Source organism: Athene cunicularia (assembly GCF_003259725.1).
Source record: "Athene cunicularia isolate RWA chromosome 18 unlocalized genomic scaffold, athCun1 chr18_part1, whole genome shotgun sequence".
NCBI lineage: Eukaryota > Metazoa > Chordata > Aves > Strigiformes > Strigidae > Athene > Athene cunicularia.
In genome coordinates this window covers 3,407,459-3,479,296 of record NW_020799123.1, presented here as the reverse complement: position 1 = coordinate 3,479,296, position 71,838 = coordinate 3,407,459, and the positions used below count along the sequence as shown (strand labels likewise).

The 71,838-nt window shown below is 44.1% G+C and overlaps 1 long non-coding RNA gene across 1 annotated transcript; it reads left to right on the top strand.

The window, feature by feature from the left end:
• The first annotated feature begins 30,492 nt into the window (after positions 1–30,492).
• On the top strand, positions 30,493–70,738 carry LOC113486819. The gene is made up of 7 exons (XR_003399659.1): positions 30,493–30,578; positions 50,736–50,915; positions 61,110–61,208; positions 61,735–61,838; positions 62,189–62,273; positions 68,349–68,771; positions 70,578–70,738. It is a non-coding gene; the product is annotated as an uncharacterized LOC113486819 (long non-coding RNA).
• The last annotated feature ends 1,100 nt before the right edge of the window (positions 70,739–71,838 follow it).

The window sequence follows — 71,838 nt, the reverse complement described above, 5'->3', positions numbered from 1 at the left end:
AGGAAAGGTCAGGGTAAACTGTCTCCTTATTTAAAAAATAGAGGAAAAAGAAGGAACAAACTGGTTTGGTTTCAGTTGAAAAAAATATTAACATCTGCTCAATTCAGCTGATGTTGGTTTGTGCAACCTTGTAGAGATTTTGGTTTTTTGTGTCTTCTCCAGGTTTAAGATGGAAGGGAGAAAACTTTTTGTATTGGAGTGTCAGAAGCTGGGAAATACCCTGCCTGGCTGTCATCTTTCTTTTCTCTTTGATTCCCCTACCCTGTTACTTTGCAAGAGAAGAGATGCTTCTCTCTGAGCTGTGCTAATTGTGGTAAGAAGAGTAGAGGTAAACTGGGATAAAGAACGACTGTAGCGCAAGAAGAGAAAGGAGAGAACTGGTTTGTTTTGAGATTTGCACTGGTTCTTTCAAATTAATTACAGATATTGATCCATAAAATCTTCAAAAATATTAATTTCCCTGAAGTTGACTCACCACTTTCCTTCTATTCCTAGTGAATGGTGACAAAGGAGTTGTTTTTTTCCACGGGGGCAGGTTGTGAGTGCAACATGATCACAGGAGCTCGGCTCTCTGCAATCCAGCCTGTGCTCTGCATGCAGCAGCATGAGAATGATATGTTTCAGTAATGCCAGCAAGTGTTTAATGGCATTAAATGTGTTTGTTTAGGGATTAGAGCAAAAATCCCCTCATCTTTCAACAGGGGGGGAAAAGCTTGTGCTGCCTTTTTTTTTTTTTTTGAGGCTGCTTTGTGCCTTCTAGGCTGGAGTGGAGTGAATAAGCTGGTTACCAGCAGCTGAACTCCAACCTCTCCAGGAAGAACCACCCTGCTGTGTTATCCTTGTTCGAAATCAGTGGTCACTGACAGTCACCTCTTCTTCTCCACTGCTCTGATGTCATTTTTTCTTGGCCTCTGGCTACTTGTTTTCTTTGCTGATAAACAAATTCCTACCGTTGCTTTTCTTTTGGCTTTTCACATTGCTTAGTTGGGCTGGGGATGATGTGGAAACTCCCTTGTGGACCATTCCTTCCAGGAGTGGGCCTGTTCGGAGGGCTGCTTCCCATATGGGCATTAGCTGGAGGGGAATTATGTTCACCACAAGTAACTCGGAGGGAGAAACTTTGTTGAAAATCCCAGCTTGGACTAAGGATCAAAGGAAATCTTTGCTCCCTAAAGTAGCTGAAAAATACCTGTCTGAAATGCAGTGCTCTGCTCTTCACCTCCATTAAAGCAGGAGGCAAATATGGGAAGTCTTTCCTTACTTTGGCAGCAACAGAGAGAGATCAACTTATCGGATGGAGCCCATGAGTTTCCCAGGAAAATCAGACTTTTCTTTTTCTCTGCCTCAAGAATTCAGTGTTGTCCAGAGAAGAGAGGATTCTTGAGTGGGAGATGTGACATGAAATCCTCCCCTCTGGGTCCTCTGTGTCTTTGCTGTGGGGGTGATGGAGCATGCAGGTTTTAGCCGGTACTTCCAGGTGGAAGACATGTGGCACTGGTCCCTGCCTGGTCTGCGTCACTGCAGTGGCACCGAGACAGCCCTGGGAGTGATGGGCTGCCCAAGAAATGTGTTTCCATAGGAAAAATATGAGCAGAACTTAAAGCTTATCCGTTTTGTCAACAGAGCTGACACTCCCTTTCCAATATGGGAGATCCGTAGAGCCCACTGAGGTTGTTTTGATTGAGCTGGAAGTGTTTAGATTATTCTTCTTTAAAAGAAAAAATAAAAATAGCTTCCAGATTTTTGGTGTTCTGTCAAGAAAGGGCTTTCCCACCAAAATTACTCTTGACAAAAATAACTGTTTCCATTTTTTTAATAACAAACTGCTCGTGCTCCATCCATCACCTATGTGCACTTCTGTGATCGCACAGCCCTGGGTCCTCCCTGCAATGCCTGTGCTTCCATCAGTTTCTCTGCAGTTTTTGCCTGTTGTATTTCTTGTCAGGTCTAGATTGTGCCTTAGGAGGTTTAACTGAGGATTGAGTACGTTTTGGGACATGCTTGTGTCGTTGTGTGGTAGAGACTGGGATCAGCACTTTGTAGTAATAATCCTGATAGTGATTTGCCCTTAAAACTACGGAGCTGGGAGCTGCTTTGATATATCTGACTGGAGACACCAGCAACCTTCCCCTTCTGTCCCAATACGAGCACCTGACACATGAACAGGGAAATCTGATCCCATTTACACTGAAGCTCCTGGTTTGGTGGCTTGGGTTACAGCTGTTTGTTTGACTGGAGTTGACCCTAAGTCCTAGCTGTCTACCCGTCAGCACTGGGGAGAAGTTAGATGTGCTCCTTTTCTGCATTATTGTGGTATAAGTTTCCGTCTGGGAGGAGAGGAAGAGCAAGGCTGGAAATGCAGCCTCCTGGCTCCAGGGGATGCTCCAGCCCACCCTGTGGCAAGCACCATGGCTCTGCTTGCCCCAGTGGAGAGCTTGGGGCTGTCCAAGTCTTGCACCCTTGTGTTGGGCCAGATGTACCCTCTGAACCCAGGTCCCAGTCCTTCCAGCTCCCTGGAAGTACTAATCCAGTTGTGATGTCAAGCATCCAGAACCATTCTACTACCAACCAAAGGATAAAACTGCCAGCAAGGATAAAACTCATTTGTGACTTGGTAGTGGTGGTAGACAAACCCTGGCAAAGGTTCCAACCAGGAACTAATTGCCTGGAGTTTCTAAATACAGTGCCTAATTCCATAGTTACGATTCAACCTCTGCAATAATTGTTGCGTGCAGAAAAAAGAGACCTCTCATTTTATTTTGAGCATAATATTAATAGGAAGGGGCTTTTCTGTTGTGTTTTGTTTCGCCAATGCCACTAATGAATGTGTAAACACCTCCTGGAATAGATTTCCCAGTTTACTGAGGTTGGAGTTCACACTACTAACATGCCTCCCTGTATGAAGTGCTCCGTTCGTTAACCTTGTGCATCCACTAATTAGTGGGTCACTTGCAGGTCAGAGGTGTGCTTATGCTATGCTTCTTGGCTGTCTGTTGTATTATTACAGCAACTGTAAATGCCACATGCGGCAGACTTGAAGAGTGTGTTTGGAAGGCTAGCTATATAATTAGGATATATTATCCCAAGGCAGAGTATGCCAGCTGACATTCAAGAGGCAATAAAAACAATGTGGTTTGTTTTTTTTTTTTCTCCTTCGTTTGCAACACATTGGCTGTCAATGAAAAAATGTTGAAGTGTTGCTGATTTTAGCAAGTTTGGAGTGTTTGCTCCAGGACCAGCAGCTCAGCAGCCCCACCATCAATCCGTCAGTCAATGCATCAGCCCATCCTGACCGCAAGTTGACTACGACTGTGTGGTGTATGGGGCTGAGCTGTCACTTCCACCATTGTTCATGCACAAGCTGGGCCCTCCTTCATGAAAACATAATAATGAATTTAGTTAAATAATGATGAGTTCTTAAAAACATAATTTAGCTTCCTTTCATTGGCCCTCAGTTTTCTGGTCATTTGTCTCTGTTTTCAAGCTTTTTACCCATCTACCCCTTTGCAGAAAGCTCTTTGGAGGTATTTTCTGCTTGGTTGAAATTTTAGAGAGCAGCGTTATTTCTCACGCCATTGCGTGACTCCTTATACTGGGGCTTTAAGTTGGTTATTAAACATGTTGAGTGCTCTGCCTTTGCTCTTGACACAACATTAAAAACATGAAACTGCTTGGAAACAATTAGATGGTAAATAAACTAGTTCGGTAAATACGCACAAACTGCTCTGGCTACATCCAGATGTTCCTTCTTTGTCAGACTTCCCTTCTGCAGTGCAGGACTGGGAGGTGATAGTTATCAAAGCTGTTTGAACATGTATTGCCCGCTGCTTTGCCACCTTCGAGATGTACAATCAAATCAGAACTAGTCAGAATATGCAGCAGAGTAGCATTTTTTTAGTTTCCTTTAGTTAGCAGAAAGTTGAATGTATATCAGAAATGTTCTTGGTGACATTTTATTTTGCTTTTCAGTAGTGGAAGTGACTGCAAAACCTGTGTAGCAAAGGAGAATTGGGCTCTTTGTGTTTTATCTGGAGCCTCTCAATGCCTGTAAAAATCTCTCTAAAAGCAGGGAAGAGAGGGGAGAAGGAGTTCAAAATTTTTGGAGGAAGAAAGCATAAAATGCAGACAGAAAAGAGGTTGAAATATGAACATATGAAACACTGCTGAGGGTCCCTGAGGTAGCCCAGGAAAGCTGTGGATCTGGTTTAATTTGTGAAATTAATTATAAAAAGAAAGAAGTTTATATTCTGTACTATTCCCGCATTGTTCTGTGCTTAGCAAAACATGTTTAAAAGAAAAAAAGGCCCAACAAACCAGTGACGAAAAGATCTGAAAAACCCAAACTCCCTATTCCAGTTGGTTCCAGGCCCTGGCCAAGAGTTTTGCTAACTGCCCTGATTGCAGAGAGCTGTGCATGCTAGGGAGTGGAGCACCGCTCTGCGCCAGCAGGAGGGATGGCCCTTGCAAAATGCCAATGGGGAGCATTGCTGTACTGGAAACTGGGGATGAAGGAGTGATTTAAAAGGGCAGGAAGAAAAGAGGCAGCTCACAGCATGGAGGCACTTGCTCTGTCTCTCCTGTCTATAGTTGATATGTCGAGGAACAGAAGCAGCTGAACAATGAGGAACAGGCTGTTCCCATGTCGGGTGGGAAGTACATGAAATCCCATGAGCAAGTCTGTGCTTTATAATGATTTCCAGATGGCATCCTAGCCCAAAAGTGTTGTGGTTGTCTGGATACGCATTCACACATTGCGAAGCTTCTACAGAAAATCAGAGGATCTCCTTTAAAGTCATACCTTGGCCTGAACTGTGAGCCTTGGATGTAAAGATCCATGTGGTAGGTTTGGCTTCCCCTCTACCAAGGGACGTTCATGCTTAACCTGTGGAAAATGTACTTTAGATGATTGCATAGAATTTGCATTTTTGGCCATTTTCCACCACAAGCTCAATCCAGACTGCAGAGTGTACTTGGATTTCCAAAAAAGCTTTTGTCGAGTTTTCTCATCAAAGGCTCTTACGCTGAATTATGGTAGGAGATGAAGGCGTGTCCTTCTGTGAGCTTGTATCTGGCTAAAGGTACAAATAATCAGTTGGTTTTCCTGGTAGAGAAAGGTCACTAATGGATTCCCCTATGGCCAAAGTGTATGGTGAAGTGACAGATTTTGCAGGTGATAAAAGTACTTAGGATTGTCCAAACTTAAGTTGCAGGTGTAAATGATAAAGGGAGGGTCTGCCTCCACCCAACTTCATCAGTGTTAAAATTTGAGGTCCAACTTGGCTGTTTACCCAAGACTAACCAAACAGCAGGCAGGGCAGGCTACATTCAGTGATGACATGAACAGTTGAGTTTGTGTCAGTCTGCCTGTCCGTCCTCACTTCAGTTTGATTAATCTCCATGTAATAGTAGTAGTACAGTGCGTTGGTAGTGTGCTCCTTGCAAGCATTTTCCTAGTGGAAATGTTCCAGAAAGGAAGACAAAAAGCAACAGTGTAGTATCATTAAGGGAGCAGAGATGAGTGGCCTCCTCTGTGCCACATCAAATCAGCCTTTTAGGCAGGTAGAACTTTTCATCTGGGGAGAAAAGATGACACACATACAGCACTGTTAAATGCTACCTGTTTGCCATCCCTGCAGCTGCCGTGCCATGAGACATAAACTGCAAAGGCCAGATGCAAATCTCTGAGTCCTAATGTGTCAATTATCTTTCTGACAATTACATATGGATTTCATTAGCTTGCTAAATAGTACCTATTACAGCATCTCACCAGCTGGAGGGATTTCCAGTAGGAAATGTGAGATGGGAAATGCCGACAAATCTCAAATTCCCAGAGGCTCTCTGGAACTCATGCAGATGAAGTGTGATAAGGGCAGCCTTGAGCACCCCTTCTTGGCTCGTGCAATCACATCTCCTGGGAGCGAGGAGGGGCACCTGGGTGGATCCATGGTGGGATGTGCCTGTGGATGAATGTTTGGTACCTTGCAGTTACTGCAGAGATGGGAGGAAAAAAGCAGAGCGGGAGATTATCCTAGGGCAGCCCAGTGATGCTTATCTTCTGTGAAGATCTTTGGCACTATATTTTCCTGTAGTTTCAGCATTATAAATTGTAATTTGAGTTTGAAGGTGGTGGGGTATTCCCTGCAAGGAGTGTATTTGAGTGAATGCTGCTCCAGATAGTGAAAACACACCCAGGATGGAATTGGTCTTAGTGGTCTTTCTGCTCTGTGGTCTGTCTCTCTGCAGATTGGTCTTAGTGGTCTGTCTCTCTGCAGTGTCTCCCTGGAAGTATTTGCTACTTTTTTTCATCTTTGACCTTGTTCTTTCCAGGGACTTGTCAAACTGGAGTGGTGAAAGAAAGGAAGGGGGGAGGCTAATGAGTTGGAAAGGGTTTTTGTGATGATTCCTGTGGTGCATCTTTGCCATCTAACCTCATCCTGCTGAGCTTACTGGCTTCCAGGAGTGACCCCACAACCTCAAGAGATTGAATCCATAGTTCATGTGCCCTTGTGTCAGGATGCACCCTGTCTCCTCCGGTACAGCCCTATACAGCTAGCAGTTTAGGGGCTGAACAGCAAGGTGTAGCCAGCTGCCAGCATGGTTGGATCTTGTAGAAATACACTGAGCACTCCTTCCAGACATAAGGTCCAGTCACCACATACCTCTCCTGGTGCTCCACGCTGCTGGATTTCCAGTCACCTCTTGGAAACAAGGCTCTCCCAGATGGCTGCTTAGCTCAAGAAGCCGTATGTTTCTGCCAGTGTGTTCTGGATACCAGCCCCACTAGCAGGAGATAAACTAAGCTTGGAGTGTGAATTTGCAGATGATAAGGGGCAGAGAGGATTTCTGCAGGAGTGGCTGGTGAGCTGAGTGCCTGGGGGCACACGGCTTTCCTCAGCCCACCACGTTGCCTCCCAGCTCTCAAACCGCAGTGCTGAGGGAGCAGGGTGTGTGCAGGTGTGTTTTCAAGATGATCAGCATGACTCAAGGGCAAAGACTTGCCCCCACGCAGTGTGCTTTAGGTGAAAAGTGTGGAGATTAATGATGCACTTCTGGTTGACACATGTCTCGAGAATGTCATGGGTCTTGTTATCTGGTCTTGTAAGGCTTGGAGGAGAAGGAATTGCTGTCGTTGGGATGCAACCACAGGAGAGCCCAAGCCCTCTTTTTCATTGCCCTTGCCCATGTTCCCCTTCCCTCTTGAATGTTCTGCGTCCGTCTCCATGCTCGCACAATTATGTCACTCACTAAATTATGCCTGTAAGCCTGGCTTTCCTCTGGCCAGTTAGCATAGTAACAAGTTAAAAACATATTTAAAGAGAAAGACTAGGAAGATACATGTTTCTTTACCTGTGGCACTTCCTACACACTGGGAGAAGTGTAAGCTATAGGGATAATGACTCTGAAGCAGCATTCTTAATTTTATCGTAAAAAAGACCCAACTTTCAGGGCTTGGGAGGAAAGCACAAATGAAATGCTGCTTCTGTTAGTGCTTTCACTGCAGTGCTGTTCAGCTGGTTTGCATCTGGGATTGAGAGAAAAAAAAAAAAGGCTGATGCTGTGATGGAAAAGGATGCCTCAAAGGCATCTTCATTTGTTTCATGGTGCTGCTAATGCCAACTGGGACTTGTGATGCCAAATGGGGCTTGTTTCCTGCAGCAGTCCTGGTACATGGGGGAGATGCTGCTTCCTCCTCTGGGGTTTGTTCTATTTTCTGTTGAAGTTTTTCTGCTCTCCACACTTAAATGTTAACTGCAGTTCAGCTAAGAGTGCTCTTCAGTCATGGTATGGAAAGCATGCTCTAAATCACCTCTCTAGATTCCCCTGTCCTGGGTGTATCTAGGATTGGAGCAAAAGCCAGGGAGTCCCTGTTAGCAGGACCATGCTCCAGACTTTGCCCCTTCCTCCCAAAGTGTAGCCCGCTGAAACTTTTGGTGTCATAAAAGCAGGAAGACTTTGCTGAATTAGAGCTTCAGGGACAATTAAACTGTCCTGATGAGGTGTGTGTGGATGGCTGCAGAGACTGCTGATTTGTACCTGGGATACTAAGGAGAATCACCATATAGACATAGTGAGACAACATGCTGAACTGAACTACAGTTAAATGTAAGTTAAAGAAATAAAAAAGTAAGTTAAAGAAAACATGTAACCATACGACTGAGTCATCATCCCTTTAAATGAGAAGCCAGCCTGGAGCAGACCCTGTTGGCTTGGTAGTAAACGCAAACAGCTTTGAAGATGGGATTCTGGTTTGATACATGGCTGTGAGTGTGAACTCCTGTATGTCAAACTGCATCATGTCTCTGTGGGGTATCTCCACCATCCAGGGGTCAGGTGTGTCAGAGTTAATTGTCTGGGAAAAAAAGCTGCCTTTGCTTACAAGGTGTGTGTGCTTGAGTGGCAGCTGGCTGGGGTTGGGGAAAAAAATCGAACTGTTTCTTCACCAGGTATCCTGCTCAGAAGGGCATGATCAACAAAAACCTAGGAAGACTCCAAACTGCCTTAAAAGTCTTTCATGTGTAAAAAAAGAAGGTTCTGGCTGCTGTTGATTTCTGCAGTGGGACTTTTCTTTGAATTTAACCAACATCACCAAACACAAGAGATGTGTCTAGCAGGTGAATAGAGACTTAAGTGACTGGTCCTCAGAGCATTATGGTTTTTAGATTTTTTTATGTATGCACAGGCCAGTCTTGGAAGGAGCACTGAGCTGAAGAGCTGCAGCAAGGGAGTCTCTAAGACTGTCCCAAGGTGCAGGTGCTATGGGTATGTTCACTTGAGCTGGGATGTGGCACGTGTTTGGTTGTCACCCCTCCCGTCTTTAAGAGCTAAGATAGTGAGACTTAGCAGAATGAAAAAAAAGAAAAAAAATTGATCAAATTTGGTTTGGGCTTTGAGATGTAGATGCATCTAACTGTCTAGGACTAAATAGATGGTTACCTGTCACATACATTGCATAAATGTGTATTTGCAGTGTTGGTATCATATATAGAAATTAGTATTACAGATCCACATCTTGGTGTCTGATCTTAAAACTGTGACATCAATACAAGAAAAGTCTAGTAGGTAATTGTCAGCAATCTGGTTTTTTCCTCTGCATGCCAATGTCCTTGAGGGAAAGAAGACAGCAGCAGACAGGCACACAAACCAGGAGAGAACAGGGGACTGCAGCACTCCCATGGCATGGTTATGTTGCTTGTGAAGGTCACGTTTTCACATGCTCTGTCTCTGTATGCCAACCCACGTCACGTGTGCAGCAGTGGTAACCCTATAGACCACTGTGTACAAACACAATAATCTGATTTATCATGGCCCTTTGATTACCTCAACAGCCCTCTGCACACCAACACCTTTTTCACAGGCATGGCTTATACAGATCCAAACCTGTATGCCAGCTTCAAACAGCTGCCATTTTGAGAGCAAAACCTTCCATGGAATCCTGCTTCCACTTGGAGCTCCAAAGAAAAATGTCTTCTCAGTGTTACGTTGATTTAAAGAGCACATGCAGATTTGGTCTTTGGTTCAATGCCATACTAAAGGTCCTCTACATTATAAACTATCAGGGCTAGAAAGATTTGTTCTATAAATGGCTTTGTAGGCACACACCATATATATATATATATATTATGGATCTGCTTATGTCATGGAGCGCTTCAAATATCCCCTAATAAAATAATAGACCCCTAGGTAGCTATACATACTGGCAGAAAGCGGTTCGGCCCTTTGGAGCCACGGAAAAAGTTAACGCTCCTAAACATTTCTTCTTTTTCCTCTGGCTGGTTTCCACTGTGGGCAATTAAAACCGCAGAACATCCTGGATCCTATTGCATGAAGGGATGCAGTCGTGGTCCTCCGAAGCTGACAGGAGCAGAAATGGAAACTGCTTAAAGAGAATGTGAAATGTGCTGCTTGTCTCCTGGCTGGCCTCAGGAGATCGATGAGCAGCACTGGAAAGATCTCCGATGAGCAGAGAGAAATTGTTTCTTAGCTTCGTTTACAAGGGCTGGGACATGAGATGTCACTGCCAGGTTCACAGCTTTTTAGCAACGAAGCTGCTCTTGCTGGTTGGAGAGGTCTTTTCAGCTGTGAGAATGACCCCTTGGCTGATCCTTTGCTTTGCGATATGTAACCCCTGATACCCAGTGAGCCAAGCAGAAAAGCTGTTTTTCCATGGAGGTTTGTTGGCTATAACCTGAGCACCAGGCTACAGGGTGGGTCTGTTGCCTTAATCAAAAAAAGGGGGTCAGGGCTCCAGGCTGTTGCTTGTTTCCACAGGAATTTCCTAGGGGGAGAGGAGTGCTCTGAGCACATTTGCCCTGCTCCCTGTGGTACCCAGTGAATGGAGAAAGGAGGGGAATAGTAGGGCAGAAAATGCGTATAAACACTAGTTAATGGCTTGAGTGGTGGGGAAGTACCCCTGGAGCAGGGAAGGGGAGAGCTCCTGGCTTTGGGACAGCAGTGGTTCTGCTCAGCAGGTGTGGGCTCTCCAGAGACCCATCTTGCAGCCCTTACCCTGCACCTCGTGGGATGCGGGAGCCCCTGGCCCTGCTCTCCAGCTGCATCTGGCATGGAGGGTCAAAGGGACGGGGCAGGGAGATGCTGCACTGTGAGTGTGCTATGGGACCCTGCTCACAGAGCGTTTCTATCCTGCCCTGGCAGTAGCCAAGACCTCCCCTCCACAGCCCCAGCCAGAGGCAAGTGGCTCCTTGTGGCGCTGGGCACAGGCCCTGACTCAGGAGTGCAGACTTGGTACCCTCGGAGAGCCTGTACCACACTGTGGTGGAAAATACTTAGTTCTTTCCTCATAAAGGAGCTTGTGCGAATAAAGGTTTGCCTTCTGGTTAGTTAACACTGTTCTATCCCCAAATGATCTTTGGAAATGTTGTCTTTATGGATCCTTCCCACGAGGCTGCACAACAGGGATGGTGTCTCAGAAACCACTTGCCCAAGATGCCCAGCCTTTTGTCTCTCTTGGCTAAAACCAGACAATAAATATGTGGCTGGTTTTGCCACAACAACTGAAAACAAAGTTTGCCAAGCTGTGAGCACCTCTCTACTCTGAATTTAACTTTCAATTCTCCCTTAATTTATTATTTGCAGTTAATTTAATCCATATTGAGCTGCCTTAAAGAGGAAAAAATCTCTAGATTTGGTGAAAAATAATCTATTTTTAATTATTTCTGTTGTAGAACTCTGGCCTATAAATAAATTCCACTGCTACCCAGTGGTTTTTTTGCCATCAGAACTGTCTTGCTGGAATCAATAAACAGTTGATTAAAAACCTTGTTATTTAATATATTCAGTAACCCTAATCTATTCATTAGAAACTTAATCACTTTCATGTCACCAGCTGCTGTGATGGAGAAAAGAGCTGTAGCTAATTATTAGCAATTTTACAAAGCTAATATTGAATTTCTAATGGGTCCTCTGTGGCCTCTATTTCAAGCAGTTTGTATATCCCACAAACATGTGTTCTGGCTCTGGGCAGGGCCAGGCATCTCAGACTTACAGCTTTGTGGATAAACTTGAGACCTAGCAACCAAATCTCTGGTTAGCTTGCGAGAGGAACTCGCGTGCGCGGCGTGGGCCCCTGGCCAGGTCCACCCCGATGCTCCCCTGCACAATGGCTGGCCACGGGATGAGGGGCTGCGGCTCCCTGGCCGCTCGGCCATGCTCACAGCTGCGGGAAGGGGTGCGTTCCTGTGCGCCCCTCTGCATCCTTCCCCTGGGACAGAACCAAGGGGAAACGGCTGGGCTGGGCGAGGGAGAGCCGCTAAGGGTGCAAGCAGGCGGTTGGTGTGATCTGTGTGCGGCTCATCTGCCAAGAGCTTTGTTTTTTGCCTATTGGGTTGGTTTTGTTCTTTGATATTGGAGCCACTGGTTTGGCTACGTGGCTGTGAGAAGCAGAGAGGAAGCTCTCTGGATTAAGACAAAGTTGTCATTTTCTTTATGGCTGTCTTAACTTTAAAACTGCTCATCTGGATTGTTTGCATCTGCTGTTGCTGGACTTACATCCTTACTATTTGTGTTTTTAGGAGCATTACACTTATTATTTGTATTGTCATAGCACTTAAGGGGCCTTTTATTGTACCAGGCAGGGTCCAGTGCACAGGGAAAAGACGTGTCCCCTCAGGACCTTGAGCGAGACATGGGGTACAGGGGCACTTCAGTGGACACACCCCAAGTGCAAAGCTAAAGCATGTGTGGCTGCAGCAGGGTCTTGTGCCACTTGGAGGTGTCTGAACTGTAAAATATTTTCATTATATGTTTGTGGAACTTAGTAAGACTTCTAAAAAAATGTACTAAAACCTACTAAAAAAGCTAAAATTTGCTGTATGTGAGAAAAAATCCTTGGATTGGAGCTGTGCAGGTAACGCATGTGGCTGTACTGAGTGCTGTGATGGGAGTGCTCGAGGGGGTGGGTAATGTCAGGGCAAGTGACAGGCTCAGGCATCAGGGGGCTAAGGGCCTTTTTTTCTCAAAAGAATTGTTTCACTTCTCTCTCCTGTGGATTTCTTGCCGTCTGTGCTGATGGTGGCCATTACTGGAGCTGGTACAGGCTAGACTGTGCCCTGGCCATCAGTCTGACTGACTGCTTCTGGTATGGCTCTTCTTGGGTGCCTCCTGTGTTTTTACAGGTTTCTGGTCTTTGCAACACTTTCTGCATCAATACATAAATATGCTCTAGGGCTGTAGTTTAAGTAATTTAATAATTTGGTTGTTCTTTACCTTCCTGTTCCTGCCCTGTTTTGGTGTGGGATATCTGACTATGCAAGCTCTGGGGTTCAGTTCAACATAGAAAGCAACAGCACAGGGCTGAAGATGTCCTGAGCCTCAGAGCAAATGCAGACAGAAGTGTGCATCCAGTGATGCCTTTCTGATATCCTCAGCCTCAAGCTCTCCACATGTGATGGCTGTACCCCATAGGGCATCTTACTGAGGTGCTCAGGTTTGGAAAGGTGCCTACGTGCAGGTGAATTTGTGTGTCTGGAGCCTGTGGTGTTATCCTTCCTCTGCAGAGCCCCTTCAAACAGCCTTAAGGGGAGAGAAAGGCTTGAAACATGCTGTGGCTGGATGTTGGGATTTTAGCAATGTGAAAACCTGCAGATCTGCCTCTACAGTATGCTGGAACCAGCCACCCTGGAGGTTTGCAGACAGTAGAGGGTCCTTTTTTCCCTTGTATGCCATCAAAAGCAACAGCATCTTCTCTTATCTTCTATGCCGTTAGAAGCGACGTATGCTCTGGCTGAGGGGGACTGATGGCAATCCTGTTTCAGGAGAGTGATGCTAGAGGTGACTGCATGCAAAAACTTCCTCCCTTGGGCCTCAGCTTTCTGTCTTGGGAAGGAATTTGCCAGATGGAAGGAAACAAATACACAAACATATACGTAAACTCTTCCAAAATGGCTTCATATTCTCGTTTTCAGAAATATGTGATTGAGCTTGTTTTATGGGCTTGGCGAACTTCTGGCGGCATCTGGCTGAGCTAAATATTATACTTAATAGCCCAAGACAGCAGTGATTGCAGAGAGCTGTCTGCATTTCATGTGTGTTTACAAATGTGCTGTAGTAATTCCACGGAAATTAGCATAGAGCCTTAATAACAAAACAGGGGACAGAGAACAAAGAGGAATGTCTCTCGGCCTCTCCTGTTTATATGCATATCAGTCTGCGTGTCTCTCTGTCCTTGTGTGTAACGCTATCTCTCTGCTTGTCTGTCTGTTACTGGTAATTTTTGCACTCCAAACTCTCCAACCTCCCAAAATGGCTCTTTTCTTATGTATCAGATATTATCTAGAGGAAGCACTGGCAAGAGGTGGTACCTTTTAAGTTAGTTAGAAACATGAGTTTTTTACCTTATTCTGTGACTTTATGATCTCTGAAGTTGCATAGTAGGAACACTGAAAAAATATTCAGGGGATAGAATTTTCCAGTTTGCCATATATTCTGTTCAGTGAGGATGTTTTTGATTTCAGAGGCTTGAAGGAACCTCTTTCTCAGTCCTTAGCACAGAGTCTCTGACGAGGAGCCCAGGGCTCCATGAGACCATGGCTCCAGCCCCCAGCAGCTCTCCCTGGGCCATGTCTCTGTTTTTTTAGGTAGCAAATTTTAACCACGTTAAATTTTGCCTTGTATCTGATTAAAACAAAGAAAAGGAGTATTGAAATCCTCCACAAAACAAAGTTGCTTTCCTCCAGACGGCTCTGTAAGTGCAGTGTGATACAAGATTTGCCATCAGTGTGAAATGCTGCCCTTGCACCAGCTGCAGCAGAGCTGAGACTCTGCTCTGCCCTGTACGGTGTCGGTAGCAGCTACAGGGCATGTAGGAGCCAAACGTGTTGCTCTGTTTGCCAGGTTGCTGGGGCAGGTAGACTGGGCTGTTGACACAGGGAGCCTTTTTTCTTACAGTATGACCCATGTCAAAAACAAACGGGTCAGTTCTTCTGAGTTCCTGCTGTGTGGTGGCTGTGAGCATGGAAATAGGGAAGAACGTGCTGATCCAGCCATAGCCATGCAGCATCTGAGCAGACCATGTTTTTCCATCTGTGGTTTTCTGTGAGGAGCGTAAGGTTATTGTGAGGATATCTGGAAATACTTTGGTGTGACAGAGGGCATGGCAGCGTCACAGCTGATCTAAGCTTCCACCTGACGTTATCCTCAAGCAGTGGGCTGTGCCTCTGGCAACGCTGGGCTGTGAGGACGTTGCCAGCTGGGCCAGTGCTCTCTACCGAGGGAAGGGGGCTGCCTTGGCTGCCACAGACCCATGACACATGTAGAGGAGCATGGTGGCTGTTCAGTCGTGTGCTGGAAGCTGTCCCAGATTTCAGCTAGCCCAAAGCTGGGGAGGAGCTATCAGAGGAGTTATTTAGGTGTGCACCCACACCCCATGTGCAATTAAATGCACCTGGCCTAGTTCATCAGTTCATGTAAAGAGGCAAAGCTCCATACCAATCTTCTGAGTCTTTGCATCTGCAGATGATGTATTATTGAATTATGCTTGATTAGCTGTTTTTCTGTTGCTTAACAGAAAGCAAATCTCAGCATAAATGAGATTAGTATGTGCCCTCCATGTACGCCAGCTCTTGCTCCCAAGAATTTAACATTCTTAATAGAATGATTTTTTTTTTTTTTAAAGGAAGAGGGGAAAAAAGAGTCTTTGAGGCTCCTGTTTCATTTGCCAGATTATCTGAACATTAAATTAAGCAAGTATGGAAATTCAAAATATAGCTGTTCTACAACATGTGCTGACACTGGCATAACAATATCAGTAATCCCCCTTGACAGCCATTACAGCTTAATGCTCTAAGAAAATGAACTACTTATTTTCTTTACCCCACATACACAGTGTCTCAAAATCTTTCCCTGTCTTCCAGCCAAGATGACTCTTTGAATTAATCTCCCCCAGGTACCAGCTGTGTTTGTCTCATCCTGCTGAGCAGCACCAATTGCTTTGAGGCTGTGTCACCTTGACAGCTCAGAAAATCCCCAGCTGCTTTTGAGGACTTCACTGCACTGGAGTTTTTGTCATGTGATAGAGCTCCTCAGACACCCTGGACTTCAGTTCATGCCAGGGCCACCCCTTGCATCTTGTAGGGTCTTGCCCCATTGTCTTTTTGTTGTGCCTCATCTCAGTGCAGCTGAAGGAAATGCGGAATCCCATGGTCATAAAGCTAGTAGGTGATTTCTAGTATGGATGAGTTCCCCTTCTGCCTGTTACGTTGTGTCTTTCAAGAAACATCAGGTTTTGGTCTTTGAATGATGCTAATCTGCAGCTGTGACAATGAAAGCATCGTGTTGAGCTAAGCTTTGAAAGTGTTCTTGAGTAAGGGTTGAGGAAATGGCAAGGCATGTTTATTGGAGGTGGCAACCGAGCCTGTTGCTTGTGCTGAAATTTGTGTCCTTGTCCTCATTAAAAAGAAAGGCTGTTCTTACTTCAAGCATCACCTTGTTCTTAGTGCTTTTGGGAAGGATCCAGGGAACTTGCTTAGGAGACCTCTATTGCAATTACAAGGATAGTTTAGCATTTCTTTGCCAGATCTCTGGGTCTCATCAGGTCTTCCGTCCTCCACAACAGGGAGGTCTGGGAAAGCCTGGAAACTTCTGTTAGGAAATGAAGGGACCACAGAGAGGTCAGTTGAGAATTTTAAGGGTTTCTAGGAATAAGTGGTTGTGGATGCAGGGACTTTCAGATGTACCTTTGTGAAAGGAGGTGCTTAAATTCCACCAAAGTCCAATTTTTGGTACCAGATGAGCTTTTCCCACATGTACCCCTGAGCTCAGATTTACTAAAATATTTAGGTACTTAATGGTGCAGGTGGGCACCAGGTGGGATTCCTAAAAGCCTTCTGGGGAGCTGGACTCCAAAGGTGGCCAAGGGCTTTTGGAGCAAACTGTGGACACTTGCACAGGTTATATGGAGACCCAATTTTGTTGAGCCATTTTAGTCCATAAAAGGACTTCAGTAATTGTTCTTTCTATCAAAAATTTACCAAACAGTATCACTTCTTAGCGAGAGGCTATCTACAGGAGTCGAAGGAGGCGTCAGCTTTAATGGGCCTGATCTCAGCTAGTGTAAACTAATTTCCCTCCTTTGAATATACTAGAGCCACGATGATGTGCATGAGGACTTACCTCTTTATCATCAGGTGCGTTTTACAGCTAATTCATAATGAGAAGAGAATTTCCACTGTCAGATCATTGTACCGCTGAGCAAAATTGGAGCAGCTGCCTTGTAAAATGTGAAATGGCATCAATATACTATGCTGCGTTTCAGAGCATGTGACTGAGAAGGTGATTGCACTCGTTAATAATGAGCCACTAAATTGGATGCAATTGCAATAGCTCATCATTGGTATAGAAATATTATGCTTTATAGGTACATTACTGGACTGTATTTTATAAGGCTGTTAAGCTTACGCACTTTCCCTTGCAATAAATGTCAGCAAGGTTACAATAAAATTTAATACAATATTATTAAAGCTGAAGTGCATCAGTATGGAATGATCATGTACACACACTAAAAATTCTTTATTATTGCTTTCTTAACCTTCTTAAGGAACTGCTTGTTTTAAAATACAGCAGTGAAAAGGATCAAAGCTTGGAGGTCTCCCTGTCCATCCAAAGGTTCATTAGAATTTTCAGTGTAGATGGGAATTTTGTGACCCATTAGTTCAAGTAAATTAAACATTAAAATTTCAGCTCTGCCAGGAAAATTTCAATACAGCTGCAGATTATAATACAGGTGGTGAGGTCTCCTCACGTTCACCTTAGCTTTCATGGGGTGGAACTGATTGGCAGATTGTTGGCCTCAGAAGAAGCCAGGCATGCCCTCCACGGTGCATGTCTTGGAGGGGTGGTATACCTAACAAGCCTTCAGGGGTCTGACATTACCATGACAATGCCAACATCCCTCCCCTTGTAAAAAAATCAATAGGCAGTGGGACTCCGAAAACAATTTCCCTGACCTCCCAAGGTTGCCAAAAGCAAGGTCAAGCAGCAGAGATCAAAGGCCCAGTGGAAAGAGGCGTCCCCTCCCTGACCTGCTGGCTTGGGAGAGGGATCAGTCTTACCTTGAATTATTTTCTTAATTTAAGAAACTGTTATTATTTGCTCATACTCTAGCCAGAGGAAATCAGAATTAATCCCAGTGAAATCTGAGTCATTGTCTCCCAACTGATTATATTTTTGAAACATTTCAGGGTGGTTTTCATGGGCAAAGCAACATGCAGAACTGAACAGCAGCCTGAGAGAGACAGTTTCATTTGCATTTTGGTGCAGAATGGGAATATTAAGGTTCAGCTGTGTACCTTTGAGAAAGTTATCAGCGGTTAGAACTATTCTTGGTGTTCACAGAGCTAATCCTTAAGTATTTGGAAAGAGCAAAATAGACCTTGACTACATGAATCTTACAGTCAACTTCTTCAGACTTGTCTGGTATGAGTAGCTGATATAAAAAAAATGTATTTCAGATACAGTCTCTTATCAGTAATCTTCAGATTTGCACGGGAGCTGCAGAAATCACCCCCGGCTTGAGATACATCAGCTCTGGGAGCAGCTCAAACACTCGGCGGTGTGTTCATCTTCTAATTAGACTCTCAGTCTTTCAAATTGCTTCATATTTTCCTTTATCATTAAGTAGATTTGGATTCTTGTCAAAATGTTTTGATGCTTGAGAGCTCCCAAAGAGGGTGGATTTTAGGCAAGTGCATACTTGGTGCTTCTCAGATACCTGGTCCTAGCAGGGGTCTTGAAGTAGCAGAGATCTGGAAATGCTGCTGGGGTTCATGGGCTCCTTTTCCTTTTGAAGCAGCAACTCATGGAAGTGGTACTTGGCTCGGATGAATTAGGTTCCTATCTCTGCCATTCTGCTTTTGACCACGCTTTTAAATCACAGTTTTAAGAGCTTGTGCCAGAGATTTCACCTCTGGAAATTTATGAGGAGCTGCTGCCTTTTGTGCAGGCGTGATTTCGTGATAGCCCCACTGCAGAGCACTGTCCTCAGGGTGGCCCTGCGCAGCGGCAGGGTCTGCTGTGTCCCCACAACCGCAGAGGATACGGGAGGAGAGCAGCAGCCGCTGAGCTGGAAAAAAGCAGGGACAGGTTCAAATGAAGGTGAAGAGACCTGCGGTGGTGGTACGAGGCCAGTGGGCAGGGGAAGGGACAGGGAAGAAAAGCAGGTGGCATTTGTTCGCAGTGGTAAGACCTTTGGGTGCCATGTATCACTCTATTTGGGCACGTGTGAGCACACGCTGGTTGTACATCTCAGGTGGATCTGCACACACACACAGACAAGCGTATGCGTATAGACACACATGTGCACATAAAACTCGCTCCCACTAGCAATCCTATTTCAGATTAAGACTTGCCCTGGCTTTTTATTTTCCGCTTCTGGAGTGCAAAGCTGCTGGAGGATGACTGGGTGTGTTGTTGCTGCCCTGCCTGTGTTTTGGGTGAAGACTCTTGACAACTTTCTTGGAAGGCCAGCCCAGGTCTGGGCATCCTGCATAGCCTGGTCAGACCTTCTGGTGCACAGAGCCTTGTGCTAGTGGTCACCTTGTGTCTGTGGCATCAGCGCGTGGTGGTGATGGGAACATAGGAGGGGTATGGGGAAGGGCCACTCCTACCAAAGAAAATCTTTTGATTCTCCCCCATTCCCTTTTGCAAAGCTGTAAAAAGGAACGGGTTATGACAGACTTGTGAAAATGGTCAAAGAACAAATTTGCATGAGATCAAGCCCCAAAATCTTGCTCTAAGTGGATACAGAGCATACTGCAAACTTTCCTCTTTTCACCTTGCTTGCTTGCTTTCTCTACTCTCCCTTCGTCCCTGCACAGCCCTTGCTGTCTGTTTTCCTGGTTGTCTCATCACCGTGCTGTGGTACCTGAGCAAAGCACAATCCTTTTTTCCATGTGTGGATGATGTTGTGGCAGTGGCGTTTAGGTGCTGCCATGAGCTCCCACCAGCTCCAAGTGGTCGACAGCCCACCTTGCAGTGACTGTCCTCTCCATCTCCTGCCTGCTTGTTTTCTTCTGCAATGATCCTCCTCTTTCCCTTCCATAATTACTTTCTTGACATTTATTTTCATCTTGCTGCCTGATGTGACCAAAGTACATAAGTCTGTATCTATTGATTTCTGACAGCAGAGTCTGCTTGTTCTCCACTAATATTTCTAGCATCAGCATTCATCTTCCTTTCAATCTAAAAGATATGTCAGTACCACATCACTAAGGCTTCAGATTTTTTTCCCTGTCAGCAGCATTCTTTCCCCATGATTCATATCCATAAATTGCTATGGGAAACATTAAACTTTTTATCAAACTCTTAAATATTTTGAGACTCCACATTTTTTTTCCACACTTTCAGGAGGGAGGCCATGGCCAAGGAAGCTGGGTGATCTCCGTTTTTTTTGGGAATTGCCTCTTTGGTCTGCTGTCTGTGGTCCCATATAATCAAAGTCATCAGTTCCTTTAATACATTGACTACTTGCATCCACATGCACACACACTTTGTTTTCACCATGCTTGAGGGTAGCCCATACTCATCGATAGCCTTTTTGACATTTCTGGGGGTTGTAGAAATGAGCTATGTCTGTCACTGTCATGTGTGATGTAGGTTAATAGGTGTCTGTCAGTGCAATTCCCAGCTGCTTCCACTTTAGCCAGGGTTGTTTTAAAATAAAATCAATGTACATGCTGCAGAGGCTTGGTGGCAGGACATGTGTGTCACGTCTACCCAGTGCAAAACCACTTGTTCACTGCTGCTGTTCATGGGGATGGTTTCTGTTTACAATAAGAAAATCACACTGAATTTGGTGAGGTGCTCTGGAGTTCCTTTATCTGATGGCAGAGAGGGATGTATTGGATATTTTGAGCAGCCTGTGAAATGCACAACCAATGCTGAAACTCTATTTTTTCAGTGACATGAAGGATGTTTTTAATTTCCCCATAGGTTCCTTTTCCATCTCAGGAACCAGCTGATGGTGGCATTAGTTCTGCTTCTATCATTTACTTCACATGTCTTGAATTATGTCGTGCCATGCTTGACCATCAGAGAGATGCTGTGATAGTTACAATATTTCACGTGACCCTTCGCATGATCAGATTCCTTTCATTGAATTGACTGGCTGATTTCCAGGCATCAATATATCTTTACAAATTTTTCACCTGAGAGCAATACTATGATCACTGATCACTTTGAATAATTCTGCTGATTTGCCTTGGTGCTCTCCCAAGGTTCATGTTCAAACTAGTGTACACAATTTCCTCCAGATGTAGAGATCTCCATTTTGGGTTGGAACTGCTGGATGTACCTATTATTTCAGGGATATTTCAGGTGGTGTTTGATTCCTGCACCCTCAGCAAAGTTCCTATTTTTATTGATCTTTTACTGCTTTCAGTTGGAGGAGAATATTTGTAGCAAGGAATCTGAGATCTGTGAAAAAACACCCAGTAGAACAGAACAAACGGACAGCAGTGGGAAACCTGTCTATCTCTCATTGCAAAGTACCGCAGCAGGGTACAGATAAAAATGACCCAATTAAAGCACTTTGTGGTGGACTTTTAGGCCTGAAAGTTCCACAAAATAGAGTGGTGGGCAGGTTCTTCCTGGTGAGAAGACTATATTTGCATTCATGAAGGTGCTGGACTGAATTTTGGGGGAATTATAGTGCTTGGTGAGAAAGGAAGAAGCCATTTGAAGCTTTCTAAGGAGATGATTGGAGCTGGCATTTGGAAAGTAAAGACAAAGGGATGCTTGCTGTTATGTCCAGGCCATTGGAGAAGCATGTGACAGATATACATGGCTTACATAGTAAAGGAAGAATTGGGTTCAATTTGTGGTGACAGAGGTTGGGGACTTGGGGTGAGAGAAAGCATCATGTATCATCTGCAAACTGACATCAGAGATCACTCGGGGAGAACCCAGACTGTGGGAGAATCACGACAACCTGCCTTGGAGGGACGCCAGTCCCTGTGGTGGTCATGAAGGTTTTGTGCCCCTCTGATAGTAGCTGGGGGCAGGTGGTCAACAAGACCTTCAGTGACATGAAGAAGCATTTGTTAATGCAATTGTCCAGCAGTTTTTCTAATTGGGAAATTGATATTAGAGCTGGAGAGATAAGCTCTCTTAAAGAGGTAATGGCAAACAATAGTCTGTTTTATAAAGTGACAGTGATGGGCTTTGTAGGTCTTCTTGGCTGCTGTGTTTACCTGCTTGCTCTGAATACCCAGTTCTTTAGTATGTGCTGCTGTGACAAAGGACTGAGACAACTAAATGGTCTGTTCTGGAGACTGAGTGTTTAGTGGCCGAAGGCTTTCCAAAGTGCAGGTTTGCTGTTGTGATTTCAACCCTAAATAAAGCGAGCAGCTTAGAAGGTAAGGGCTACCCCTCCAAGGCTTGTGCTTGAATCAGTAGCTACCTGAGTACTGTCCAGAGTGGGTGCGCTCATGAATTCTACTCCCAAATGGAAGTGTTCCTCAATTTCACTTATTCATGTTGTCAGCTTTAGGTTGCACCAAGATGACTGGAATTGTTGCTGAAGTAGCAGAGAGACAAAACGCAGAAGTGAGTGCTCGAAGTCAGGGGGAAGGGTGTGCTGGGGCAGCTCCGAGCTGTAACTCTCTGTGTGTGCTAACAGCCGTGTTTCTCCCTGCAGGAGCACTCTCCCTCGGTAGCTACTTCTGAGACTTTACAGGGTGGTGGTGGGTTTGGGATCCCTGTCCCCCCTTTGCCATCACAATATGAGCATTACCCTCTGCACACAGCTGGTAGAGGGAGAGCTTCAAATTAAGCTACAGATGTTTCACATTACCTCTGCTAATGCCTGGAAAGAGATTACACACTCATCCCCAGGTGAAGGCTGGGCTGATGCTGAGTGTGAGTGGCTGAAGGTCCTGGAGCCTGTGTGGGTGCTTGGCATGATAAATTTGACTGTAGGCTATAAGGAGTCTCAGAAGGTCATCTGCTGAGGAAGGTTTCTCCAGAGGCAGCGTCCATTCCCCTGCTTTTGCGCTCTGTGAGTCATGTGAACGTGGGGGCAGATTTCCCGGCATGGGGCATCAGCTTTTTGGGCTAGTGCAGCCTGCGGCACGCATGCCCCTGGCTGCAGGGCAGGGGCTGCTCCCTGCCCTTCCACCCAGCTCCTGGCACACATACAACGTATAACCCAACACATCCATTCTCTATATTCCAGCATCTTCATGAGGCTTCTGTCTGTTTTGGTTTTGCTTTAAAAAAGTAAGATTTTATTTCAGATGTGTGTTGAGAAAGACTTTGGCTCTTTGTTTTATTCCCTGCGATGGATTCCTGAGCTGTGGTGGCACAGAGAGCCCAAGGTGGTATTGCACTGCAGCTCCAGGATCTTTGCAGGGTCTCCAGAAGGACACTGAGAAATCACCAATCACTTCTTAAACCCTGCAACAGGCATCTGCAGGGAATATCCACCTTTAGTTAGGTAGCCATTGCTGTGAAAGGGAAATTGTTCCCCTTTATTCATGGGAGATGACTGCAGGGTAAATTCGAAGTGAGAGCAAGTTTTAAGTGCTTACACTGAGAGGGTTAGAGGGGTCACTTGCATTTGTGAAATGTCCAGTGCCTCTTGTCCCTGGTGCAGCTGACAGATGGAAATCATTTCAGCCCAGGGGGTGTGAGCCGGGGTCAGCGAGGGAGAGAGGCAGAGCCCGTAGGGAACAACTCATTAATACCCTGGGGCCAAAGAACCACCTTTCTGAGCTGTTTTCTTTGTGTTGGTATAAAACACAAAGGCGAGCAGGCGAACCCATGGGCTGTAGGAGTTTAAATCAATATGACAAATCCATAATTACGTAGTGACTTGTGCAGTGAGAACATCATGGGTTTATAAGGAAAAACGGATGCCACTGTGAAGATACAATGTTATACAATGTCCGGGTATATATATTCAATATATATAAATGCATATTTTTCTTATTTTGGATATTGTATAAATGAGTGTTTTTCTAATGTCTCTGATCTTTCTGCCTAATTCATAAATCATAACAGCAGATACAATAGAATGAATTAGGTGATCATTAAAGTAGTGTGCACTGGATATATTTTTCCTTTCCTGTTTTGGTCTGAGAGCTCATTAAAAGCTCACTTGCCTCTTGAAGTATCTTGACATTGAAGATGATGATGAATAGAGCTGCAATGACTGTTAATAATTTGAAATACATTGTCAGAATCACATGATGGTGCTATAGGAGATTGTTACAGTGGTATTATTTGTGTGTATTTTATTCAGTTATCCTCTAATCAGCCAAGATTAGAAACAGAGCATTAAGCTGGGCAAGTATTTATTTTCTTTCTTGAAGGACATTTTAATTAAAAAATGAGCTATTAAAAAAAAAGAAGTCTAGGCAGGTGAAAATGGAATGTCAGCATCATAGCCAAGTTCACCAAACCATGCTTAATTCCAATCCCTTGCCAGAGTCTCCTTTACTTCACAGTTGTAAGTGCTTTGCTGGCTAGGGGACAGTTCCTAACGTGCGGACACTTAAGCGAATGCTTAACCCGTCCCTGCGCAGTTGGAGCCATCTGTTTGTCCTTAGCATGGGGGGACAGTGGGCTGGACGCCCTCACTCTGCACTGCTCTGCTGACAAGTCCTATATCAGTTGTCGGGACTCTCACTGTGGGGAGCAGCTTGTTTGCTCTCCATGCAGAAGGCTGTGCTAATGTTGATGGAAGGAGCCCCTTTTGCTGCTTGGAGAGGATTTCTCCTCCATCCCAATGGCTGGAGTTCAGCCCATCACAGAGGCGTTTTTAAAGGAGTCTGTCCCTGTGGATGGGCTTTGGCTTCCCCATTTGAACCACCTGAGATTCATCCTAATAGAGTAGTTCAATGTATGTAGGAGGACTTGGCCTGGGGAGGAGCCATGTTCTTCAGGGAGCACGGAGGCACATGGGCAATTACATCCCTACATAGAGGTGGCTGTGGTTCAGCCTCATGCACCCCAAAAGAGGTTTGGGACTTTGCCCCTTGAGGTTAGGCTGTGCAGAGGGGTTCAAGCCATTTAAACTCCATGGGATACAGATTTCTACATGTTCCGATTGCTTTTGGTGATGGGAAGCATGTGCCTAAATCCCCACTGCTCTGATTTGCAAAGGAAATTGGGTACCTTGGGAGGCATTTCCAAAGTGTGTGGGGCAGTTGCCCACCTTTGAGCTGTGTTGCCCTTTAAGTGCTTTTATTTTTTTTTCCCACCCAGCTTGGCATCCTGCAGCAGGGAGGCAGTGGCTGCCTACCCAAAACACATTACTCATGCCAGGTCAGCTCTTCACTTTCCTCTACCCACTTGATGCTCTCAGATAGAGCGTCCTGTAAATCATATTTAAAAATACATTAGTGTAATGTTTCTGGAGTTGATATTAAGTGAGCTTTGGGGACCCTGCTTGCTCCAAATGCCCCTGTCTCAGACTAATTTACAGTATATTTCACCAGGACAGGCATTTCCATACCCAAGGACACGCCCCAACTCTTTTCTCTCTCTCTTTCTCTTTTTTGTTCTATTATTCAACTGTTTTTAGAGGATGATTGATGGCTTCTGATGTCGATGCAAAATTGGTGTTTTGTTTTCCCACCTACCTCTGTAAAAGGAGAGGGAAAGAATAAAAGGGAAATGTGTTACATGGAGCAGGCAAAAGCGCCAGCTGATCCTGCCCTGCGGTAGCTCCTCCGGCCTTTGCCGGGGAAGCGCTGCTCGTGCCAGGGGTGCAAAGCTTTTTGGCAGGTGGAGCACTTGGCGCGGGGACTCGGCGCTTTTGTTTTCTGCCGTGGGACAAAACGCCATGTTAGCAGGAACTTTGTACTCGCTCTGCTCCTCAGCATCAGGATGGGGCTCAGAGGCAGCCAGGGGCTTCAGGCCACCTGGAGCAGCAGGGACATTGTTGGGCAGTTCCTACAGCTACACGGAAACTGATGAGTTTTTGTCAAGAAAGAAAGTTAAAAGCAATTTAGTGAGGGAGAAAAGATTTCTCCCTCTGACATGCTTATGTGAGAAGTGGAAAGCTCCACAGTCTGGGTGAAAGCTTAGGAAAAGTAATACAATAATAATACTTTGTATTTATGTAAAGCTTTCATAGAATAGTTTCAAAGCACTTTGCAAATAATACCGGCCTAAGCCTTGCAAATTCCCCAGTGAGACAGGCTAGAAATTTGTCAGGACTTAGTGCTGCTAAGAGAATTCCACAGCAGGAAGGGAACAAGCCTTCTTCCAAATATGTGCTTTGCTGGTGAGAGTGAGCAATTAATTTTTTAAATGTAAAGGCTGATCATAATCTTCAAAATAGCGATCGTCCCATCAGATGCTTGGACTGTGAATATGGGCAGTGCAATCATGCCCATTCTTCAGAAGAAATCCCTTTAAAGCAAATGAGATCCTGGTGGATGCTTCCAAGAGGAACTGCAAAATGTACTCGCAAGTTGAAGTTTTTGCCTCGCTGAATGCACAAATTTAAGGCATAACAGTGGTTCATTGTTTTATCTTTCCTGATTATTAGGTTATATATTTCTTTTAAGGTAAATACTTTTTTAATAGACATGAAAATCATAGAGAATTTGGGTACTTCATTTTCCTGGCTGTTCTTTGTAAGACAACATTGTTCTTCGCTATTGAGCCTTTGGGTGTGAAGGATAAGCTGAACATACTTGGTTGCTTGCTGATTTTTAAATAAGATGGCAGCCCTCCACAGAGAAGTCCTGTGAACTGTGGTCCTGGTGCACCTTTGGCCAGAGATGCGTCTCAAGGTGAAATAACAGCTCGTCTTGTGTCTAGGCGGTCAGACCTTCACAGGGCCCTCTCACACCTCTCTTCCTGACCTTGCCTCACTTCTCCTGCTCTGTTGATTTTGAAGTCACTCCAAAATATGTCAAAAAATTGTAATAGTCATGTTGTTTCAAACTGGTTCACAGGGCTGACAGTAGAAGCCCTGACATCCAAGGAGGCTCCCTGGAGACAGAAAGTTGATAAAACAGCAAAGCTCACTCCTGGAAACTGGGTGGACCCAAAGGCCTCTGCTTTACTTGGTCTCCACTGAAGATGATTGACTTTGAGTGAGCAATTGCTGCAGACTCTGCAACTTGATCCTGGAGTTTATGTACTGTGTAAGTAACCTTGAGATAGGGATAACTCATAACCTTTACCTGACCCTGGCTGTGCATCTCAAGTGAACAGGAGCTCTTTGTTTGAGGTTTTTGGAGCCATGGGAGGTATATTTAGCTTGTAGTCATGAATTGACGCTAAACATATGTGCCCAGAAGGCTATTCCTTCACTTCATCTATGAATAAGTATTGATTAATGGAAGTATAAATTCATACACATATTGAATTGTTCTGTGGAATTGGTACCAAACCATCAATAGGTTGCCTTGGTCTTTTTTAATAAAATGAAATACTTGTTTTGAGAGAAGAGAGACTCTGGATATTGATAGGTAAGTGATGTAGTGAAGAAAATCAAGTGCAGTCTATGCTCTACATGTTGTAAAATTGCCAACAGATGGACAATTGATTTGGCATGTTGCAGACTTCCAAAACGCCATGCTGGTGAGAAATGCTTTCATGATGATGGGATGCATTATGCATGTTGTACACAGTCAGGAAAGCATGTGCTTTTATGGAAAGAGGTAGTATCAAACCAGTTGGGACCAACAGCCACGTCAGGAGGTTAATGAAGGACTGTGCAGGTCTTCTTGATGATCACCCAGCTCCTGTGGGAAGAGTGTTTATGGAGTTCCTTAAAAATTTGGTTTTAATCCAAATTTGATCTGTTCTGGACATATGGACAGAGCATTTTATGGCCCAAAATTAATCTTGGGTCTTGGATGTTCTTGGGACGAGTGACCTTCTTGATAGTAGTAGCAGCATCTGTGACAAATTCTGTTTCAGTGGCTGTCTGGCAGTCTAAGGTCTCAAGCTGCTCTTACAGAAGCGCAGCTGCAGGGCTGCCTTCTCTGTGGGCAGCCTTGAAAGGCCTGGAGCATGACTGGTGGTGTCCTGGGCTTGGACAAGTCCTTGCCCTATTGCTTTGGTGGGTCTTACTCAGAGCTGAGGATATGATACACTGCTGGATGGTAAGGATATTCAGCCCATGGTATACTGCTGGATAGCTTTGCTCCAAACCTAGAGCTTCTGGAAGAATGTGGGAATTCTGCCTAGACTGTGGCAAATCTTCTTAAACCCAGGCTGGTTCAGATTATACATTTTGCTCACAACAAAATAATGTTTTTTCTAATCTGTTGTGTCTGTAATTCTGCACTTTCACACCTCTCCACTGGGCAGAAAATGGATTGTGTCAAAAATCCCATTTTTTGTGCCCTAGGAGAAGCCAGAGCCTTTACACCTCTGGCTTTAAGCATCTTTCTTTTTTTTTAAAGAGAGCTGCTAGATGGTGGCCACTACAAACTGTGCAATACTACCACTCACAGCAAAGCACCCAGCAGTGAGGTGGTGGTGCTGGGACCAACCTGCCCTCTCTTGCCTCTTGGGTATGGCATAGAAATGGTCTGTGGCAAGTCTGCTGGGACGTCATGGACAGTGGGGTGGAAGGAGGAGGCTCTGCAAGGAGGTGAAGCTGAAAGCGCAACTTGGCCATATACACCAGCGCTTTCTTTTTCCAGTAAGATGTTTGCACAGAAAATTAACTCCCATCCAGCCTCCTGCGGCAGATACACATTATGTGCAGCCATGCAGGAGGTGCGTTAAGTGATAGCATGAGTTGTGTCCCTGCTCACCTGCACAGAAGTGCACGCGGAACTGTGTGGGCGCATCCACAGCCTGGACCTGTGCCGGACGGCACGGACTGGCTTTGCAGGGTTGCACACACGCATCCACATTGGAAAATCCACACGTACCACACTACAATCCCTGCCCTGAACCAGACAGCTAGAAAAGAATCCAATATCAATAATCAAATATCAATCCCAATATCAATCAGGGAATAAAATGTAGAAACTAGCTCCTTTTTTTGTGACATTTTAGGTTGCAAGCAGTTTCGGTTGCAGTGTACCCATTGGTTTCAGTCTCTGAGCTCTCAGACTGAAGGCTGACGATATCCAAGTTGGGTAAAAATGAGGGTTTGCCTGCATGACTTCCACACGCTGATACTTTTAATCCTTTGCATCAGCCAACAGAATAAAAAAAGGGTGAAGAAAAACAATTTACATGAGCAAATACTAGTACTATATCCTATCCTATTATTTTAAAATGTCTCTGAGGAATACAATGTTTTCTGTAAAAGGCAGGGTGCCTGGCTTCATAAACCCTGCTAAATTACTGCCTTGCAACAGCCTCCAGCAGCTGTCCTAGTTCCCCAATTCATTTTTAGCATTTGAGAATTAAAAAGAATACAAAACACACGCTTTGAAGCCAAAGCTCCCAGTGGATCCCACGCTATGGGGAGGGGGAAGCTTCTTCTGACTTGTGAAAGCTGATGTTAGCCAGCCCCGCCAAGGAACAATAGGATCAGAGAACAGGGGGATTTGTTAAATCAGCTTGAACTTGTGGAACTTGTGTTTATGTGCATTTGCTTCTAGTGGAAAACAGTGGTGATGCTATTGGAAGAAAAACGAGCTTTAAAAATAATTTAATTCTATCCACATAGGAGCTATACAGGGAGGGGGTTTAATGCAGAAAAAAGGAAATGGTTATGCAAAATGCCTCCCTTCTGCCAGCAATCTTCTGCTTTTCCCTCAGCAGATACTGAGTTTTGTTTTGGGGAAACAAGCTGAGCCTTATCTACAAGTGGAAGCATAATGATGGGCAAGCATCAGGAGACTTGCAAGTGTGGTTGTATTTCAGTTTAATACATAATAGGCCTGGCTCATGTCTTCAATCTGGATGAAAGGCAGGAAAGGTGTACAAGATGTGTGAGTGTCTTCACCTCTTTTTCAGCTACCTCTAAAAACTAAGCCTTTAAAAAAATGACATCTTGTCTGCATGGCAATATGAAGTCATTTGGAAAGTTTAGGATCCTTAATGAGGTTTAGCTATAGCTTTTGCCTCTAACGCTGCTTCTCTGCCACTGCCCATAGGAGTTGGCCTTTATTTTTGAAAGTTGTCATTTTGTTCCTCCTTGTAATTATGCTTTTAACTGTGTGTTTTTTGTAGATGTCACCCACCTGCCCATCTGCTGTCTCAGGGAGACTTCAGCTGTAACAGTTGCTAATGTTGTTGGTTGACTTTAGACTAAGGTAGAAGTTCATCAGATTGAATATGGAGATAAACTTGCGATGAAAAACATGACTGATTGTCCAAGAAGTGGATAAGCTTGATCTCTTTTGAATTTTGTATAAAAAAGTATGAGTTCAACCTTCATGGAGAACAAGTCTTACGTGCAGTCTGTTTGTGTTTTTGTGCTTTCATCTGGTTTGCTTATTATTAGCAGGATAATTAGTTTGTTGAGGAGCTTAAATAGTCCCTGTATGATCAGTTGTCTGTAGTCCTTATACATGCTCTATCATATTTAGTGCCAACAGCATAGTTTTTCACCAAATCACTGATGCTGGAAAAACACATCCTTTCCTAATGTGAAGCTCCAGTTCCTGACTGTGAGCAGTAATTGACTGCAGTGGGTCTTTGATGCTCATAAGTATTTCGTCACTCACGCTGTGCTCCTTGAATCAATAACTCCCTTTGGTTGGTAACCTAATAGAATTGCTTAATGGATAAAATTTTGCTTGTGTTTCATCCACTTAGCTATTTCACTCTTTTGATAGATTTACTCTATCAAAATAACTACTGAAAATGATCACGCACTTGTCGTATGCCTGTGACAATGAACATCATCATATTTTCCCACACGTACTCCAGGACACAGGTAACTTGCATCCTTTGAACAGAACTGGGATGAATACATCCTCTGCATAAAATCAGAGTTGGGTGGAAATCAGCAGCTGCTGCTGGGGAAACAGAAGCAGGGCAGAGAAGATCAAGCACATGAAAGCTGCTGGATAAACCTCTGCTCATATTGTCCGTGCAGGCGTGTAACCTGTGCTGCTATCAGCCACAGGGCTTGAGGAGACAGGACAACCTGTCCTCGCTGTGCGTGAAAGCAGGTTATCCTCAGTTAGTAGGTACGTTGTAGCAGAGTCCAAAACGTTCATTTGGGATTGAAAGCATCCAACTTGTGGAACAGAGTGAATGGTCGTGTGCTGGATGCTAAAGGCATAGGGCAGAGGTGAAGATGTAGAAAGATGAATTTGGAAGAAATGAGATAAAGAAGAGGGTCTAGGTCTTGGCTTCTTGATGAAAAGGAGCCAAAGGTTTAAATTGTTCTGATGTGGATGTTGGATATCTTGCTGCAAGTGTGGATATTTGGGCATGAAGAGGTTAAGCTGTCTGTGCTCTTTTGTTTTGCCCTTCCTCTCTCTTCAGAAGAAGATTTGCCTATAAAGTTATTTTTAGATGCCTTGTGAGCAAGTTTTGTGGGAAGACAAGCAGCCAGCAGCCCCCGGCGAGCTGCTAAGCCCACCCCTCTCAGCTTACAGCATGTAATTAGCAGATAATCATGCCAAAATCGCAGACTCCAACAGGCTAATTTTATCGCATGTGCTGACATCGGTAAGCTTGTTGAAAGTAAGTTGTGGGTTGTTGGTTAAATGTGTTTCCTCACTTGTTTATGAGCTTGTGTTCCCGCATTCGCTGTATAAAGGCGAGATCAAATGCAGGTCTTGTCATTTAGCAGCCACTGGTGTTTTGATTAGGTTAGATAACCCAGGACATTTCCTAGCATTAAAACTGCATTTTATAAAAGATGTGGTTGCTGCTAATAGTATTTCCAATAACGCTATTGTGTTTTGCTGCAGGGTTGTATGGAGGGTGTTTGAGCTTTGATTCAGCAATATATTGAAGCACGTGCTTTGAGGTGTACTTATTCAGCTAACATGTAATTATATATTTATAAATGTATGTATAAAAAACTAAAGGTGCCTGTTGGAATTGAACTCTAATTTCCCATGGTCTAAATGGGAATTAAGCATGTATTTTTAAGCTACATTTATACTCAGTTTTGCTAATTTAAGGCCTTAGTAACTCCTGCAGTTTTCTTTAGCAACGAAAAAATATTATGTGTCTGATGGTTGAGCTGAATAGCTTTCAGGACCTGCATACCTCTCTTACTGATGTGATAAAATAAAGATACTTCTTAATAGAAAACACAGCCCAGAGTCATCCATCTGGGTACAATAAATCTGAGGCAGGTAGATACAATAAACACTATCACTATTTCCCCCTGATAATAGGAAGATTAAGTTGGCCAAGGCTATGGGGTCAAAAATAGGCTCAGTAACAGAAATCTTTGGGAAAGATGACCTGAAGAATGTGAGAAATGAGCCCGACCTCCTGCTGCCTGATTTCTTGCCCACAGGCTTGGAAAATCTGACCTTGGGAGAGGTATAAGCGTGTAGCAGACAAAGGTGGTCTGGGCTGTCCCCGAGGTCAGCAACAGAAGGGGAGCATTTGGGTTCCCCTGGTTCACAGAACTGCCTTTTGTAGGGTGGGTTTCCCTGCTCAAGGGCATTTAAAGCTATTGTGGACAGGTGAAGGTTTGGGAACAGTCCTGTGGTGGCCAGAGGAAAGGCAGGGGGAACATGTGAGGTCTTTTCTGTTTATAGGTGTCTCTGGTTTTGTGTCAGGATTCTTAATGAATAGTATCATCCACCAAAAGGGTTCTCAGTTCCTGTACAAGCCTCTTCCCTGTGACCTGCTGGATCTGGCTTTATAGAAGCAGATGTCAGGCACAGGGATCAGCCTCCCCCAGGTAAGCATTTAGTATTTTATAGGAAATAATAGACCTTTGTAACCTGTTTTCATTTTCTGAACACTTACTGTGACAAAAAAAAAGTCTGTAGCTGAATTGGACAGACCTTGAGGATTTGCTACAATGATTTATCCAAGTCCATATGGCTCTTGGCTATAAGGTCTTGCATATATTCTCACCTGTGAGTTTGGATCTTTGCAGTAGTATCTTGTTCTTTCAGGCTGAATAAGAAAAGCAATGGGGGAAGTAATTGTTCAAACTGAGGCACTAAAAACCCAAAGTGACCCTTTGTTGATAGGCCAGCAAATTAATATTTGTCTAGGAAATAAACTTGGTTCCTTTTTTCCCTAATCATAATGGAGGCTGCATGCATAGCGGAAATATCCCTTGTGAAAGCAAGCCAGAATCACTGGGCTCCAGGTGTATTCGACTACTCTGTCTGCCTGTCATATGGCAAATTAATTCAATGACAGAATATGGCACCATTGCCTCAAGCAGGCAAGTACCATTCTGCAGGAAGCATAGTTCATCCTAATAGCTGGCTTGTGAGCAGCGTATCAGAGTAGCAATGAAGTAACATCTTGTATGCAGGAGACGTGGCAGTAGCTCCAAAAATGAGATTGCAAGTCTGGTTCCGTCACAAGTCCCCATTTTCCCACCTATCCATCTAAAGTTCACTTGGAAGCAGTCACTGACTGCTCCATCTGTTCAGATTCAGGCAGTCTGAATTCGTGAGTCTTGTCCAGGTCTCCTTTGACACCGTTTTTTGCTGTCTAAAGCTGTTTGTGGATCTTTAGAAAGAGAAAAAGTGCTGTTAGTGGAAGCATCACTGTATCTTCATTTGGGCAGGTACCAATGAGGAATGGGAGTTACCAAGAAGGGTGCCTGTCCCATAACATTGGGACGTGATGTCATTTGCTATTCATTTGAAGATGTAGATGATTTTTTGTGAGTTGCTTGTCAAGAATTTGATTTGCTCCATAGCAGAGGAAGGAGGAAAACCCTCCAACACTCTCATGGGATATGTTTGGGTTCATTTCCAGAGGTGTCTGGGGGGACAGAAGTGTCACGGTAGGGATGGTTGTTTTGGTTGCAATCCAGCTCCCAGGGGAACTGCAGTTTCATTTTGCCCTGTAATGTTATAGCCACATCATGGGCCGACTTGCTGTGAGATGCTGAGTGCAAATGCCGTGATGGTCCAGGCTCTGGGCACATGTAGGGGCAGAACCTGCTCAGCCTTCATTGCCTTCATTTGAAGCTGGACTCTTCCAGGGAAACACTTAACTGTGGAGAAAATGGTGAATTCTGATAAAAAAAAGAGATTAATTAGAGTTTTTTCAATCAGATCTATTTATTGCCCAGCTCTCACAGGAATCACAAATTATTAAAAATTAATTACATTCACCCTTTTGACTTGGCATCTAAGTCAGATCTGAAGACAGACAGAAAAGTTACTGTTGGTAGTTCAGACCCTGCCAAAAACCTCATGAGAACCAGCTACTGAGATTTCTGTGTTTAAGCACTGACAGATGGAAATGGTATCTGATGCTTTAGCGTTCTTTAATTGAGCACTCAAAGGCATGACAAGGTCCAATGGCTGGAAACTGAAGCCAGAAAAATTCAAATTGGAAATAAGGTACAAATTTTTAACAGTGAGAGTAATTAACCTCTGGAACAGTTTACTGGGGTATGTGATGGATTCTCCATGGTTTGATCTCTTCAAATCAAGAATGCGTGTCTTCCTCAGAAATACTCTGTAGCTCAAACAGAAGTTAAGGGGCTCAATACAGATTTTTTTTATTTTTTTTTTTTAATTGCAATTGCGTGACCTGGACAATGGAGGAGGTCAGCCTATCATATCTGAAGAGATAAGAATCTGTGAATCTGAACCCAAACATGATCCCTTGATTCCAAGCCCTGCATTTAAACTAAATTTGAGCCTAAATTTCCCCCCTTCATTCAGTCTGCTTGGAGAAGAAGAGGGGATTTTCTGATGCAGTAATTTAGAGAGTTTAATGCAGTCTTCTCAGCCCAGGAAGGTCTATGGGGATTTTGGCAGAGGTGCTGGAGAGCTTGAACCTTCACTTTGGGCTGTACAGAATGGCTCTTTCTCATCCCAGATCTCAGGTGGTTGATAAAGTCCCGGTTTTATGTGGTTATCTAGAGATAGCCCTGTGGTCAGAGGTGTTGGTGAGCAGTTGCACCTTTGGGAGTCAAGTATTCACTCCTCATTTCCTCATGATTCCAGGAACACCGTTCTCCCCTGCTTGTAATATGGGGATTTTGCTCATCTTTAGAGTTAAATTTATCTCGGTGCCATGCAGCTCTTATGCTCTCCGGAGTTAATTAGCGGCACCTCAAAAGCTGAATCATGAAGTGCATCGTTAAGAATGGTGCACAGGTTAGAAAAAAGTAAGGGCAGCAATGTTTCAGGCACCTCCCTTTTGCTGAGGTTACACATGCTATTTCCCCAGTTTCACTTTTTAATGGCATGTTGTAAGGACCGGTTCCTCAGCCACAGGGATTGGATGCTGTTGCCAAGAAAAACTGGCAAGACAGAAGGTGGAAGAGGTCCATTAATTGGCTCCAAGTACCAATTTCTCTAGAGGGGCTTTTCTTAACAGAGAGAAACTGTTCGGCACTGCAGGGGCAAAGCTTACCTGCAGAGCAAACGGCTTTTCTGAGTCTGAAGACATCTACAGACCATGGTAATAATGCAGCAGAAATATCGGAGCTTGATTTTAGGGGACACCTGAGAATGCAAAGGAATTGCTCTTTATTAAAAAGCCCAGACCAGAGTCTCTCTTGGTGCATATAGAATACAGATTCTTTCACAAGGATCCTTTGCTGGAGTGGGGAGGAGGGAGGGGGTGGAGAAAAGGAGGAGACAGGGAGGGTATTTAACCCTTAAGGGCCTTCCGCTGAAAACCTTGCTTTGCAAAGAAGTCATTGCCACAGGAACATCACCTCACCCATGAGTGAGTTATTTTCTGTCTCTATAGAGAGCAGCTGGCATGCTTTTGTGAAAGAGCTGTTGGTAACTCTCCTGTTTCACTGTATTAAAGCAGATCATCCTCTGTATTCTGGGCTGGAGGGAGAACATACAGGAAAGTCTTTGCATGCCCTCTCCAGGCTCAGCCATACAAGTCTGAGCAGCCTAATGACTTTTGCTGTGTATCATCTGCTTATTGCAGTTCTCAGAAGTACCCTTAGCTTTTGGGGAGCATCTGACAGAGGATTAACATAGCATTTGGGTTTGCTTCCTTAGTAGCTGGCTCAGACTCCACATGTGATGCTGGGAGATACTTACTCAAGTCAGGCCTGCACTCAAGTATTTTGTTGGACCTTTGGACATTCTGGGTCACTCCAGGACTGTTTCCTGGCATTCATAACTGCCTTTATTCTGAAAGAGGTCTTTGCTGCTTCCCTGCCACCCAACATACTCAATATTGAGATCTCATCATCATCATGTACTCTTGTATTTGGGTAGGGGAAACCTGGCAGATGTGGTGGTCAGGGAGGCTTTAGAGCATGCACATGCTGCCTGCCGTGAGGTGTTTGCTGTCTGGAATGATTGGTTTGGGAATGGCTCTACCAGCTTTGTATATGGTTGTTCTGAAGGCTTGGACTAGCTCCAAAGCACTCGTTCTTGGTCCTTTGTGTTTCTGGAGGTGGGTTGGATGGACATAGTACAGCAAAATGCTGATGCAGTGATGTGTGTTATTTTCAGAACTTGTGCAGACATAGGTCAACATTAGCTGGAAAGGCCTGAAGACAGAATGGTATTTCTTAACCCTAGAAGATGTCTAGCAGTCTTTGGCTGGGCAAAACCCTACCCCAGCATCCTGCTGCTAACAATATACAGGCACCCAGTGCATGCCACAGCCACCACGAGTGGCCTGCCTGCAAGAGCATCCTATGATGGCTCATCTCTCCTTCAGTGCTGCCTCTGCTTATGCTCCTGTTCCTGCCAGCCCGTCATCTTCTCCATGCCACTACAGCCCAGGAGAGCGACCAGCTCAGGAAATGCACAGTCTTTAATCCCATGTGGGGCAACTTGGCACTCCTTTTGTGTTTTTAGTTAATGTCTGTGTTACATTGCGTGTGACCGGATTGCTGGAGCTACCAGATCCAGCAACAGCAGAACTGAGCGTGCCAACAGAAGGTTTCTCGTGCGTTGCCCATTGCAGCACGTTCGCTGCTTACTGATCTGGATCTTTGACTGCACACAGAAGACAAAACCTTCATCTCCTCTTTTGTCCCCATTATCTTTATTTTTTTCCAATCCATGCATGACGTCCCTTACCAGTTTTGTCACATTCCTTGCTGCTTACTTATATTTATTGCCATTAATGTTTCTTGTCTTTCATGGGGAAGAATTTCCCATTTACTTATTACTTTATGATTTGGCTTTCACTCGTCCTCCAAGCCAGAGCAGCTTTTAGCCAGCACAGCCTTCTTTCTTTTCCGTGGGATTGTGGTTCCTCTGTGTAGGCAGTAAAATGGTCTTGAACAGTTCCCAATTATCATTCACAGATTCCTGCTCAAATTCTTTCTCCCAATTGTTTTGCTTTGTAATTATTTTCAGCTTTGTTAAGCTGGCATTTTAAATCATCAAGTAGATATATTACTCGTTTGGACTTTATTCTATTTGCACATAACAAATGTAATCGAATCAGTCTCTTGTACCTAAGCTGCTACTATATTTTTACATTCTGTCATCAGTTCCCCTTGATCTGTAAAAATGAGGCCTAATATAGAATTTCTTCTATGTTAGATGCGATTGTTTTTGTGTCTGGATATTTTCAAGTATAATTTTAGGAATTCCGAGCACATTTTTAGTATTTGCAGCACAAGGCTCCAACATATGGCTTTCAAAATGAAATCCCCATAGAAATGCAGCTCTCTTTCTTGAGTGATATAATTATGTTTACAATAGATCAGTGCTACATGAAAATGATAGTGTTGTTAGTAATATTGTACAGAATTTTGAAGTCAATAAATATTTCTGTTTCTTACAGTGAAAAGGGAGATTGTGTGATCATGTCCTTCAACAATAAAACACCTTTTATATTGAAAGAATATTGTATAACAGCTCTTAATTAGAGATCATTAATACCAGAAGTTACAGCTATGTGGAAGAAGTTTAGTTTTGTGCCATTATTTTTTAAGGGATAAACAAGGTGGCTCACATAACTACGGATTTTTCTGCCTGACATTAATCCCAGACAAAATAATGGAATTGCTGATAGGGCATGTAATTAGTAAAGAATTAAAGGGATTAATGTAAGTAGTGTCAATCAACATGGGCTTATAGAATATGGTTCTTGTCTAATTAGATTTTTTTTTTTTCAGGAAGATTACAAGTTGTGTTGATAAATGTAATAGTACTGGTGTGATAAACTTCTGGAAAGGCCTAGGGATCCTGGTCCGATCACATGGCTGACCCTGCTTTGAGGAGCAGGTTGGACGAAGTGACCTCTTGAGGCCCTTTCCAACCTGAAACACCCTGCAGTCCCCGCAAAAGCATTGCTTTTGGCTATGAGTAGCTTTTTAAACAAGACTGGAATGATAGAAAACCAGTTAGGCATCTCTGAAATGGATAAGAAACTGCTGTAGTCTCCAGTTTTAAATGGGAATTCATCAGTGAGTAGACTAATGGAGTCCTGAGATTATCATGGATCTATCTTTATGACGAGATCAAAATCTGAAGAACAGGTAACTGAAATAAAAGATAGATGCAGAATTATTTAGATCCCGTTAGTAACCTGGATAAAAACAAGCAATGTGTTTTAGTAGGACCCACGTAGATCTGGGATGTATCCTGGGACATGTTGACTCTGAAAAAGATGTGTGAAGTTGTGGGGACCATCAGCCAGGTACAGGCCCCTACATGGGAGTGTGGCAAAGAAGGGAAATGTTGTATTTAGGTGTGTAAAAAGAGGAATATTGAGACAAGGAGGAATGTTCTCTTCCTGCAGTTTCCAGTTGTGACTTTGGTAGTTCAAGGAAGGTGTTGTTATCAACAACTGGAGCGAACTGAGAAAAAGGTTTTAAGAATTGTTAAATGATTGGAAAGCACATCTAACCACTGACTGAAGGAGACAGTTTGCATCATCTAATAAAGAGGAAAGTGATGGGGAGACTTGAACACTCCAGTGTTGAGAAACATAAATAAAATTAAAAGGCTGACTTCAGTCCATCAAATAAACATGCAATAAAAAACAGTAGAGAGATACAGAAGGCAGGTGAACCCAGACTACTCATAAAACACATTTTCAGCAGTGAGAGCAATTAACCACTCACAACAGCGCACCAAGAAACATAAAGCTTTCTGTTTCATTGGAAGTTTTTACATGTTTTTCTTTTCCTAAAATATCTACTCTAGTTTTAGAAGGAATAAGTTCCGGGAAGTCTTATGGCTTGGGTTATCCAGGGGGTCAGAAGTGAAAATCACAGTAGTCTTGTCTGGTTTTGCAACTGATTAATCCAACAACCCCTGACACTACGTATGCTACCAGCTCAGCAGCCTGTGTGTCACGGTGTAACACAAGAGGTGGTTTCACAAAAATAGGCTGATCTAGAAGTGATTTAGGAGTTTTATTTGTTTCTTACCAGCTTAGATGAGGATTTCTGGAAAAACCAATGAACGGGGGACTGAATTTTCTGAAAATCTTTTTATTTATTAAAGTGTTCCAGATACAGATTAATTCACTTAGCTTCATATTGATTCCCTCACCTGCTCAGAGATGAGAAGCGCATCCACGCAGACAAGCAGCTCAGCAGGCTCCTCTCATCGCTGCGTCTCCTGAGAGCCCGTTTTAAGGAACATCTCTGGACCATTTGTGCAGCCACTTAACTCGGTTTAGAAATGTATGGAGGTAAATCAACGCAAATCCCACTAGTGTGCACGTTTTAAAATCAAGTTACATGTCTTAAATCACTTCAGGCTTTATCCTTTTGTAATCTAGCCTGTTGCTGCGGCGTGCTGGGAGCAGCAGGGAGTCCCAGGGCACACCAACCCCGGCGGTTAACGTCAGCATGTGCAGCACAGCTCTGTCCCCTGTCAGCCCACACCGTCACCAGGAGGTATTAATGCTTTCCACTGACTAAGGAGAGACCTGACACTAGATGCGATGTTCAGAAGGTGAAGTCAGGAGACTTGAACCCCTCCTGAGACGTGTGCCTGCAGGTTGCTGAGCCAGCCTGTCCCCAATGGTAAGCTGATGTCCTAATGGACCAAGACTCCTTTTCCTTTTTCACCCCCTGTGGCTGTTAATTCATGTCATGATTTGGCTCCGAAAGTCCCAAAACGTTTTTAGACTCCAGAATATTTTCAACAATTCATCTAGACACTTGGAAACAGTAGGGAAAACGAACAGGAGCACGTGAATGAATGTGATTAACGGGTCATGGTTATTCCCAGCTCCTTCTCTTAAATATAATTAGTTCATTACAATACATCCATGTTACAGAACTTCTATAAACAAGCGTTAACGTCTGTCTACTCAGACTCTTTAAAGTCCAGATCTTGGAGAGGAAAAAAGATTTGGAACGGAGAAAAATAGCAATTAGAGTTAAATGGCAAAATGGAGAGTTAATGTGTAGGGAGCAAAACTCCTTTTAGTGGAAAATGTTTTTTATGTTAACTTTTGTAAGAAAACAGTTTTCCATACTTGTCAGGCTTGACAGTTAAAGTTAATGGTGTTAAAAAACAGAGTACTGAAAAATGTTCCCTTCAGTGTAAAAGATTTATTCAATGAGAGTTTGCTTGAAAAGTTATTTTGGCTAACAGTGCTGGCTTTTGCCTAATGCTTGGAACAAAGATCCTTGCTGTGTGACCAGGATGAGGACAGCCCCAAATTCACGATTTCCCAATTAACACGACATGACCTATTTTCTTGTATTGTTGACCTATTGTTGACCCCTTTTTAAAAAGAATGCCACCCTTCAAATGTCTTTTTTTTTTTTTTCTTTTTACCCCTTTGAAAAAACATATAGAGCAAATGCTGATCTCACTTCTGTCTGGAGTAAAGCTTGCTACGTGCCAAGATGCTCAGAGACAGAATTTGTGAGTTAATCTGAGCTGAAAACGGACTGAAAAATATGTTGAATTGTTTCTACCTATTACATGCTACTTAGCAAGGTAGTTATGCACTGAAATTTCTCATGTCATATTTGTATGGACAAAAAAAGGCTGCCCAAGAGCAGAGCTGGCTCTCCCTTTGCTGCAGTGGAGGTGATGGTTTGTGAAGGACTTGAGCAGTTACAGCAGGGACATGGCTGGGTGCTCTGGGGATCTTTACTGGCTGAACTGGCTGCCTGGTAACATTGTGGGGAGGGAAGGGATTTTTCACAGCTGTCCACCTAACCTACAGACACAAAGATGCTTGAACTGGCAACCTATTTGCACCTTACTCATCCCAAACTTTTAAAAAATTGCCACTTTTTTTTTTTTAAAGCCTGATCCAAAGTGGATAGAAGTTGAGGGCAGTTTCCCTTTTAACATCAGAGGGGTTTTTCTCTTGAAGCATTTGCTGGATTTTTGTCTACTTATGACAATGATAAAGTAGATATCACTTCACTTTCTGGTTTCCTGGAATTAGGCTGTAGGGCCACATGTGTGTGTTTTGTTCTGGCTGTGGCCCATGTTCTTCTAAAGCAAAGGCTCATGAATGGTCTCTTGAAATCTGCCATCGCTCCCTTTTTCACCCTCCTGATTTAGTGCTACTCTTTATAATCTGGACCTCTCAAAATCTCTGAATACTACCTATCGAAAGTCCTTGTAAATACAGAGTTAGTGTAGATTGGCAGAGCTCCACTGGCCTCCATGAAAAGCTGGTTGGCACCATTTGGGAATCTAGCCTGGTGCTTAGAATAAATCCATCAAAACTTACTCCAGAGAGGCAGAGCTTAAAGTCAATAGTGTTAAAGCTCTGGTTTGGAGCCCACCCATTTCAGAAATTATATTTTTCCTGAACTACTACTCAGCAAGACTTCATTGCATGTCTTTTTCAGAAGAAAGTCAAACATGTCCTGAGGCCTCTGATGTTCCCTAAGCACACGTATGTGCAGGCGCTGTATTTCATATACAATTCTCGAATTGTTGCTCCCTCTAGCCCTTGCATTTGTCTTACCCTGTTTGGATCCTGGAGAGTCCAGGAACTGATAAGCTTGTGTCAGTTACTGGTTGACTGGTGGCCAAGTGTCCCCAAGGCATCTCCTTTCTGCAGGATGGTTCTTACTGCCCCATGTGCACGTAGAGGATGCTGCCAGACCCTGGGTGCTCTCTTATCCAAGTCCTTTGCTCTTTTCCCACCTACGCTCTGGCTCTTGTGGTGTCCTGCAGCTGCCAGGATGATAGCATAGATGTGCTTACAGATTGCTCTTCAGGAAAGGGTGCAAACAGAAAACAGATCATGGAGTCCTCCCTGTAAACATCTGCAAATGTAATGTGTGCTTGGTTTAAACATTTCCCAGTGATGTTTTTAATCCTTTGGTAAATCAAACCCTGAATGATACCCCTGTGACCTCAGTGATGTGTGGGCTGCGGTGAAGCAATATCTGGAAGCTTTTGGAAGTGTAGAGTTTCGGCATGGGTGTTTGACCCTGTAGCAAAAGGTCTGTAAAGCAGAGTTAGAGCCTCTCACCCTCCTCCAGCTACACCTCTTTGGAGACACTGTAATGGTGTTGCTCAGATGGATTCTGGGATCGGCACCAGTGCAGCAGCAGATTAGACCTAGGGAAGAATGTTGATTATGTCCCCCTTGTTCATGTCCGTCCATGAGAGGCTTTGTTAATGTTACAACTGAGTCAGATTTCCCTGACCTGGGAGATGGATGTGTTTTTCCTGGAGAAAATTCTGCATTCCTCACACTGTGAGTTCTGAGGAGCCACATTTACCAGTGCGAGGGGCTGGGGAAAGCAAGGAGGTGGCAAGATCCATGTGGATAAAGTCATTAAATTGCTACTTAAGATGCTTCTTGAAGAGTGATGGAAGATTATCAGATGGACGAGGATTTGAACAAAAATGTTCACAACATGATTCCCAGAATGGTTCCTAAATTCAGCTTTAGGACCTGTATTAAAAGAAACTTGATTTCTACTGGCACTGAACAACTGCGTCTTTGAATTGCAGGTGCTTCTGGTGCAGAGTGCCTGAATGCCCGGAGATGGAGTCAGAGCCTAACTTTGTGCTCTTATAATTCAGACCCAGGCACCAGGTGATCATTTTCTGAAAACTACTTTGCTCATGGATGTTTTCACTGGGATGAAAGCTTGCTAGCAAGATTGATTTCAAGTTACCCTCCTACTTATCCTCTATGCCAGTAGCCCTTAGGACAAATAAAACTAAACCCAAAATGAACTAACTTCCTTGCCCATACAGAGTTTTCGTTTAGTTCAATTTATGAGTACGGATTTTGACTGATTATTATTGTGCCTGACTGGGTACAGAGCCATCTGCCTTCTGTTATGTTTCCATGTGCTGCCTCTTCAGCCAGACTTCAGATGGTTGTTCTGGCAGGAGAAGACCAGGTTCTCAATTACATGGTAGTAACAAATGGATTTTTAAATGGAAGGAAATTATATTGTTATCTATTTGGAAGCAACACTGCAGTACCCTGTGTGGAAAGGAAAAAGGTGCCCAGTGTGTTTATTATTATTATAACCCATCATCTTCTGTTGAAAGTAGAGGTGGCCTTTGAAAGAGTCCAAACTGCAGGGAATTTAGCTTTTTTTCCCAGAAATATGTTTGCTTTTAATGACATTTTCATCTATAAAAGCTAAAAATAACATGCCTCATTAAGTTCAAAGCACTCTGGGACACAGTTTGCTCTTTCTGGCTGAAAAGTTGAAATTTTCCCCAGAGAGGATCACATTTTCTGTTGAGTTTGGTGTTTTGTCTGCCTGCCTGCCACAGTTTTGCGTGGCTGTGGAAAACACAGGGGAGCTGTGAAGCACCATTCACAAACCCGGAGCCTTGGAGGAGCTGAAGTCTCATTCCTGAATGGAGAGTTGTTGTTGCTGTCTCTTCCATGTGCCAGGAGGACAGTGAATGCTGCCAATGCAGCTGATAGGAGTGTTCAAGCCAGTCATGCTGGTCTGTACCTGGGCTTTTCAAGCCTTTGATTTCATGAGATGTTTCTAGTTGCAATCTAGCAGACGTTGTATAGCAAAAGGCACTGAGAAACCCCTCTTATTGTTTTGATTTTGGAAGGGAGGGAATGGCTAAAAATGCAGCTGTATCAAAGGTCCGTGGCAGTTCACCGTACAGTGCTGCCGTTTGGTCCTCAGTACAGGCAAGAAGTGTCATTTCCTCTATATATGATCTCATCTAGATTGTTCCTAGAGTTATATCTGAGCAGGAAAAGAGATACGGTACAGCCCAGCATGCCATGGATTAGTAAATGGTGTTTAATAGATGGTGTCAGATGTGCATGGTGCAAAGAAGTCAGGATGTGAATGCGGGGCTGGCTGGCCGCAGCCCAGGAGTGGCACGGAGTACAGGATGCTCGAGCACTGGGTGGGAGGCCGAGCGGAAAACTGGTGACTTGGAGAAAAGATGATTAATGGAGCCTATGTGGTTCCTACTGAGAACAGTCAAGGCTGAGCTGACGGCCTGCAGAAGGACTCGGGTTGCAGAGCAGGAGGCTGGCAGGGCCTCTGGTGAGTGTGGAGGTGGGAGGAGGTGAGCTCCTGAGTTCACAACAGTAAGGTCAACAGCAAGGAAAGCGCTGAACCACACTGACCTGCTGCCACCTCCTGTCTCAGGAAAGGCTGAAAGTGTAGAAAAAAGCAGTGACATCTAAGAATGGGAAAGCCTGAGCAATGTTGGTAATAAACTCTGCTGTGGCATCACCTGTGTACTGTTTCCAAACAGGAGAGACCCACTGTGCTTCATGGTGTACATGCAGGTAGCAAAGAGACATCATCTGTCCTGAAAAGTTCACAGGCTAAATAAACCTTACATCCTTAAACGCTCTGTAAGTGTTTTGGAGCAGCGGCAGCCGGGCCAGTGAGTGTTATGCTTGAGATCCAAGCTTAGCTGGTACAAGGCAGCTCTGGTCTGGGAGCTGATGGATTTTGTTCTGAGGAGTGACTGTGGCACTGTGCACAGGTTAGTAATGCCTGTAGTAGCACTGATATACATCTTCCCGACAATCTTCAGTTTAAATCCTCAGATTAGTTTCTACCCAGAGCTTTGTTGCATACACCTGGCCTCAGCCTGAACCAGGGCAGTTTCACTGTCATTTGCTGGGATGCATTTGAGTTGCATCCATTTTCTGGTCTCTTGCTGATTGTTTTAAGACAGCTGCAGATGGAGTTCAGTGCAGGTTACCTGTCTTCTGGAGAGCAGTAAAAGCTCTGAGGTATTATACACAGGTGAAATCTCAGCCCTTCTTATTTCAACAACTAGATGTGTTTTTGGAATGTTAAGATGTATTTAAAGTCAAATGATAATTGTAGGGGGATGATTTTGCTATAGATGTGCTCTCCAGTATTTTCTCTGTTTTCAGTGTCAGTTCCTGCTCTGATGAGGAGGAGAGTCTTTCTCAGTACTGCTCCAGAGCAGTGAGTTTTTTAAATGCTGATCTGTTTTAGGCTGCATGTGGTGACTAGACAGAGAAAAATATAAAAATAAGCATGAGGAGTGATTTGTGAGGGGCATCTGCCACATAACAGTTAGTTGGTGATAGTGTTGCATGACATCTTTGCCTGCATAATTAGGCACTTGTTTGCCCAGGGAGCCCCCCAGCCCTTTTTGGATTTTCTGAAAGATTGTGTATGGTTTTGAAGTGTTTTTGCAGCTGATCCATCCGAAATCCCATCAGGTTAAAGGAAAAGAAAAGACACATTTGCTGGATTATGGTTTCTGTATCCTCCAACTTCTGGAGTGGGCAGGGAGGGGAATGGAGAAGGAATCACGACTTGAGCAATTAATCTCATTGTAGCTTGGACAACCCTCATCACAGGCTGACAATGATTTATGAACAAGGCTTTAATATTTTTCTACTCTGTCTTGTGCAGGAGCAAGGTTAGATCTGCCCCATTGTAAACTGGCGTCTTTCCATGGGAGCTGATGGTCTATCAGCCTTTCTGAGGGCAGTGCATTGTCTCCTGTCATCACTGGGAGACATGAGTAACGAGGCTGGTCCACTGTCCTTCCTGCAGTGGGGATGTGTATTTTGAGGTATACGGCAAGGTATAGAGCTGTTCTCACTGTTGACTGCCTGTGAGCAAGTGACTGACCTGAAGTCAGTGAGGTTCCTCAGCTGTGGAGAAGAACATGGTAAGTTGTACAAAGCCATGGGTGTTCCTGGTGATGGGGGGTCCTTCCCAGCCTGCTCTGCCGGGCTTTGAGTGATTTCTGCAGCCTTTTGCCAGGCAGAAGGAGCTGAAGAAGGAAATCCTTTGTTCAGACTGCTTCCTCCCCACCTACACAGGTACTTTTGCCACAGCTCAACCCTGTAAATCAAAACAGTTGCTGTACATTTGTCCCATAGTTCATGTTATCTTTAGCCAACAGGCTGCTGGTAAGCCAAGCATAAGGCCCTAGAAGCTTAGAGAGTTGGTGCTGGCACCCGTCAGTGGCATAGAGAGGAGCTGCCGGAGCCTCCAGAAATACCATGTGGATGTTGGGCAGCCAGCTTCCTGGTGCCAGGAAAGGGGTTGATTAGGTAAGTCAGGCCTCCTTTACATGTAATCTGCATGCATGCATGCAATCATTTGAGAATTATTTTTTTGTGAAGTTAAAAGACTCAAGTCTACTTTTTGACCCCGTTAAGAGTGAATTTTGCTCAATTGTTCAGTTTGAAAGTAGATGGACAAGAAGATGTTCATGGTGCTGAGTGTTAAAGACTAGATGTGACACTGGAGAATAGAGCTGGGTTTCGTTCTTCATCCACCTCTAAATTCAGGTTTAGAGCTTTCTTCAGATCATCACAGCTGCTGCTGGGACAGTGCCTGGTCTAATTTCACTTTTCTCAGCCATTTTGAAATTCAAGATTGCTGAAGTTTCCTGCTAAAATGCAAACAGCTTCTTTGCCTCTAATCTCCTTCGTTCCCTGAAGCTGCCCTTGTCTCCATCTTTCATCCAAATCCAGACAGAGGTTTCCACAAGGTTTTAAGCAGCCTTGTGAACATTTCCCCAGATGATTTTCATTTCCGCTTGCCTATGCCCTTCTTCAGTCTAACTAGGAGCTGAGGTTTCAAAATACCTTGAGGAAAGGCTATTCTTGTGGTTTTTCTACATGCTTCAGAGAAAGACATACAGAACATTTCTTGAGGGCCCGGCTTTGGGGGATTTTCAGTCTTGTTTTCCAGATCTTGCAGCTTTAGACAAGTTATCAAAATGTAGATGCTGAACTGAATTACAGAACTTTCTGAAGATTTCCTGTCACTAATAATGTATTTGGCCATCAAACTTGGGATTGCTATGTTTTTTCGTGGGTCAGAGAACCCCCTTGTCTCAGCTCTGATGCAGTGCAATGTCCTGTCGAAGCCAAAGGACAGCTGTCGTTCAGAGGCATAGTTAAGTCAGTCCTGGCCACATTCAAAAATCCTAACCACAGTTAAGCCTGTTGTAACTTTTCTGCCAAAACTTTTCTTTGATTTAAGAAGAAAAAAAAGGAAAAAGAAAAAAAGTATTTTAATTAAATACAAATTTCTGTGGAATGTATCTGCTGTTTTCTAAAAGCATCTATGCTTTATCAGTAACTCAAAGCCAGAACATCATGGCTGAACAAAACTGTTTACATTTGAAAGCTTTTCAGTTGAAAATGTGTATGTTTTGGAATTGAAAATCCTTTTTTACGGCTTTCATTTTTATGGGAACACTGGAAAATTTCTGCTTTGGGGAAGGCCTATTCTGACTAGTAAGCTTTTTATTCTCAGAATCCAAGTACTGTTTTCTCAAACAGACATTTCTACATTTTTTCCTCATGTCTCTTTCTTCCCTCTTACTGCTTAGACCACTTCCCTTGACTTGCTTAACTCTACTTGAAAACCAATATGAGAAATGGAGTTTTGTGTTACTATTGCCCAGCTCACTGTTTTGGGCCAGTGAAACCACCTTCCTGGATAGCACTGCGGACTGATTGCAGCCACAATAATGCAAGTTTCGCAGTGGGAGCTATTTGAAAGGTTATTTTCAGGACTGAGATATATACCAGCACTTTATCCACCTGAGCCTAGCCTCTGCTGAATGATAAGGTGCTATGGGCAGGGCAAGCACGGATGATTTTAATCTAAACGGGTATGACAAGATGAGAGGCCAAATGCTGAGTGGATTTAATCATCTGACAAGTGCAGTGATTAACCTTAAATATTTTGTATTCAGTCCCTGGGTGGAATTTCTGCATAGAAGTGAGGCCATCAGCCATGGGCATTTATTTGCTGGCAACCGTGGCCATGTGTGCAGCCAGCTAAGAAGTTCTGGTTATGCGTAAAGCTGTAAGTAATGACAGATGATGAGTTGTTAAATAAGTTTATAATTTGTCAGGGGCAGGAAGGTGCTTCCAGCCTGAAGTGTGGCCTCCCCTTCCCTGAAGAGCCACAGTGAGCTGGGGACATGTGTGGCTCTCCAGAAATTGTGTGGTTTTGTGTTGTGAAGTGCTGATGCATTTGCTGTCTGCAGGCTGGGGGTCTTTCCCTGCTGCTCTCGGCTCCTTTCCCTTTAGAGCTGCTGCTTATGGGGGCTTTTTTTGGTAGAAACTCGGGCTGGTGTCTTGTGCACTGGAAGAAGATGTGAAGGGGAGGTGGCAGAACCTGACTGCACACCTGTGTGGGACATTTGCATCCTGGATCTGGCCTCTTGCATTTCTTGCACGCGAGTTTAGCTTTCAACCCACATCCAGGTAAAAGCAGGGAATGAAACTAAATTTCCAGGTGACTTCAGTAGCCTCATACAATCTTATTTCCCAGCCTGACCTGGTTACAGTGGCAGATTTCTGGTTGTACTGGATGGTATCAGACCCATCCTCCTCTGAATGGCACTGCAGGGTGAGCACCTGGAGGGCAGGGAGATCAGATCTCTGCTGGCTCTCCTGCCTGTCCGTGGGGAGTTGCTGGGAGCTGGATGCTGGTGAGTGGAGAACAGGCTTCAAGGCTGTGTTAAATTTTTAGAGTCTCATAAGCAGCAGTTGGCACCAAATGTGGCAGGAAAAGTAGTGTGGGATTAATTGATGAGGTGCCATGGCTATTTCCTTACCGCTGAACGCCTGTTGTTTTGAGCTTAGTAATGGCATTCTAATATGCATTTTATGTGACAGAAATACATCACTTGTTTATGCAGCTTGCCACTTAAAATTCAATATGGGAAGGGTATTTCTTCTTTCCACCTCTGGATGTTTAACTGTTTAATAATAATAGTTCATATTAAAAGTTCATAAAATTTTATCTGTAATAGCAAGACATTTACCTTTTGCCTGCAATACACTGGTAAATTTACATACTACATACCTGGGTGCAACGCTGGTGACTATAGAAAATGTTAGCCTGACTTAAACCAAATTAGGCATTTCTTCACAAGCCTTCAGCTAGTTTCCTCTATATGGGAGGCAGCAAACAATAATAGAGATACAGAAGGAGAAGACAGAACAGGTAGAAGACATTGGAAGTAACATACAGTGTGCAAGTATGTGTGAAATACTGTAGATTCAAGCTATAGCAGTGCTGCTGAGCACAGAGTCCTTCCAGAGCCTGTCCTCTGAGTGCTTAGCAAACACCCGTCAAACAATGCTGGTGCTCAGTGTTCAGCGGACAATGTGGGGAAAGCTTGACAAACGTGATTTGTTAGAGCAGAAACTGTAGAAAGTCTGGGCCATGAAAAATATAAGCCTAATACCAATTATTTATGGTGTGCTGGGATTTCCTGATGGGGTATTTCAGGAGTGCTGTGTGAGCTGGCTTGGTTAAAGACCTTCCTTAAACAGTGTCAATGAGCTTCTCTAAATCCTAAGAAGGATGAAAATCTGAAGTCACTGATGCTGCTTCTGAAGTTGGACTTGCATCCACTGGATTTGGGATGGTATCCCAGTCCGAACCTGGGAAAAGAAAGTCTACTGGTGCAAGTGCCCAGTCAGCCCCAGGGTTGCAGTGGGATGTCAAAGTGGAAATGTTTTATTTAAAAGATAAAACATATTGTACCAATCTTACAGAATGGTTAAATATTGCTCCCAAATCTGTGGTGTCTGTATTGGCTATGGAAGCCCAGCTGCAGCCATCCTGTATCGATTTAATCAAGTCCTCGTTGTTCATGGCTGGACTCGAACCCCCACCACCTTTAAGAAAAAAAAGTGCTGTGATGCACTGGATTCTTCCTGCTTCATAGATTCAGGCAGCCTTTTCACGATATCCCTGAGAAGCAGCAGTTGCTGCCTCCACATGACAGGAGAAAAGTATGTTTTAAAGAGCAATATTAATAATAATAGCAACATTAAAGTGTGGGGAAGGATTACAAAGGTAATTCCGAGATCTTGCTCAGTAATGCAGGCTATTAACAAAAGATAATCACCTTTAAGTCAGTCACCTTTAGCCCTGGAGTAAAATGGAGGCACAATTATTCAATGCAGTACAAAAGTAATTTAAATAGAGATGGATGAACCGTTGGCTCTCTCAGTTCTTGCTTGGGAAACCAGCCAGGGCCAAGTCCTAAAGGAAGGAAAACGTGATGAAAAAAGAGCAGCAATAAGTAAATAATTTCTGGGGTCCTTCTCTGGTTTTCCGCTGAAGCCTAAGTTGTTCACCCTTTGGAGTGTAGAAAGGAAAAGGGGGAAAAAATAAGAGAATTGTATTGAAAAGCAGTTCCTCGTGTTCCTTTTATGAGTAGCATTCAGAGGCTCTTACACTCCGGACTGCCACAGAAGCTCTAGATCCATGCTCTGCATCAGAGCCTGGGGTTTTGCTGTCAGAAACCACAGGGCCATGTGGCTTCATCATTTCTGTTGCTCTGGGTGCAGGAGCAGCCTGAAGATTGAGGGGGGTGAGCTTTGTATGGAAAAGGTACTGTCTACTGAAAGAGGGCTCAGGACTGGAGGAAATTGTTATCAGCGTGACATAAAAGACATCACCACAGGGTTTATGTGCATAGGAGACCTTTCTATGCTGGAAACAGGAATCTTTTTCTTTGCAGCAACTGCTGTGTGATCCCTTCCCTTGTGTCCATATCCTGCCTTCTTCCCAGAAAGTGGCTTGTTAGTTTTTGTAGGGATGCTTCTGAGTGCTACCTTGCTGGCTTTGTTTGTTTTATGCTGGGAAGAAGGAGCGTATGGACTCTGGAAGCAGTCATGAGATTGCAAAAGTGACTTTGAAAGGTCTTCCAAGCTGCAAAGACAAGCAGTTGGGGCCCTTGGAAATGCCTGAGGCAGGGCTGTAGCCACTCGTGAGTCCTCTGGACAAGCTGACACTGACTTACCATCTGAGCTTGCATGCAGCACGCTCTTAAATTTCCCACTGATTTTCCTTCCTACAGAAAGAAGCTCTGGAGCTGAGCATCCAAAAGCCATCCGTTGTCTTTGAATTGCCACCGTGAGCAGCAGCAGGGATGACAGGCAGGCAGCACGGTGAAGAAAGTCTCAGTGAGCCTTGCGACACGTGGCTCAGCCTGACCCTTGCTCTGGAGCAGTTGAGGACGTCCGGGAGAGATTAGCAGGTATGAGAAATTACAAACAGAATAAACTTTTTGGAAACAAACCTGAGAGTTACCATGAGAGGCATTGTTAGTGGCTGCTAATCCACAGAGCGGAGGGAGGAGAAGATCCAGTCCAGTCCAGTCTAGAGTGGAATAAATGCTGTGTTTCTGTTTTATGTCCTGTCTGTGCAAGTGAGGAGCCTCGTGTGCTCATTCCTGCACCATTCCCGTGTGGTTCTGTCTGGATTGCTGCCTGTTTTGGCTTTATAAACAACATGGTGGGAGCTCAGTGCGTGATTATTCTCAGAGATATTATCGCAGTGTTATCTCCAGTTACTCTTTTTCCATTGCACAGCTCGTGCAGGCTCCTGACCTGATGACCTGCCCGGGTCTAACCTGTGTGATGGGGCAGCCCCAAAATCCTGGTTTGTAGAGTGTTGCTACTGGGTGCAACCCTCTGTGTCCCAGAGTATGGGCTTGTATGAGCAGTGCTGCTGAGGGAGTCCTTCTGAAGAGTTTGAAGGACATGGGAGAGCCTGTGAATATCCACCAAGGGACACCTTGTGTTGCAGTTGCTGAGCACTGCCTGGGGACTGCCAGGATGGGTATGGAGTTAGCACAGAAAAGACCTCACCATGTGCCAGCGAGTGGTGTGTAGGAGGAGGCAGGGAACTGGCATCAGCTTTTGCAAGTGGAGACCTGTGATGGCAGTGCTATAGTTGGGGTTTTGTCTGTACCTTTGGAGGCAGTGCCTCTGGGAGAGATACGGCTTTCCTGGAGGCTAGCGAGGGGTAACACTGAGAGCAGAGGGATGGGATCTGTCCCTGCCCATCTCACAGCTCAGTAAATCAGAGGAGGTCTGCTCTGAGACCAGGATTCCAGCGCTGTCTGGAAATTTCCCATGCGTCCGTCAGCATCTGCACCATCAGGGAGTCTGAATATTGGGCTTCCAACCAGAGAGGTAAACATTTAGGACCCAAACCTAGCATGACAATAACCAGACCAGAAACCTTTCCGTCCTGTTGCTGGTTGAGCCTGGTTTAGGCATTTCAATCCACAATTTCTCTCCAGGGTTATTAGGTGGGTGGTGCCTGCTCATGGCCTTTCACTTTGCCTCATAAAACCCTGCTCACGTACTTGGTCTCCATCCACCCCCTGCTTCAGGCTTGTGTTCAAGACCCTGGTGGAGAATATCTCGAAAAGGCAGACAAATTAGCTTTGTAAAAAATGGATGAAATTGATAGTGCATGAATTGCACTGTGATGTTAACCCTTGGTGTGCTATACTGGGGGCAAGCTCTGAACTTAACACATCATATGCTGTAGGGTTTTTTGAATACCCTTGGCCTCCAGTGCTGGTAAGATGGGTGCTGCCAACTGTGCTAGCCCATGTGGGCTCCTGGAGATGTGGCTCACTACCTGCTGCCTTCTTGCTGTGGTGGTGGTTGTAGTAGCAGTGGAGTAGATGGCATTGAGTTAGTATTGGGCATTGTGTTGGGGACACTTGCCATTCTCTGGAGGGTGTGCAAGCTGTCATCTTTCCCTGTTGTGTGAAAATGAGGGGCACAGAGGTCTGGACAGAGCCTCGTGCATGCTTAGGGGCTGTTTAGGCACCACATCCATGTTGAGACCAATGTGGATTTGGAGAAAGAAAAAGAGGGAAGGAGTTGAAAAGCAAATCCTTCATGTGTTTTGTTCATCTGAAGTCCTAAGCAATTTGTGAGTTTGCTTTCAATATCTGTCTATTAAAGCGGACCTTTTTTCCATAGAAATTGCTCTCAGGTTCTTGATCAGCTTGAATAAGCACAATGCCTTCTCTTGTCAGATAGGCCTACTTCAGCCATAAATCTGATGCTGAGAAATTAGATTTCTCTACTGCTCCTGAGCTGTCATCAGATGAGTAAGACGGCAGCAATCCATGGGGAGAGCTGAGTGTGGCATCACTGTTACATGTCTGCCTGTGTAGGCACTAGGCAGGGTTTCCTTGGCTCACCAGAAAGGGAGGTTTGCTGTTCAGATTCTCATTTGATCTGTGGTGGATGAGCCGAAAGGGCTGTGGGATGAACCCGGGAACTAGGAACCGTTAAACTCTGCTGTGTTTGGCTAAGCCAAATGAGATAACCTTACAGCTAGTATTAATCATGTTTTAGTGGAGAAAAAAATGGTTTCCTCTTTCAAAAGTCCGGGAAGAGATGGGGTGGTATCTCTTCCATGTTAGCAAGGTGCTAACACGTTGGTGATAACACGTCCCAGCCACCAGCTGGCCCTTTGTGTCTGGAAGCCAGAACTATTTCTAAAACTAACTGAGGGGTGGCTCACAGCATCCATTATTTACTATGACAGATTGAGCACCACCAACTGCTGGTGGCCAAAATACCATGAATCAGGCCCTCAACTCAAGAGACAACTTAGAAGAAAAAGTTTAAATAAATAAATGCATTAATACTGAACTCTTTGTTTTGCTTTAGATAGCCTTTACTATTCACATTTTTGAGTTTCCTCTGCAGCTGTAAAATTGAGAAGACCATTTATAAAAACTAAAACTGAGATTTTCTTAAAATCACATGTTTCCAGACACAGGGGACTTGAGAGTAAAGCTCCAGATATAATCCTGAGATTTGGCAGTGCTCTTTGTATCATATTAAGTGATGGTCTACAGCACTCGTTAATTACTGCAGGCTGAAAAGCAGTTCTGGCTCCTGACAGAGGTCTTCTGCTCATTCTCAGCATATAAGTTTCCCCAGTTCTTCTGGGTAGGAGGTAAATATCACTTTCCGAAGGGCATAGGTACAAAATTACGCAGTGATAGAACCTGTGTTTGTCTTGAACAATATTTTTAACTGTTATTCAAAACAAAATTTGAGTACATGCCACTAAAATGATCTACAGATCTGTTTCTGAATAATCATACAGGTAATTTGGTCTTTATAAGCCTCCATGTCTAATCCAAAATCTGGTGAAGACCAGAAGAGTTCAGGCTTCTGGATAAAACTGGATAGTGATCCGGACTTCATTAATGGACGCATCCAGGATCAATCCACGTTTGTCCTCCAAGTCCTCTGCAAGCTGGGGTTTGTGCAGGTACCCAGGAGAGGCAGTGCTACCTGGCAGATACAGCATCAGTCTGGAAGTAATTTTCTTGTTAATGTTCATTAAAACAGGTCTAGTTTTGGGCCCTAGATCAGGCACTCTGCAGTGCTGTTCCTGTTTGCACCCTCTGAGTTGTCTGCTTAGATGTAAATGCATTTGGGGCAGCAGCTTTCTGTCCCAGGTCTGACCCTGCTCCAAGCTGAAGCCAGGTTAGTAATTGGGCTGGGCTCCCCTAGTCTCTGTTAGGATGGATTTATGGCAGCTGAATACGTTGTCCTTGGCCACTAGAGACAATCTGCAGGTGCCATTGGAGATGGTGTCCCATGGCTCCCCACAGACATGGTGGAGAGGGGCAGGACATTGCCTCCAGGGCAAGAAAGGTGTTTTGCTGCAAAGCTGTCAAACACAATTCGTAAGATACAGAAAAGTGAAGCTGGCATCTCTTCCTTCTCTAGCCAGCTCACAGCCAGTCCCCATTATTTTTACAAGCATCCTCCACCTGCTCCTGGGCCGAACTCTGCCATTGCCAAGGATCTGCACAGGCTGTTCTTTGTCGCTGAGCAATGGTCCCTATCTGTAGATGCTGTCTTTTGCTTTTTGGCAGTGTGCAGGGGAGCAGTGAGCTCAAAGCAAAGGCAAGAAGCATTTTCACAGTTCTGGTCCCAGGGCTGATCCCCTGGGGGAGATGCCTCTTGTATCCCATGGAGGTTTTAATGATGGAAAACCAGCAGCCATTCACTGTGGTGTGGAGGGACTGAGGCAAAAAGGCAATTTATCTCGACTGGGATCGGAGAGGAAGGTGTTCACCTGTTCCCCTTACATCGTCCCTGCCTTTGCTCCGCTGCCTGCAGCCGGTGTCTGGCAGGGCTGTCTCGGGCAGCCGGTGGGTTCGTGGGGCTTTGTCTCTGTGCAAGTGCTGACACGTTCCAGCAAGCTGCCACACAAACACAAACATCAAAGGGCTGGCATGTGTGTTTTCTGAAGCAGCTTTCTAGGTTTTACTGGGCTATAAAATACAGCGACGAGGATATAAAAACAAAGCTGTGATGGACTTAGCAGAGAGCCAAAGCAAGCGAGGAGAGAAATGATGAAAATGAGAAAAAGGGTTATGAGTGAGGAATGATGTATCAGCTCCGTGTCAGGAGGAACAGATTTTGGAATAACTGTGAAGAGCATAAAACTGGTTTAGTCATTAAGAAAAAAAACAGAAAAAAAAAAAAAAAAAAAAAAAAGGAACTTCAAAGCATAAATTTCCTGACTGCATGACACTGATGTTTTGAACAGTTGTTCTGTGTGAGATAGCAGCAGTGATTTTAATGAACTTTAAAGAGCAGTATAAATAGGAACAAACAAAGAAAGGCGATCGCATTAACACAGAGCTAGGCACTAAGCTAATTGCCTGAACAGGATTTAAATGGCAGGTTATTATTTTTTTATTTATGTGTATAAACCTATTTTTCTATTTGGGCTTAAGAAAATACAATAAAATAAACTCAAGCATCTCAATGTGAATTTGGAAGAGAAATAAATGCATCCTTGATTTCCATGAAGTACTTGAGCTGCTGAGCCAAAGGGCAGTGAAATGGGTATAGCAGAGAAAGGGGGAGCATTTTGTTGGCCTATAAGGGGGCTGGGTGGGTAGAAGAATTTATTTTAGTTTGATGCACAGTCTCTCTCTGATGTTTCAAATGGATTTCACAGTGCGGCTGCATGGGGACTTGGAGGATCAGAACCATCAGAAATGGGGAAAAAACAGGTCACCTTGTGCTTGGAGCGGGTCACCTTATTCTCATCCTAGGCTAGAGATTTTCTTATGCTTTGCATTTTTCAGATTAGAGCATCTGTTTGTACTCAGACGTGCTTTTTGCTTTTACACTTAGTGTAGCTCAGGGCTAGATGCCCCCACCGCTGTTGCAGTAGATGTGCAGAAGCGCCTGCCAGGGCAGGCATGAGTGCTCTGATATATGGCAACCCACTCCTGGCCTTGGCTACCATGAGATACCATTGATGCCTGCTTTCCTGGCTTGATATACTCACCTGAAAGTAAGTCAACTATACCATGGGCCAGATTCACTTGCGGGTCTGACATTTCTAGTCAAACCTCTCTCACCTGTTCTACATTTGGTGGACTAAGAGCCACCACTGTGGAGACAGGCCAAGGGAGCCAGCCCTGAACATTTGCAGTGTTTAAAGCATCCTGGCCTCTTTAATGAGTGGGTTGTCTTGTTAGAGAAATTTGTGTTTTAATTAAAAATTATAATTTCTAGTTGGGTACCTCACTGGGAAGCCAACGTTCTGTGTACCTGATGTGTAAAGTAGTACAAATTCAGATTGCAGTCACTGCTTTCTAATTCCCATCCCGACTTGCCCCTCGAAGACTTTGAAGTATTGACCCACTGCAAGCATTAATGACCTCATCATCTCTCCCCAAGGCCCGTCATCACTCTGCTGCTTGTAAAATAGGTTTCTTCGGCACTGGCGAAGAAGTTCACACACCACAGCCACTGTTCTCACTGTTGCGTTCTGCCCTGCAGCGAGTCAGCCTGCCTCTTTGTGTGCCATTTCTCCATGGAAGAGGCACTTGCTGTGCAGTGTATTTCTGTGCTGACCTCCTATGATCCTTGGGTATTTTGTCAAAAAAACAGCAGCCAAAGTAGGGAATCATCTCTCTGATATATTAACCACAATTCTGGTTGTAGGTCGGAACAGTAGAGATTGGACAAAATCCAGCCTATCTCCATCAGCTCTTCCAACCGCCCCCCATCATCGTTTTCCTCCTTTGATTAAAGAACAATATGGATTCAGAAATCCCCAACAAAACCCAGCCTTCAGTGGAAATGTGATTAATCCTCACTTGACTCCATATTTGGTTTAAATTAAAATTATGGAGGAGTTCATGTGCTTTTCATATTTATTCTTCCTCACCATGAGAAGAACTGGCCTAAGATGGACATTTCTGAGCATGTTAGCTGCTCGGATGGCTACATACTGGAGTGATTACAGTTATCAACACTGAGATTAAGGGATTTGGGTTAAGAAAAGAGGGAACTGGGGAAGGAAAAAGCAGAAAGAAGGCAGACTAAGAAAGGAGAAACACTTCAGTACCTTCACTTGCAACCTAGAAACGGCTTGCATTTGCAGTCCATTAGCTCCTGTTGTCTGCTTTATTTTTAGTGACCATAGTCTCGGATACCATGAGAAGTCCTTTAAAGTGTGTGCACAGTTGGAGGAAAGAAGCCAGGTTAAAGCAGAAAAGAGGGTCCCAATTTTGCCAGCTTCTGGAAACCAGCCTGAATTGAATGCTTGCTTAAGGTTGCTGCAGGTTCAGAGAGTATAAGGTTCTTGTAGCACTGTTTGTAGAAGATTTAATGGGTCAGTCTGTTCTTTTTTGGCTATGCTGAACTTATGTTTCTGAGCCAGGCACTTGGATTTTTTTAGTGCCAAACCCCTGATACAGTCAGGGGGGCTGACTTTTGGGAAGTGCCTGGCCTTTCCTGGCCTGAAGCTGTTGGTCCCCCCTCTGAACAATTCCGGTGGGTCACTCAAAAGAGGGACATCACGAACCACTTCTGTAGAGCTTCTGTCTGCTGAGTCTGGAAGCTCCACACTGTGGATCCTTGTTCCACTTCAACAGAGATCATGTCCTGGGTTTTCCCATTAGCATCAGCAAGGAGGATTATTTTGATACGAGTTTATTCATAGGGACTAAACACCTTTCCTCCACGTGTCCAAACTGTGATGTGCAATATTGACTTTGCTCTTACCTGATCGTGGTGCCATTCAGAGTAGGACCTATTCACAGAAACCTCTCTAATGTTTCCCGACCAGCAGTCTTGTGGTAGCACAGTACAGAGATTCTTTTATGCTCTACTGAGAGACAGTGAGTTAAGGCCAAATGATTCATAACAGGAGACCCTGTCTACCCTCCACCAGTCCCCCGACCTGTTCTGGTCTGCAGCAGTCACTGGAGCTGCAGCTGGGGGAAGGCCAACTCCATTCCTGTGCTCCAGGCTGGAACATGCCCCGGATGGGTTGAGGTTTCTGCAAATGTAGGTTTTTCTGAGCTTGTGCAAACTCTGACTTTACAAAAGCTTGTAAATTGCCCACATTTTCTCAAGGACAACCGCAGGGACATAGATCCCAAATAAAATGCCTGCTCCAAGGTGGAAAAGGCAGTGAGGAATTTTCAAGGAAAAAGTTGCTTGAACTCTTTAACTTAGCTGAAGAATGTTATTTTTGCTTCTGTCCTCATCCCAGAAAGGGGCAGGTCATTTTAGATACAAATTAAAGAGAAATTATTGCTGGAGGCAGATTGTTCACCTGTAAAATCTAATCTCAAATCATTAAAGTTTGGCAAAGTTGTTTAAGCAAGTGAGGTTGAGAAGTATTCAGCAGTTTTAAGACTTGATAGTGTATTGCAAATATTCATAGGCAATTACAGCAAAATAACAAGCTTTAAAGAATATGAAGAAAATTTATGATTATAACAGGCCAGAATTTAAGTTGCTGCCTTGGCTAAATGTAGATATGATTGCCTTTCTTTTCATGGTCACCCACTATTTTTTTCAGATACCTTATCAGAATATTGTTGAGTATTCAGTGGTAAGAGGTGAATAGCCTGGGTAAAGGATGTGCTATCGGATGTTTATGCTGCTCCTGAGAAACACTCCATAGTTCACTGACAGTATCTTGGGACTCCTTATCAGGAATGTAATAAGCCAGATATGGCAAAATTCAAAACATATTTGGTTTGGACCTCTGAGATCTGGAGCATCGTGATTCACTGCCAAAGCAAAGCTGTCCCAAAATTGACCTGAAGAAGCTTCTTGCACAGTTTGGTGAAGTCGTGGAAGTTCAGAATAGTGGAGGTGGGAGGCAGCTTTCATCTGCTGAATGGTCTGTGCTTTTTTTAAAAAAAGAAAACCATTAAGTTAGTATTGGACCTGATGAATTCCAGAATACTTCTTTGTTTCTTACTCTTTTTTTTTTTTTTCAGTCATTGCAATCCTTTTTGCCCCATGAAAACTGGGTCTGTTCCACTGGTCAAAACAAAGCAGTTCTGTATTATTCTGACACCAATAACATAATAATGAAGTGAACTGAAATCAGATTTTCTTCAGTGGATTACTGAGAGGCAAATTTAAAATGGTATTACAAATAATACCTCATAATTACAATGGGAATGATGAGCACCCTTAGTCATGCCTTGCAGCTATGTTTGTTAATAAGAAAGCAAAGCAGGGTAGTACTGTGACATTTTTTCATATTATTTTTAATGTAGTCTACAGTTTTCAGGCCACATTTTAAGATGGAGCAAATAGCCTTCATAGCCTCCAATATAAATAGGTTGCTTTACACTGGCCAAGCCTCTGACCTTGTTTTGCTTTAAAAAAGCTCTTTCCCCCACAAAGTCTTGCAGTATGGAAGGAGAGCGGATCTGTGGGACTCTGGTTCGTTTCAGTTGAAACTCTGTGCATTAATCATAGGTTTGACGCACTAAATGTTTCTAATTAACATCCAGCTTAAAACCACATGTGCTTCAACCCACGTTCAGACGCTCGAACTGCACAGGTAACCTCAGGAAAACCATGAACAGATGGCAGGACATGGCTGAACCGAAAATCAGGCGAGGCATTTGTCCACTTTAAGCAAAGCAGAAGCCAGAGGAGCAGTTGTGATTTAAGGCTGCTGAGCGGGCTGTGTCCCCATGCCTCGGGGTGGTGGTGCCCTGGGGAGGGGACCGGAGTGTGTCCCACGAGTGTCTGTCTGCCCTCACAGACCTCTTGCCATGCCCAGGTCCTTGGCTGGTGGAGGAAGGTCCTCATGGCCAGTGTGGCTTCTGACTGCTGGAGTGGCCAGCACTGATTTTTCTGGGAGTGGGGAGAGGTCTGTAAGTGGGATAGCCCTGAGAGGTGGTAGATGCCTCATCCCTGTAAACATTCAAGGTCAGGCTGGATGGGGCTCTGAGCAACCTGATCTACTTGAGGATGTCCCTGCTCATGGCAGTGGGGTGGGACTAGATGAGCTTTAAAGGTCCCTTCCAACCCAAACCATTCTATCTTAGCAGTATCAGCAAGGGTGAGTTTGTTGATATCTTTTGGGTGCTGCCAAACCTTTTCCTCTCCCAGCTCACAAAAACAAGGTTTGCTGCAGTCAGGCTGGTAGCTTTGCTGGTCGTATGCCTGCTCTGGTGGTGAAGTCTGCCTTGTATCCTTTCAGTGCTTTTAGTGCCGTTCCTGGAACTGCAGTGTCTGGGGAAAAGCTTTTGAAAATTGCACATCATTAGCATGCTGAAGAGAAGGTAATGTATGTAAAGCATTTGACCTCCTTCTGGCTCCTGTGGCTGGGACAAATTCTGATCTCATTTGCAGCAACGCAAATCCAGAGTATCTACATTAAGCACGTTAAGTTTAGTGAAGTTACTCTGAGTTTATACCGCTGCCTGGTAAATGGAAGATGTCACTAGCAGTTTTTTCGTGACCCAAGGGAAGGAAGTAATGAAGGCAACCTGCAAATGAAAGGATCAAAAAGTTCCCAACAACAGGACTTTTTCAGGGGTGTGAAATTTATTGGGAGTTGCTGCACGCTCAGTGTTTTTTAAAACCAGCTCACAGTTTTGGTACTGGAAGTATGGAATTAGGAACCTTACTATAGAGGTCGAGTTTTTAAAACATATCAAAAGCTACCTGGGGCCTACCTGGAGAAAAGGTTGGTTATAGATTGACAGAGCAGTTTGAAAAAAAATTAAAATATGGGGAAGAGTGAGTTTTTCATTTCTCCTTTTCCCTCATTTTTTTCAAGAAGAAAGAGAAGATGGGGAAGACTTGAACAAAACAAAATGAATAGAAGGGGGGAAGAAAACTCAGGCCAGTTTCATGCAAAATTAGTTAGAGGAATGAGTTATCCCACAAAATAACAATTGCCACATTTTAAAATTCTCTATCTGCATGTATAAAACACCAGTGAAAGATCAACCATGCAGTTTGGCAAGTACATACACCCCCCCCACCCCCCACCCCCAAATCCAGTATCACTAACTATTCTGAGTATTAAAGAGTCATTTTAGTTTTTACAACTATACAGAAAATTAAAACCATCTGGAAACTAAGGACTTCTTTGTGTGCAGTGTTTCCAGTCCGAGTCCCAGCAAGGCCGGAGAACCTGTGCTTTCCTGGCGGTGGATGCGGCAGAGAGACCTGATTAACATGATGAGGAGCCTACTCAGGTATCGGATGCACCTTGGAGACACTTGTGTCTCTTCATCGCTTTTTCATGGGAGACAGCCAGATCTCAGTGTCAGCATTCTCAGAAAAAACATAGTTGGTTTGTCACCCACATGTGTCAGGTATTAATATATAGATGATTGATTGTGAAAATATTTAAAGTTCCAGTGAGAGCCTTTATTCATTCATGTGGAAAGACAAGAAGACATCTCTGGCTCCGTGGAACGGTTTATCCATCTCGCTGGATGCCTGTGTCCTTGTGGCTAGGAGCAGGGAAGAGCTGCTGTGCAGGGAGAGGCGGCTCCTCTCCCTTCTTGTGAGTCACTCTGGTTTGGATCCCAGTGGCCAGACACGCATGGACCCTTCACCTCATCACTGGGCAACCCTGTCTCTGCTGGTCATGTGTGGATTGGCAAAAGAAACTGCCAACTGAAATTTGGCATGGGGGAAACCTGCTGTGAAATGATATGTGGAGAGTGGAGTCAGAGTTACCTGATGAGGCTGAAAGGATCTTTTCTTATTCATCAGGGCCAGGCTCTTCTGCCTAAACATAGAGGCCACCAGGTGAACAAATGGGCCCCAGCTCCCTGTGGGTGGAGACCAGCCCTCTGTGTGATTCCTCTCCTCCTAAGGTATCTGTGTCTGTGGTCAGTTACCCTGTGTGTTGATTTTCTCCTCCAGACATCATACCATGAAGTTTGATTTCGAGGCAGGCTGAGTTCTTGGCTGCTCTCTGAACGCTGCTCAGGTCTCATTCCAGAAGTGTGTAAAGCCTCTTATTTAACATTATTAGACTTAATTTGGACAAAAATGCCACAGATTAGATCTTTCCTACAGGACCTGTTTGTCAAATAGTTTTAAATCACAAACTAGTTTGTCACTTTACTTTAGATTCATAGAAAATCCATGCTGTGCTTTACAACTTGGTAAGCCTGGGGAATGTGCACTAGGATTTTCACACATGCTATTGCTTTCTGCACAGGAGGAAACCTGTACCTGGTGAAAATCTGAGGTTATACTTATTAGGAGGTTCTGGAGCATTTTCTGCATTTCCTTGCTGATCCCAGGTAAGAAGATTCCAGCTGAAACTCATGCATGTGTTTGGGGAGAAAAGGGATGTGATTGAAAATATTTTCTGAGCACAAAGGTAGAAGTGGTTCATGCTAAGCAGCACGATTCCTGTATCCCATGGGATGTCTTGCCGTGTGGTGGTGGGGCATTCTTCTGTGTGAATAGTGTTGGGAGGAGAAGGAGGGAAACAACATTAGCCTGCAATAATCAAGTGTGTGAAAATTAGTAGGCGTTTGCCATACAAGTGTTTGACTGAATTTCCTCTTGAAGTGAATTTGACAAGCCTGGAAGACACTATTACACACAAGTGCTTCTGTTTGCTCCCTGCGCAGCTATTTGCAGCAGCTGCCAAAGACTCGACGAGCTCTGGGCACGGGTAAATTCCTTCCATGTGCTGGTTTGTCAGGTCTTGTACTGCAGAACATGTCAGACACTGGCAACTGCCCATCTGTGAAAGGGTTTGGTGGCTCCTGTGCTGTCAGTGGGCTTTTAATGGAATGCTCGCAGAAATGAGGTGTGTCTGGGCCGGCCCCTCATTTGAACTGTCCTTCATATTTTTTTTACAAGGTTCATGTAATATACCTCCCTCTCCCTAATTCGTTGATGCAGTTGTGTTTCTTTACAAAGAAAATAAGAGAAAATAGTCAGCAGTGCAGAATAAATGGCAATTTACCAACAGCTTTCCAGTTACATTCTAGGGGTCTGGAGCAGCCCTCCAAAACTGAGCCAGTGTGCTCTTAAAAGAGGAAAGAGGGTTCTTCAACAGAAAGTAGAGTTGGTTTCTGCCTTTGCAGTGGGATTACTTATCTGACTTCGGTAACAACTACCTGATTATGATGAACAGGAAACAACTCTGTCAGTCGGAGTCAGATGTGGTCCAGGCTGTATCACAGACCCCGTAATTCAGAGAACTGAATTTATCGCAAGATGCTTTAATGCAAGGTCCATTAGGAACAAGCAAGCCTGAGATCTTGCTGCACTTAGGCCAGGAGGTCCCATATAGCTCTTAAGCTTATGTGAAAGCCACAGCTGCCAGGACTTAGTTTAAGCAGTTATGTCAAGGAAGTAGTTGGGTCTTTCCTGCCTGTGTCTGGCCCAAATCCAGAAGTACAAACGAGACTAAAGAAGAAGTGGGTGACTGTGACCACATTTATTATCTTCCCTTTTATGCCCATCTTGTGGATTAGCTTGGGTTGGACAAAGCAGCACGAGGCCCTGAGCATCTTGGTGCATGTTGAAGGCATTGTTAGAAGGGGCCCTAATGCTGACTAGCAGCAGGCTGAAGAGGCTGAGCTTCTGCTGATACCCAATTAGCTGATTATCCCAAAGGGAATTGAAAATGAAGGTTATCTTTCAACTTGTGATGAGCTTCCAAATAAATATTCAACATGCATTTAATAAGACAGTTTTATGCATTATTTAAGTATCAATTGATGTGTAGAAGACGAAACGCTGCACTACTGATGCTGAGGTCTTGAAAGGCAAGGACAGAAATCTGGTGACTGAGTCATTAAAAGAGATTTGTATCACTCATTTTACTGGATTATTATTTACACAGCAATCATGAAAAGAATTTTAGTAAGAATTCATTTCTGTATTTTGGTTGTTTGGGGATTTTTTGTTTTCAAAGCATGAGATGAGTGAGTCTACAAAATGAATGAGAAGATTAGGGAAAGGGGGATGTTGGCACAAAGGATGTCCAGCCTCCATCTCAGGGCAAGATCTCAGTCTCTTCTGGGGCCAGGGTGTAGCTTTGTTCCTTGGAGTTTTGTGCCTGATTCAGAGGGAATAACTGTTTCATGTCAGGGGCTAAATATTTTTCCTTGAACTTGAAGAGTTTGATTCTCCTCTTGCTCTTGCTTCTGGCATATTTTAGGATGGACTTTGCTGGGGGCAAAAGCCCTCTCTGGGAATGAATCTGCTGCTGAAGAACAGTCCAGCTCCTCATGTGTAGCTGGAATTTTGAATGTTGTAGACACTCAAGGGAAGTCTTGACTGTTGCTTCATTCAGATCATTGCTGGATTGATCTTGCAGGGTATAGAGCAATAATGTGCCCTATTCACATGGAGAAATTGTGTGTGGATGGGGGTTCTGGCATCTGTGACCAAAAGACTGATCCCTGTGTTAGGAATCTCTAACACATCTGACAGCAGTGCCGATTTTTGACCTGTATTTTTCCCTCCCTAATATTTTTGCTCCTCCAATCCAGGTTACCTGAAACGTTGATGATATACTTAAACTTGGTCCCATCCCCGTGAGAGACCCAGGACTTGGACCAACACACCATGGTTTCAACACCGCAGAAGTGTCATTGAAACTCTTCTCCTGTGGGATAACCAAGAGCAGGATCAGCCTCACGGTCCTGGGAGACATCACTTGGTTAATTAAATAAACTGGTGACCTCTGAGACAGGAGTGAAAACAAGAACGAAAGGAGGAGAGTGGGTTTTTTCCCCACTGTGTCTCTGCATCTCCAGTGCTTCTTTCTTCAGCTGCCCAGCGAGGCTGAGCTCCTCCTGGCAGCTCGGGGTAGGCTCTGTTTTCCCTAACACCCAGTGGTATTCCAAATATTATTTTATGCATTAAAAAAAGAAAAGGTGCTAAAATAAAACCAGAGGGTCTGTCCTGATTTGTGGCACTTCCTTTTTTCAGCGCTTTCTGTTAACAAAGTTATTAATCTAATTGGGATTATTTGTCTTTCCTCTTACAAAATGTTTTTCCCTCCAAAGGAAAAACTGGCAATGTATTATTTAAGTGAGGTCAGATCCCAGTGCCCTTTTCCTTGTTGCTTCAGTGTTTGGAGAGAAAACTTAAAGGGTGGGTTTTTTAAGAGGACACTGTTGAGAAATAAGAACTTGAGTTCAATTTGCCTTTTCCCTTTAATTTTCCACCTTTCCCTCCCCCTTTCACTCAGTGCAACATGACCTGTTTTCTGTATATATGTGGTTTCCCAGCCTAATTTATCTAGTACTGAGTGTTTGCATTTTCATTACTTTAAAGAAAGATTGTATCTCCATTTTAATTGAAAAATCACCTGTTTTATTGGAAATATAAATAATTGTCAAATGTTTTAATTGATTTTCATGGAGATTTGTTTTTAAGCCTTTATTTTGCATCTAAGATTTTGATGCTCTCTTTAATTTGGTGCACATAGCTATATTTCTTAATATCTTTAAATGATCTCAAGCATATCAAAAAGTAGATTTTTCAGAAGAGCTCAGAACTAGAACTCTGAATAATTGATTTTTTTACTTTTGGTTGCTAAACTAAGAATGTTTCTTAATTTCTTTCTGATCACACTAAGAGGAAGATTATTTGGCAAAATAAATAGAATACCCTAAATGTTTAGTTTGATTCATTTTGCTTCAGCTGCATGCTCTGAAACCATTTAAATCCCTCTTTAAAAATTAAATACTGATGATTTTTTGAAACAAATGTCCTTAGGAAGGAAAAATTTAAACATTTCAAAACATCTTCCAAATGCTAAGTAGAAACAATTTTTCTTTTCCCAAATATACCATTTTTAGTCCCTTAAAGATGTTATGGCCTCTTTCTTACCATGTAGTAGTTACCATGGGAAGGTTCCCAACCCTAGTTAGTGTAGGCTCCCTAAAAAATCAGCCAAGTAAAAGAGATGCCTCTGGAAGGTGATTCAACCTGTCTGCCTTCCTCTAATAACCATAGGGATAGCTCTCCTAATTATGTTCTTTCATACCTTTAAGGTCAGAGAGGACAAACATGGGCCTGTGGATATACTATGTTAAGCACAGTGTATACTGTGAAGTCCTTAAGCAGGCTCACTTGCATGTTTAGGGTATAAATGTAGTTATATAGCAGAAAACAGAGGGGTTCGTAAGTGAAAGGCATTAACATCACGAACAATATGTAGATTGGTTGATATTAACAACCACATTAATTTAGATGAAGTTGATGAGCCAGCAGAGGAGGTTTCTCCATGAAGTGAGTATTGTACCAGTGACCTTGTGTGGGGGCAGGAGAGGTCATACTGTAAAATATGGTAATACTGTTAAGGCCTCTGGATGCTTTAAGGTGGTGCAGGTATGTATTAATACCAAGGCTTTGTTCAAGTCTGAGCAGGGTCGTTCCATCCTCTTAACGAGATCCGTTTTGCCATTGCTGCTGGATACCCTAAAATACACCACACAGTGTTTTGTCTGGTGCAGGCAATGCATAAGTGGGTGAACTGGTTCTTGTAGGAAATAATTAGAGATTCACATAGTCTAAGGCATGATGGAAAATACTTAAACACAAGGTGTATATTTTTTATTGTGGGATCTTTGTGTAAGCGTCTGTAAAATGTGAGTTTGGTGCTTATTTTGGAAGAAGGGCTAACAGTGTTTTTATTATCTCTGAGCATGCTAAGCTGACTCAGTGTAATGTAATTAATGAGGCCATCTTCCATTAGAGGACAGTGGTAAGAGCTATTGCTAATTACTTCAGGGGCACTGGAGAAATGCTGCAGAAACAGGAGCTCTCAGTGCCCAGACAATGGTGTAGGAAGATGTTGATTCTTCGCAAGTCACCAGCTGCGGCATCATGTGCTTTCAGTTATTCTGCAGAAACTGTCCTGCTGCTGGCGATCGAGTGAGCTCAAAGAGAGCAGGTGAAGCGGCTGCTGCTGCCCAGAGCGTGGCCCCCAGAGGACTTTGTTGGCTCCAGCAGCAGATATTTGCTAACACCAACATAATGCCTCTCCAGTGCCAGTATTTCCTTCGGTCATGCTGGAACCTCTGAGGATAGCACAGGCCATTTGAGGACAGCCTGAGCACAAGCCATTGCTCCCGAGTGAAGATGTGCTTGATGGACAGTTTTGTTCTTTGCAGTGGTATGAATGAGACTGGAAGGTCTGGTAACCTGATCTAGAAAGCGCTGAATTGTGATATATAAGGTTTGGAATATAGAGATCAGTGCTGGCTTCCTTCCCTGTCAAGCACAGGAGAAAATGCTACTGTTTTATAAACTTTCCTCGACTTCCCCATAATTGAACTTATGAGCAGAGTGGCCTTGAAGAGGCTCTTTATTATTCCCTCATCCATTTGTTCAGAGATATGGGCATATGAGTGCTGGAAACATCTAAAGCCTATCTGACCTGCTGAATATCAGACTGTAAAATTTTGTCCATTAACCTCACCACTGAGCCCACTAACTCATTTCTGGCTAAAACATCTCTTTGACTCTTGGTCTGAAGAGACCATGTGGTGGATAATCCACCATTTTCCTTAACGGTTTCTTCTAACGGCTGCCCTGTCTCTTCACTTACATCAGTAGTTATCCCTGCTGCTCCTGTCATGTATCTAATCCGTGGTTCACTGTAGTTTGCAGTCTGTGCAGATGAAGGTCAGGACTTGGCTGGAGGGTTTCTCTATGTTAGGGGTGTCAGCAGAGCTGGATGGGGTCCCAGGGGTCCCCTGGAGCTCTGCAGAGGATGACTCCTCACTGCTTCTGCTGTGCACGGTGTCAGGGCTGATTCAGCAGGTTCCTGCTGGGTTGCCTTGGTCAAACTAGATGAGAAACTACAGTGTTCCCCTATGCCTTTCCTGGCTGCAGTGCTTTTCTGTCTTTGTTATCAGAATCCCTAAATTCACTCAGAAAATCATTCAACTCCTTGTTTCTCTGCTTCTTGGGCTTCATAATTACAGCTGCTGCTGAGACAGCAAAAAGCATGGTGCGGGAGGCCACCAGCACAGCCCGGGGGGAAACATCGAGCCCCTGCTGCATCGGGATGTTCTTTCTGCAGAGTGACTGTGTGAGTCAATAGGCAGATTTGCCTTTCTCTGGACTGAACAAATACGGCGAGGTGCAGCCTGCTCCACGCTTCTGTAGTGCTGCCTGAGCAAATGAGCAGCAGTCTGCTGGCTCCAGCAAGGTGAGCAGTATTTCACTGGGGAAAAACCAGGGGTGAATGTTGTGACAGGCAGCCTGGCAGCTGGAGGTTGCCTCCTGAACAGCTTTGGTTTGACCATCTCTGTTTGCAGAGTGCGTTTTTTCAGAGCTTGTCATTTTTAAGGGCATTGATTTTAATGTGTTTTCTTTGGATGGTGATTTGACAGGGGATGAATTGGCTCCAAGAAGGAATGGCATTCCTTGGACTCTCACCTCGGCATGCCTTGACTGGAAGCTCTGGCTGTCAGAGGTACCCAGAGAGAGTTTTGTTGATGAAAACCGTTGCTTGGACTTCTCCCACACAAGTGCTGGAAGAATGAGCCATTTGTTTGGAGAATTGTCTCCTTCCCCATGGACAGGTGCCACTGTGAGTGAAACCATCTCAGGCAGCATACACAGCTCTCACGGACACTGCACAGTGCCGTGGCAAAGAGCAGACTTTGAAGTTCACTAACTGAGGCGAGATTGCCAGATATTTGTGAGCTGATGGATAATTGACATCAGGAAACATTCGCAACTGGCTGCTCGTGAAAGCCTTTGAGGAGTTCTGGAGCCTGTGATTTCCTTCCGACACACCCAATTTCTAGCAGGTCAGCATTTGCATCTGGGGCAATTTCGGTTGGCAAAGCACAAAGTTTATGACCCTACAAATGGCATGATGGCTTTTGTTCTCTTCTTGGATACATATTTGAGGATATCTCAGCTGTAATGTGGTGAGCCAAGATCTGGAATGAGAGGCAGGCTTAAATAGCTCAGTCTGTCTGGCTTGCTGTAAAGAAAGTCTGAAGGCAGTGTGACCATGGTAGATAATTTCCTGTACCAGGAGAAGATTTCTGATGTGTAACGGATATAAGAAGATCCAGTGGATGGATGTTGAAGTTAGGTTGGAAATAAGACAACTGTGGAGCAACACGATAATTACCCAGTGGAGCAGCTGACCAAGGCAAGGGGGAAATTCATTCTAGCTTGGATGCTTCACCTTGAACCTGGATATCCTCCTGGAAGGAATGCTCTAGTTCAGCTGTGTGTGAGCTGGATAGCATTACATACTGATGGGAAAAACAAACTGAAAAATGGTGTCCTGGATCTTTTCACACACTGGGCAGCTTTCCCTTGTGTTACTGAGCTCACCACAAAAATAGTTATTTCACCATTGAAAGGCAGTAGCTGCTCTGGGCTCTGCACCTTTTTAAAGTTACTTTAAGGGCAATGCAGAGGGCTGGGTCTACGCTCCTTAAATGGTGAAAGCTGGTTACCTGTCACAAGGACAATTCGGAGCCCTTCACTTTGATGCTTTAAGTAGACACGTTCAGCCTCCCTCCAATGTGTTAGGGGGTAGGTGTGGGAAATACAGACATGTGGTGTGGCTGGCCAACTCAGAAATCTTGAAGTAAAGAGTGTTCACCCTAAACAGAAAAGTTGCTGCTTCCTTTTTTCTTTTTTTTTTTTTTTTTTTTTTTTTTGGCACAACTGAGTTGTTTCATTTTACCCCAATATTTTGCTTCATTTTGGAGTTATTGCTGACTTGTATGTTTGGCTATTTTTCTTTAAAATGTGATTGGCTTGTAGATGAGCAAACAAAAAAGTCGCTTTGAAACAAAGCAGTGAAAAATCTGGTTTGGAAAACTGGCAAAATGATCTGGTTGTCAGCTCTGTGCCAGGTATCACCTCTCTCTCCCAGCTGTCTGTGCGTTGAAGCCTGCTTATGACTGCTGATGAAGACCTTAGTGCAGCCAAGGCAGCGATGCTGTCACAGGAATTGATGCCGTGGTTTACACTGTACCCTTTGCAAGGCTGCAGCGAAACCTCAGGAGTGTGGGCAGTGCTGTGTGGCTGTGCAGGTGCCATCAGTGCATCCAACAGCTGCACACACACTTTCTTGGAGGGAGCAAGCACTGGGTTTGTGTGGCAGGACTGTCTACTGTCCCTGTTGCAGTTGTATGAGGCAGCAGAGCTGCACACCCAGGATCAGAAGCCATTTCTATACAGTGTGTGTAGTGTTTTTCTCCTGAAAGGCTTAGCTATGATAAGGCAAGGTGAAATGGGACATAAATCACAATCAAATAGCTATGGTATGATGCTGTGTTTTTTCCTCTTTGTGATACTCCTCTCAGTTCATCAGTTTTATAGCTGGGGCTTGGAACAGCTCTGTGCCTGATTCTTGTTAAAAGTTGCAGATATCTGTTAATGTCGGGCAGCTGCTGTGGCTGTCGTAGCGTTTCTGGGCTGCAGGTCAGTGTAAAGGGATTTGGATAGCATAGTTCCATCGGAGGGGCTGTCTTGTTAATTCTGGTATATTGGATGACTCCTGGAAGCAGTTTTCCTGGGCTATCACAAGGGTTTGTAATAAATCTTAACAAGGCACCTCGACTATGATAAATAATTTGTTTCTCTAGTAGGATCATGGCTTATGATCCCCAGAGGGAAGGAAAGGAACCTCAAACCCTGCGTCAAGACAGTGTCAGTGGTTACCTGGCTGTTTACTATCCAGCTAGAAAACATTGCAGCAGTCACCCAAAATCCCCAGGACGTTGTCTGCTGTTTGTAAAAGTCAGCATTTGCCTCCCAAGGTAAACAACTGCTCTTGAATGAGATGCTTTGTTTTAACCCAAGGGATTATTTCCTTTCCCTGTCTCTCATCCTAAAAGGGGTCCAGGAGGGATTTACAACCAGTCAAGAGGAAAGGTGACAGAGTCAGGAGTAAAGCACACCTGAGCAAACGCTCCTGTTGCTGTTTTCACTCTGTTGGTATCTAACAGCTCTAGCTGAGCACTGGTGCAACTGGGGGGGGGACTTGGAAAACACATAGAAGGCGGCAGCCGTCCTCTTGCGGATCTCAAAAACGGAACTAAAACTGAAGACCAGAGTTGACCAGTTTTCCAAAGGTGTGTGACACATTAGGCCAGTCCTGCCCATCCACCATCAACCCCTTCCCCTTCCTTTCCATGTTATCTGTTATTCTGGTTATTTTCTTACACCATTTTTGCTGTCAGCAGTAAGCAGACACATCCCAGCCTGGGGAGGTTTCCAGGCAAGCAGGCACAGGGTGCATGAGGCAATAGGCTTGGAGAGATCTCTGGGAGATGAGATGTGTAAATTAACATAATTGCTAATTTGCCTTTCTCTCAACAGAGATGGCAGAATTCATGGGTGTCAGTCACTGGTATGATGGAAAACAGATCCTGTCAGAAACAGGATCTGTCCATGTGGTCTAGTTGGCCAAAACACTTATGAAGTAATTTTTAATTCATTAGTGCATGACCTCTTGATTAAAACATTTACATGGTTTGTAACTTAAAAAGTTCCTAAAGGATCGAATCCAAAACCTGTTGAAGTGTACTTCTAAGTCTTTAATTGGCTGAAGTAGGCTTTGAGTCAAGCCTTAAAGTAACTGTCAATATGGAACCCTCTAAAGGGACAGTATAAGTGCTGTGCGTACAGTTGGACAAAGGTGGTGGTGTGGTAAATCCCCAAGGAGAAGAGGTGAGGTTACAGTGATCTGCACTGCTTAGTTAAATGGATTCAAACCAGCAAAATTATCTTAATCCAGGGAACTCCTTTTGTGTAGTCCTGTAAATGGGTTAAACTTGTAGGATGGCAAAGACTTTCATCCCATTAAAGTTGGGGACTTCGCTGTGGCATCTAAGGTAGAGGGTC